At 47.9% G+C, this 72,089-nt stretch overlaps 1 protein-coding gene and 1 pseudogene across 1 annotated transcript; one reads left to right on the forward strand and one right to left on the reverse strand.

Moving 5' to 3' along the window:
- The first annotated feature begins 2,124 nt into the window (after positions 1–2,124).
- Positions 2,125–3,501, forward strand: LOC146175092 (uncharacterized; annotated as a pseudogene).
- Positions 3,502–4,964: 1,463 nt separating this feature from the next.
- On the reverse strand, positions 4,965–58,217 carry LOC146175093 (uncharacterized). The gene is made up of 2 exons (XM_084585521.1): positions 56,670–58,217; positions 4,965–5,167 (listed from the first exon to the last, which is right to left on the reverse strand). The coding sequence occupies exons 1-2, from the start codon at positions 58,162–58,164 to the stop codon at positions 4,965–4,967; spliced, it is 1,698 nt and encodes a 565-aa protein (XP_084441647.1). The 5' UTR covers positions 58,165–58,217.
- Between the last annotated feature and the right edge of the window lie 13,872 nt (positions 58,218–72,089).

The raw sequence follows: 72,089 nt of genomic DNA on the forward strand, positions 1-72,089 counted from the left end.
CGATGGAGATATTACAGATTCATTACAACGAGCTATCGACACGGTACAGTCTTATGTGCAGGAAAACGGCCTTACCTGTTCACCGGCTAAATTAGAACTATTAGTTATAAGGAACAAACAAGCTTCACAGGTAAAGCCAGATTCTCGAGAACCTATCCAGTTACACATTGACAACCATCCGATACCCCCGGTAGCCACGATCAGAGTTCTCGGAATGTTGATTCAGAATAATACGCAGAACACAGAAGCTATACGCCGGCTACGCGTCACGGCGCACCAGATAGGTGGGCTGGTGAGACGCATTGCCACACGTCGCAGGGGTATGAGAGAAGCCGACCTGTGCAGGATTATCCAAGCCTTTATGATAAGCAGAATCATGTACGCTTGCCCGTACTATCATCTGCGTCGTAGGGACGAACATGCACTTAATAGCATAATTAGAACAGCATACAAAGCGGCCCTTAGCTTACCAGTATACGCTAACTCAGATCGACTACTGCAGTTAGGAATTTTTAACACACTATCTGAACTAATTGAAGCCCATAAGACAGCACAAGTGACCCGCCTGTCACGCAGCCTTGCGGGACGCGTAATTCTCGACAAGCTCCACATCCACCCCACTGAGGAGGTGTGCGCAACATCCCATTTATCGGCTGACATAACTAGTAGACTAGTTGTTAAACCAATAGCCAAAAACATGCTACCAGGTAGACATGATGCCCGCAGGAAGACAAGGGCACAGACCCTTGAGAAACAGTACGAGGACGATCCACAAGCAGTGTACGTGGATGCAGCTCAGCACATCAAAAACGGAGCATACGTGGCATGTATGGCCACTCCAAAGTCAACCTTCATTAACGCTATAACATTTCATGCTAGCTCCATATGCGAGGCAGAGGAAGTAGCTATCGCACTGGCCATCGCGGATCCCCACACCAAAACTATTCTAAGCGACTCAAAAAGCGCCGTTCAAAATTTCGCCAAAAATTCTGTAAGCGCACTCGCGGCGCGAATTCTGCGCAACCGATCTCTCAATCACAACATCAATCTCGTATGGGTTCCGGCTCACGCGGGTAACTCCGGAAACGAAGGGGTCGACCGTCTAGCCCGAGGCTTAACCAACCGGGAGACGGGAGATCTATCGGGAACGGACGCGCCTGTGGAGGCACCGCGCACATACGCGGAGGTAACAAACTTTTATCGCGAGCTAAGATGCACGTACCCCGCCCCTCACCCCGACCTCGACCGGGCGCAAGCCACGACACTCAGACGCCTACAAACAAAGGCCATTCTTAGCCCCTACCGACTATCGTTAATTACAAACGGAGAATTCAACCCTGCATGCCGGCACTGCGGTGACGGGACGCAGGCCACTCAAGACCATATACTGTGGGAATGCGCCAGCAATCCCCCTCCAAAGACACTCTTGCCAGCTCCCTCAGCGGAGGAATGGGACAAGCTGTTGGCCAGCCCAAGGAAAACTACGCAACTGGCCCTCGTCAAGCGAGCTCAAGAGGTCGCTCCCGACTGGAGGCCACCCTAGACTCGCCCCAGCCCGAAATAATTCCTTTCATTTCGTGGCAATAAAAGTTGTTACCACCACCACAAAATAAATGTCGTTTTGGTCTGGAGGCTCGGACGCCTCCGCCAGGGGCCCGAGCCTGGTCACTCAGGTCGCCAGCAGAAACACACTGCAGTCGTCATTCCTGTGTCCTCACATAAAGGCGCATTTGCAGGAGGGGAATTGGCCACACATCAATTCAGTAGAAAGGGAGGTATGCTGTTAGATATGATATTAAAAAAGTAACACATAGTAGCGCACGTTAAAGATCCCCAGGTGGTCGAAATTACTCAGTAGCCCTCCACTACGGCTCCCCTTTCTCTCTTTCCACTTTAATTCCCACCTTCCTCCCTTCCCTTACGGCGCGGTTCAGGTATCCACAGAAAACAAGTGTGACAGTTACTGCGCCTTGCCCTTTCTGTTAACCAACTAACCGACTAGTATACACCGCAGGTGGAGGTAAGGAGTCGAGTAGAGGACTTGACTGGTCACGAATGCATGCGCCAGCCGGAAAGCGTCGGTGCACCTTTGGTGAGAACGCCCTCGAAGTGATTCTCAGAAAGATGTACAAGCATGCCCTCGATCTCTTGAACAACACATCAAACCAGCACCTCATGGGCATGGAGATGATTGATTGATTTATAGGAAGGGAAAGGCACAGTAACTGTCTCACTTGTTGGGAGGAAGGTGGGCGTGAAAGTGGACTGAGAGAAAGAGGAGCCGTAGTGGAGGTCTACGGAATAATTTCGACCACCTGGCGATCATTAACGTGCGCTGACATCGCACAGCACACGGACACCTTTTTTGTTTCGCCTCCATCTAAACGCAGCCGCCGAGATCGGGCTCGAACCCGGGTACTCCGGCATAGTAGGCGGGCGTCTTACCACTGCACCACCCCGCGGGCGGCGTGGGGATGATAAACACATTCGCGGAGCTCCAGGAGGCGCACTTGACCAATCAATACACAAGGCTTTAAAAAACGCCGTCGGGACGCCGCCTAATAACCCGACTACACGTCCACCACTCAACACTTACGGAAGAGTGCGCACGCATTCCTGAAATCTGGAGATACGCCCGTCACGTACGCCCTCTTCTGGCCAACATGACACGTGACGACCACAGTGGCAGACGCTTTGCGCGGGCGGAGGCCCTGGCCCGTCACTATGGGAACAAACACGGAATCTTCTAGGTGGACGCCTCCGGCCCTTACCATGGGGGGTTGTACACGGCCGCAGCTGTCATTCAAAAAATCACGGTGAATGGCCTAACGTTCCGAGTTCAAGACATAACACATGCGGAAGAAGTTGCCATCGCGTTAGCCGCCACAGACAAGGAATCGCGAGTCAGCATCACCGACTCGAGAGGGGCCTGTATAAATATTAAACAGGAGTACATTCCTCTCTTTGCGCACCGCATCTTTAAAAACAGTGACTACCGCGGGGCCCCTGCGTCTCGAACGTTTGTATGGGCTCCGGCTCGCATGTGCCTCGAAGGCAATGAAACGGCAGACGCCGCCGCCCGCGCGCTCACTCTCCTGGTAACGCCTTTAGACCCTTATGATACAGATCCCGAACCCAATCCGGCTCTCACTGTTCAAGAAATTACTGCATTATTTGAATTCGGCCATGCAATGTATCATAAGCCTTCTAAGGGCCTTACAAAGGAGGAGGAACACACACTCCTCCGCCTTCACACCAAAACGCTGCTGTGCCCGGTAGTTTCATCCTGCCTGTACAGGAAAATGCCTGCAATGTGCGGAGAAGTCTTCGGACATCTTCCACATGGTGTGGGCATGCCGGTCAGCCCCGAACCTCGCCCCCAAACCCGACCCCACCCGGAAGGACTGGGAGGCAGCTCTGCTCGGCTACTCCGACCTGGTAAGCCAGAAGGCCCTGGAAAACCGAGCCCAAGCCGCGGCGGTCGCCAATGGGCTCCTGTAATGAGAAGCCCACCTAGAGATTGTGTGAGGTTGCCCCGGCTACCTCAAGATTCCTCCCTGGTGGTGGTGGTAGTCGTTATTTTATTTATATACAAAAAAAGGAAAAGATGTATCCCAGCCCCGGTATCTGCTATCTCTACGGGGAATAATGAGTTTCTGGTTTGCACGCTTAATGCGTGATACGTGCCACGCCCTCTCTCTATCTGATATCTGAAGCACTTGAACTTTGGCGGCTGAAATAAAGGAATAGCTAGGAAGGGTTAGAGGAAATCAAAGAGGTGAGCGATAGGAAGAAAGGAAAGAGTAGCTCAAAATAAAAAGAAATATATGCGCAATATACAGTAGCTTGCTTGAGGCCCACCCGCAAATGTCAGGTCACTGAGCACTCAGCACATCGGGCGGGCCTCCGTACTAGCTCTGCGTCCATGTAAGTGTTTACTACGTCGGAGGTGCACACATCACAAAGCAATGACGGCCGACGGGGGGCGATCGACCGTCATCGTCCAGAACAGCACACGCGGAGCGTTCGGTCACAGCGCGCACTATCTGGCGAGGTGAAATAGGTGGGTCATCAAGTCCGCCTGTTATATTCACACAGGCTCACTTGTGTTCGCTCGCGGACGCGCGCACTACCCAGCGGCCACAGGAGCACAGCGTAGCTGTCCGGGATAGCTGTGCTGCTGTGACCGCGTATTTGGGTTTGCTCGGTACGGTGGCTCCGCAAGAGACAAAACGCCAGAAGAGATGAATAAAGCGGGCTGCTCCGACTAGCATCTACCGCCCCCAGAGGCAGCGCACGCCTGGGTAGCTTTAACCTGCGCTCACATTGCACAGCACGCGGACGCCTCTTCTTTTCGCCTCCATCGAAACGCAGCCGCCGCGGTCGGGTTCGAACCCGGGTACTCCGGCTGAGTAGGCGGGCGTCGGAAGCGTATTTGGGTTTGCTCGCTATTATTATTAATATTATTAATTGCCTCACAGGAAGGGAAAGGCGCAGTATCTGTCGCACGTGTTTCTCTGGACACCTGAACCGCTTGCGCTGCCTCTGGGGGCGGTAGATGCTAGTCGGAACAGGCCGCTTTCTTTGTCTCTTCTTTCGTTTTGTGTCATGCGGAGCCAACGTACCGAGAAAACCAAAATACGCGTCCGGGTTTACTCCTGCGCTCTGTAAGCTGCCAACAACTCACGTAATAAAGTTTTTCACACACACACACACACACAGACACTCATATACTGTCCCCAATCACTCTCTTCTTTTCATCTGCTCACTCTGCACGCGCTCCTTCTCCACGCACTGCCTTCTCTACGTGGCACGTTCTTCACGCGCCAGGAATTTGTTTTTCCCAGTCCTAATTTCGTTGTTTGCCTGCGTCTGAGCTGCGTTGGCTTCTCTCGTGTGGGCAGCGACTACTCAGTGGCTACTGACGCCGGCATGAACCGGTTCGATTCTCATGGGCATGTTTGTCAAGTGGACCCGACGGCAGATGCTGGTCTCTCAAGGAACTGCCTGTTTGGAAACGGATACTGTGCGCACTCGGGTACGGGCTGTTCGAGCCCCTTCCTCGAATGAACAACCTGTGCTGTCTTCTGCATCAGGCAGTCGACAGGAGTCCTATTGCAGTCGTACGCGAGGTGGCTGCCTTCACATCGAGGCTTCAGCATCATGGCTGCATCAGCAATATGCGCATAGCCTGCGCAACTGCGAGAAAGGCACAGCTATCCAACACGCTCCGGCCTCGATTCGCCTCCGGCCACTCCCTCTGGGCAGGACAGCATCCAGAGGATTTGATGCTTAGAGGTAATGACAACTGCCAATGGTCGTGACGAGTTGGGATACACCTAGCTCCAGCAGGATGACCTTGATATGGTTTGCGATCTTGACGAGATGAAAATCTACCCATGGGGGTAATCTCGAAACAGGCCTAATGAAGCTTCTCCAACGCAGTGCCTTCTCTCTCAGGACCATTAACATTACCGGTCTGCGCCTTTCAACACGCCTGGTTGACGCTCTTCTCAGTCCGGAAAGGTGCAATAATATGGCGCTTTCGTTTTTCTAGCGCACAAAGGGCAGCTATGCCAGCATCAATGCTGTCCATATGCTGTGTAGAGCTTGGTGGCTCCTACAACCTTCAGCGTTCGTCCACTGAATGCCGCAGTGTGGTGAGTTTTCAGCGCAGTTGAAACTATCAGCACCAGTGTCACCTTAAAGACTCTTGATTTGTATGTGTACGAAGACGACTCACACTTCAAGTTGTCCGCTGCCCTCGGGGACATCACCACCAAGAGGCTTACGGTTGGCTTCCGCGTTGCGGACACAATCTGTGTAGGTGTTCTGCGGTCGGCATAGCGCACGGATGTTTCCCTTCTTGAGCTGAACCTAAGTAACGCCAGAGAGAGACCAGTTACGAATGTGCATCGGAAAAGTCCTCTTGCATAATGCCATGTTGGAAACACTCTTGTTAACGAATTTCCCCGTGAATATTCATGAAATTTTCAAACCTTGTGACGTCCTGTCCACTAACAAGACGCTGAGAAAGGTCGTTGTTCCTTCATCGTCGCTTCCATTCAACAGAGGACAGTAGTTGCAGATGCGATGGCGCGAGAAGAAGCAACAGCCGCGCGACGCAGCTCCTTCGGACAGACGTCCGCTTGTCGGCACTAAGTTTTGAGGTGACCCAATTCTCATGATAATATAATGCTTTACGCAGACTACCTGTGCTGTACTGGCATTGCTTTGGGCTTGTTTGCTTGCGTTTATGCATTTAAGCTGTGATCTCTGTGTGCTTTCTTGCGTTCACGAATTTGAGTGTGCTTACAGGAGTTTACAAAGGCTGACCGCCGAAGAATTGACGCGTTAGAATTGTGGTGCTGGCGAAGACTTGAGAGTTCCTTGGACTGCCAGAAGATCAAATCAGTCGATATTTTCAGCCATAAATCCTGACTGAACATTGGAGGGTCGAATTCTAAAGTTAAAGCTCAGCTACTTTGGTCATCTGGTGAGAAGAGAGGAGTCGCTGGAGAAAGATTTCATGTTGGGAAAGGTTGAGGGTCACCGGAGAAGGGGTAGGCAGCGAACGCGTTGGTTAGATGGCATCCTCGAGGCACTGCAGATGAAGTTATGTGATGTTGGGAAGATAGTGAGAGACCGGAAAGCGTGGCGTGACCCGGTCCATAAAGTCACGAAGAGTCGGACATGACTGAACGACTGAACTGAACAGAACAACTGAAAAAAAAATAGAAAAGTTTAAATCAGATTAAGCGATACAGGCACAGCGGGGAATTTTCTGAAGAAAACAATTCAAGGGCACGATATGTCTGAATATATAAGCAAATATATTTGGAAAACCACGGAGAAGTTTTCCTGTAAACTTCCTTTCCTGTAGACTAATGATAATTATATGTAGCACTGCAACAAATGCCGATAAGAGGCAAACGATAATATGCACATGATAGAAAAATGGTACGCTTTCGCTGTTCTATTCCTAACAGAGACCCTATAATTTTGTAGCTTAATCTACGGTACAGCCGCGATGCAGCGACTTCGCCTTGGCGCCAATTTCCACTGTGGTCGAACAGGTCTTAGCGCCGCTGCCTGGAAACTTACTCGCAATCTATCGGTTGCAGGGCCCAAGACCGACTGAAATAAACACCTGTACAAATAGTTGAACACTATCGGACCGCGTGCGCCAACTTTCATTAGCTTTCGCTGCTAAGGCCGCTCAGTTGACCTGCCCGTCTGCCATTATCATTATCATCATATGATAAACTAATTTAAACAAACTGTAAACAAATTCTAAAAAAGATTTGTGTCTGAGTTATAATTAAAACTTTTGCCTTTTGTATTTTAGTAAAGCGTGTTTATTTTTGTTTTTCTCTCGCCAGAGGAAATATACCGCGATTCCACCTTGCGCGCTACCCGGCGCGCATACGGAAAACAGGTGCTTGTGCATTACAGCGTGGACAGATAAATATATTAAAGCGACGAAGAGAAATGACAGAACTAATAGATAGTTGAAAAAATGAGAAACTCTTTTGATCAACATGCTTCCAGTAGCGCCAGGCTGCCCGTAATGTCCTTTCCTAGCGGAGAATACGCGGAGAAGGCTGTGAACTAGAAAGAGAGCGCTGAAGCAGTGCCATCTACGCAGGTCTTTATTTCAGTCAGTCTTGGCCAGGCGCTCCCAGCACCAACTCGTATGATGTCACACCACTGGTCCTGTCTCCTCGTGAGAAAAAAATTAAAGAGCATTACAGAACCTGCATTGGAGCAATGCGAAAGCACGGATTCACCTGTTGCTTGCTTCGGATTGTTTTTAGTTGCTTAATTCACTTCTTGTTTCCCCATTTTAGTCTTTGGTACTTCCTTTCCTATGCTCTTTTTTTTGCTCTATTTCCGGCTGCGTGACGTCAAATCCTTGATGTCATATCCACTACAGCACCCCTTTCTGCTTTCACTCCCACCTTCCTCCCTTCCATCACGCGCGCTTCAGGTGTGCACAGAACAAGCGTGGCAGATGCTGCATCTTTCCTTTTCTGTGAACCAGTTATTCTACATAATTACCTATTTACCCTTATAATATTAATAATATTATTAATTGCTTCAGAGGAAGGGAAAGGCGCAGTATCTGTCACACTCACTCTGTAGACACCTGAACCGCGCCGTAAGGGCAGGGAGGAAGGTAGGAGGGAAAGTGGAGAGAAAGGGGGAGCCGTAGTGGAGGGCTACGAAGTAACTTCGACTACCTGGGGATATTTAACGTGCACTGGATGGATGGATGGGAAAGCATTTATTTCATCGGCTTTAAGTGATTCAGTTTGCTGGCCCCGCCAGATGGCCGCCAGTTGCATCCTGTCGGCGATCTCTTCGGCCCACTCAGTGACCCGAGCCTGGATGGCCGGGTCCGAGCAGCGCATCACGGCCTCCCACTCCTCCAGAGATGGAGCTGGCAGCAACTCGGCGGGTGGCAGATAGGCCGCGCACCCCCATGTAATGTGGTCTAAAGTAGCGTCGACGCCACAATTTTTGCATTCAGGGTCAACCTGCTCTTTGAATATATATGAATAAACTTTGGGGCAGGCGAAGGAGCGGGTTTGTAGCTGGCGCCAGAGTATCTCCTGGGCCTTCCACTGACATTGCACAGCACACGGACGCCACTTCGTTTCGCCTCCATCGAAATGCAGCCGCTGTGCTCAGGTTCGAACCCGGGAACTCTGGCACAGTTGTCGGGCGTCTTACCACTGCACCACCACGGCGGGGCTTAACTTATTGGCCCAATTATTTTTTCGGCATCAACATTACTGCGCCCTCTATCGATTGACACCATTGAGTAACTTCTACTACTTCTAAATTACAATTGCTGCGGCCACGTTTTGCGGACATGTTCTACGGACAGGCTCTGCGGACACGGCCTATGGACAGAATCTCCGGAGACCGCCTGCGGATATGGTCTGTGGACAGAAATCTGTGAACATAGCGAAGTAATGCTTTTGCATTAAAGAAAAATGAAAGCGGGCTCAGCTTTGCTATGCCTGAATATACTTAGCGAAAAGCGGAGACTACCTCGCGATCAGAAGTTGATTTCTGATCGCTTCTGCAGTCTTCTGCGCTGTTCGCCAGCAGCTAAACTCTCTTTGGCTTCCATGTCAAGCGCGTCTAATACCCCAGTCACACGGTCATTTTCAAAGGCGATTGAGTTGATAGCCTTAGAGATTTTCAATCTCGATCGAACTCGAAGGAGTTGTGCCGCTGCTACACGGCAAAGCTCGAAGGCTATTGAAATATTTGTGGTGTTTGGCGCCAAACATTTATGGCGCCACTATCATTGCTTTCGGTTTTGCTTAAACAACTAAAATGTCTCTATAAATGTAAAATAAAATTTAACTGTAGACTTTTTTTAGTAACTGCAGGTGTTTAGTCGTTATTCAAGGACTTTTTTTTTTAATGCGTTGGCAACTATACGATCTTTGCTTTTCATTGTGTTTGTTGTTTTCGGCGGCGCATGCTACAGTAGTAGAGAGTACATAAATGATACGCCTAAAAAAAGACCGATGCTATTTTAAAATTATTACGGGTATTATTATTTTACCGCGTAAATTAAAGATATAAAATAATAACGCTCGTTCACGATTTTGTATCGTAAACGCGCTGTGCACGTGTGTGCGTGACGCTCCTCGGGTTAATGCTAGCAACCTTGCGCGATATTCGAAGGCCTTCGAGATCTCGATAGAGTTCTGAGCTGTTCCGTTGACTCGATAGAATATCGACTTAATGGCCATTGAAACTTAATGGCCATTCGAAGGCCTTCGAGTCGATAGGAAGTCGATTCGAGGGCCTTCGAAATGCCCGTGTGACAGCGGTACAAGTTCACCGGTGTTCTTCAGGGTCTTGAATACTTCGGGGCCGGGTTTTAAAAACTTCCTGTGCAAAATCCACTACCGCAGTCGAACTGAAATAACGTTCACAAAGTAGCCAAATATGGTCTACGTTATCTGATAAGGTATTCAACATCGGTACTTATCTAGATTGTCTGGAATCGACGGAAAACTGCTCTCGGCGGCGTGCACAATTTTCACAGAAGAGTCGAAAAGCTGCTTTGACAGGGTGCGCCCCTGTCGAGCAGCGAGGAAAGCGCGCTAACGGCCGGCATGGCCTCCGAGATCACCTCCGCGCGCAAGTTTCTAGAGGCCATGAGGCCGGGATGGCGCTTGCCTCGCTGCTCGAAAGGAGGGCGCACCATGTCAAAGCAGCATTTTTTTAATAACGTTGTTTTTTACCTCAGGGCATAATGAAATATGTAAAAAATAAAGAGGGTATTAAATGAAAGAAAAAGTTTAGCTGAAGTTCAAGAGAGAGCGATGATAAGGCCCTTGAGTCCATGCAGTGTATGAAGATGGGTTGTTTGGCGAAAGGCCCACTGCCGTCAGGTGCCCAATTCTCGTGGGCTTCAGTGCCGGGCAAACCCACAAGTGGTGAATATCTGCCTCGTGATCTGGTGACTTGCAGATAGGACATCCTGGACGTTGATATAAATGTCGATATTGCGGCCATCTTCTTGTCACCGCAGGTGTGAGGGCAACTCCGACCCGGACCCTCCGTAGCGCAACCCCCTTAGTGTTATCGCACACGGTGGGACAAGAGCACGTTTGCGGAGCCGGAGGTGCTCCTTTCTTGTGAGAAGCAGAGTGGCATCATCCATAGTGAGGAAGCGTGTCAATGATGAAGGTAGAGTCGCCTGGTGGGTTGCAGAATCTGCAGAGGTTTGAGAACTGAGTAGGTCACGTGGGACCCACTCAATTCGAGTGGTTTGCGAGATACGAGCCGCCAGACGATGTATATTCTGGCAGATTTCTGGGCTGCGACTGACGCGTCGGAGCAGACGCATTGCTTGTAGGGCGTCGGTGCGGATGACAATTTTGGCTGTAGGTAGTAAGGTCGTGACGGAGAGAGAGCGAAGCGCCTTTTGGACAGCAACCTCCTCAGCACTGAAAGAAGATGGAGGTTCAGTAAATTGTTATCTGGATGGGCTATTAAGCGCCGTCTAACAAGGACAATGAATTGCAGTTATCGTTTCACATCCGTCAATGCTGCCATCTACATATGCAATTATTGAGCCTAGGGGCTGCTTGGTGTCTTGCTCTTCGATCCTTTCATGAAGGGATGATGCCGCATAAGATGTCGTTGGTCTATGAAGGTCAGTAGGTTTGTTTTCGCTAAGCTGAACAAAATTCCATGGGGGGAGACCTGGCGAGGTCTGCGGCAATATGGTGTGCAATGTAGCATAGGCCGGAGTGCTCGCGGTGAGTGCAAAAGGGTCGCCTTAAGGCTACGAGCATCACGGCGTTGCTGTACTATTAGTTCATCTAATATGTTGTGCTGAGCGTTCTCTTGTAGTGCCACGACCGGTGTGGTACGGGGGAGACAAGTAATGGTTCTCATAGCCTCTCTATTTACTGCTTCTAGACGATCCCATTGATCTCTTGTCAAGTGCTGAAACTGTGCTTGATAAATGGGGCGTGGCTGCAGAACCGCTGTCACCAAATGCCGTGCGACCTGGTATCGAGCGCCACCAGATTTAGGAGCAATACCTCTTATTACGGTCAAGGTCTGCATCGCCTGCTTTTTAGCCTGAGAAAGCCAGACGGTTCTCTTTCCCGACTGATGAATCGATAATCCCAACATTTTCAACGTCTCGCTTTCATGAAGGGGGATTCTAAATAAGAGGAGACAGATCGGCGTCGCCGCGAGTTTACGTCAGGCTGCCGCTTGAGTAAACATGTCATGGTGTGTACTCCACACCGTAATATCATCATCATAGCTCGAAACGTTGACCTCAGGGACATTATGTAAGCGCCAAGCAAGGGTAATGAAGGCAATATTAAACAGCGTTGGTGACAGTACCGAGCCTTGGGGTACACCGCGAACAGGTGCAAATGATCCGATGGATTCGTCATTAAGGCGTATTGCAAATTTCCTTTTCTCAAGGAATGATTTTAAGAAACTGCGTACCCTAAGAGGGAAATGCAGCGTGTCAACACAATTCAAAATGGCGTCGTGGCTAATCTTATCATACATCTTTTCGACATCCATTGCGAGAATGGTGTGCACATTGCTGCTGCGGGTTGACGACAGAACTTGAGAGGCCAGAACAGCCAGCCCATCTTCAGTGCCTATGGATGGACGGAAGCCAATTTGTGCGGGGTGGTAGAAACAGTGCTGCCCCAGCCACAAGGACAGTCGTGTGGCTAACATTTTTTTCTGTCCGCTTGCACAGTGTTGATGTTAGAGAAATCGGCCGAAAGTTGCCGAGATCCTCCGGTGGCTTTCCTTGTTTCGGAATTGGGATCAATCACAATGGCTGATTTCCAGGTCTCGGGTACCGAGCCGTCTAGCTATACCTTGTTAATTGTGTCCAGAAGTCGAGGTAGTACAGCGTTTGTAAGGTTCTTGTACACTACATACGGAATGGCATCCGGACCGGGTGGTGTCTTCCGTTTGGCTTCATCTATTGCTGCAAGCAACTCAGGCATGGATAAAGGACTGACAATACCATCGGTGTCGTCGGCTGTTGGCAGTCTGCCTATGTGGGCTGGAATCCCTACAACGTTAGAAATGGTAGTTGAGGGAGGCAACATATGTAATTTTGGAAAAAACTTCCATGCTGCTTCTCTGGCAAAATCGTTCGGAGACAAGTTTGCTGCGAAGCATGCGGTAGTCGCGGCGTCGGGACGACGGCGACCTTGTTTCATTGCCCGGAAAGTCCGCCAGAGAGATGCAGTTGACAAATAGGTATTAAACTGCTCACACCAAGTATACCACTGCCGTCGTGCTAGATCCCGTTCATACTTGCGAGCCTTAGCTGTAATATGGTTCACCCTTGTACGTGCCTGAGCTTATGCAGGGTCTGGTGAAGCTACAAGCTCGGCTTGTGTGCAGACAGCAGCTGGCGTGTAGTGCACGACAGATGCGCCCGAAACTCAAGAAATCCTTCACTCAAGAAATTCATCCCCCTCCAGTCGGAGATGAAGGAAACTACCTCGCAAGTACCTCACCCACCGCCATTACCAGCCAGCGACTACAAGGTTATTATTCGTCTTCGCGGGGGCCTTGACTGCTCCAAGATTCCTGCTCACGCTCTTCGCCAAGCCGTTCTGCAAGCCTCGAAAATCTCAACTGCTGAAGCAAGTACTGATATATTTCGACCTAATCCCGTCAATAACACCCTCCTTATCAGCACGCCTAACATGCATCATACTGAAGCTTATCACAATATTAAAGCCCTCCAGTTTAACAATACTACCTACGACGTTGCCACGCACGTCGCTGATCCTCTGAATTCGTGCGGAGGCATCATCCACGGAATTCCCTTGAACCATTCCGCAGAGGAAATCACTTCTAGTCTTCTTGACTTTGACCGGCACGATACTATCATTATGGGTCGGCGTATGGGCTCTACCGAGATGGGGCCTCCTTTCGCACCTCACAACTCCTTGTGGTGGGGGACTTTAATGCAGGCCACACACAATGGGGATACACCTCAGACGCACCCAAAGGAAACCTAATATCTACCGCAATGGCTGATTATAACCTCGGCCTGATCACAAACCCCACTGTACCCACTCGCATCGGCACAAGTGTCACTCGTGATACCACGCCGGACCTCACATGGGCCTCACCAAATTTAATTGTTAAATCTCATATGGTGCTACAAGGCAGCCTTGGGAGTGACCACTTCCCAGTGTCCACTACTATCGCTTACGATTCCAAGATTTTCAGCCCTCGCACACACCTTCTCACCGACTGGGATAAATTGCGCTCATACTTGGCAGCTGACTCTATCGAAGTCCCTACTGTCACCGACTGGACAGACCGCCTGGTGGAGGCCATCCGGGTGAGCAGCAAACGCATTAAAAATACTCCTACTGCACCGCAGGTTGATCCGCACCTGGCTCATCTATGGGAGGCCTGACAGGGACTTCTCAAACGCTGGCGTCACCAGCGACACAACCGTAAATTGAGACTCCGCATAGCCCCTCTCACTCGTGAGGCAGAAGAATACGCCAACGCCTTAGCCCGTGCAAACTGGGCAACCTTTTGTACCCGCCTCAAGGGTACATTAAGCACTAAACGCACGTGGGCCCTCCTACGCGCTCTTTTAGATGCAACAACCACTAAAGCACACACAGAAGTAAACACACGTCTGATGCAGCTAGAACTCCAAAAAGGCACCGACGTAATTGGTCAACTACGGGACACCTATATACACATATCCCTTCAATCAGCAGATCCACTAAATCCACCTCCGCCTAACTCCGAACTCGATGCTGACATCACCTTAAATGAAGTTCGCCGAGCACTCTTCAAGATTCGCCGCTCCACGGCGCCAGGACCGGACGGCATAACATACAAGGCATTACTCAATCTGGACGAAGTCTCTCTCCAGGAACTAACGGAACTCTTTAATAACCACTGGCATGCTGGGACGCTCCTATCAACCTTGACCCACGCCATCATGCGATTTATACCCAAACCGGGCAAATCCCTCACTCTTCAAAACCTGCGCCCTATATCCTTATCGAGTTGTGTCGGCAAGTTCTTCGAGCATGTCATTCTCAATCGTCTGCAACCGTTCCTAGAAGCAACAGGCTTTCTCTCCCATGTTCAATTTGGATTCCGCCCAAACCTATCGGCACAAGACGTACTTCTCGCCCTTAAAGAGTCTCTCTTATACACTAAGCGCCGTACAGCCTCTACGCGCGCCGTACTGGCCCTGGATATTCACAAGGCATTCGACACGATAAGCCATGACTATATCCTGACGACATTAGCCACCACGGGCTGCGGCACGCGCATATGGCAGCATGTTCGGGCCTTTCTTCAGGGACACACGGCACAACTTTACCTTGGGGATATTGCCTCCCAGCCTTTCTCCTTGCCTAACCGCGGAACACTTCAAGGGGCGGTATTATCACCGCTGCTTTTTAACGTGGCCCTAGCGCCATTAGCAAAGGCCCTTGCTGCTATCCCAGAGCTCCACACAGCCTTATATGCAGATGATATAACCCTCTGGACAACAGGCGGATCCCTTGAAACAGCCCAGGATATCTGGCAGTCTGTCATAGACATCACCACCACCTATCTAGAAAACACAGGCCTCCGATGCTCCCCAACTAAATCGGGACTAATGCAGCTTAAACCCATACCCGGTGATCCCCCCATTGAACTTCACATGTACGGAAACCCAGTGCCCATTGTGTCTCAGATGAAGATTCTCGGCCTTCTCATTAACAACGCACTTGATGCAACCGCCCTCATTAACAACGCACTTGATGCAACCGCCACCCTTCAACTCTTGCAAAGACAGACTAAGCAGGTTACTGGACTAATCAGATGTGTGGCTGCGCTCAAACATGGGCTGTCGGAACGCGAAACCCTCAATATGACCAATGCATTAATCATTAGCCGAATCACATGCCACCTCCCATATCATATACTCACTCAGCGCCAAACAGAGCAGGTGGACATCCTAATACGCATGGCCGTAACCTCCGCCCTACGTCTTCCACGGACGGTTAGCACAGAACGTCTGCTGGCCACTGGTACTCACAATACCGTGAACGAATTAATAGAAGCTCAACGCACCAACCAATTAGTCCGCCTGAGTCGCACGGAAACAGGACGATGCCTACTGCGACAACTCCGTCTCAATCCACCCATCGCCACCCCAGCAAGTGCTACACCTTTCATGACCTCTCCGGGCATGCAGGATTACATATACCAGAAGCCCCTACCACGCAACATGGGCGCTTGCCTTTATCAGGGAAGGCGGAAAGTTAGAGCCAGCTATTACACCAAAAGATACCGCAACCGCTCTGATATCCTCTATGTCGACGCGGCAGGGAATTCTAAAGTAGGATTTTTCACTACAGTCGCTGCCTACGAGGATGGCAGAGTGGGGTCCGCCGCCACTATCCGAACTAATTCGCCTGCAGAAGCGGAACGAGCCGCCATCGCACTCGCGCTTGCCCATTCAGCCATTGACGAAGCCTTTGCCGAAACTTGTACAGATTCTCAGGTGGCATACCGCCAGTACCTAAACGGCGTGGCGACACCGGCCGCGCATCATATTCTTACCACCGCCACCTCTCTCGACCGAACGGTTAATCTAACCTGGATCCCAGGGCATGCCTCGATTCCCGGTAATGAGCGCGTTCATGCGCTGGCTCGAGAACTCTCTACTCGAGCCCCGGATAATCAGGCACCCAACTCCGCGCAGGAGGCCGCATCGGTCCTTTCTACATACCACCAAATCACCACATTCTACAAACACAAGCGCACGACACTGCCACCACCCCACAGCACCTTGTCACCCTTATCCATTGCTACATGGCGACAATTGCAGACGGATTGTTTCATTTCCCCCTACCGTCTCTCATGCCTTCACCCTGGCTTGCCGCCTCACTGCGACACCTGTGGCGAGCCAAAATCCTCACTTTTCCACTACCTGTGGGAATGTCCTTCCCCCCAGGCAGTGCCCCCCTCCCCCATCCCACCTTTTCTTCCTGGGAGGCTGCTTTGCGGACAGCTCAACCCGCCGGTCAGAAATGGCTGGTAGATCGGGCTCTATGTGAAGCAAAAGCCCGTGGACTCCTGGACTAGTAGAGGACCACCCTGGAAGACTTTTTTTTAATAAATAAAGTTGTTTCCATCCATCCATCTATCAGCCCAGAAGTTGAGCAGACTGATGTCAGGAAGTGCTCGATCGACATCTGTCCATGTACTAGTAGTTGTAGCCTTGTCTAGTGCGCATTTTATGCGGTCAACAAGCAGTGGTGACGACTCCACAGGCAGATCATGCAGAATAGTGCGGAAACTGTCCCAGTTGACCACCGTGCATTTACGACGTAACCGGTGGGCTCGTGATGGACGAACACCAATGATGATTGCGTGATGGTCACTCCCCCAGAAATCGGATTCGATGCGCCACGAGGGAGTGCCAGGGCCAGACCACCACATCGGAGCAGGAGAATATGTGGCTGTGCTGCTGTTGCGAACAGTCCGCGTTGCTGCGCCGGGATTGTTCAGACAAGTAAATAACGCATCAGCGAAGGCGTCCCGCACACGCCTACCACAAGGGCTTGAAGTAGGATACTCCCGATCTTGGTGTGGAGCATTTAAATCACCTCCCACTAGAACCGGGCAACTGTTGTATTTCCTACGCATAGTCAACAGCCAGCCCAGATTAATACGTGAGGGAGAACCTGCTGGCCTGATGTAAAAAGATACTACCACAACAGTTGCCTTTGGCAATTTTACAGCAACTGCAACAACCTCCTGGTATGAGTGGCAGTGGTTTTCCAGAAAGAGGCACACGAAAAGGAAACATGTCTTAACACACACCTCCGCCTTTCCTGGAGGGGACGCAGCGTGCACACGACGGTCAATCATCGATGGGGACGCGTAACCACAAAAGCCTGGAATTGTCGGTAAGGCTTTGGTCTCTTGAAGTAATAGGGCCCACGCCTTAAGCTTGTGAAAACAAATACGGGTTTTGAGCTCCCCCACTTTAGTGGAGATGCCTCTGTAGTTCCATTGGAACAAACCAGAAAAGCTTTTAGAAGCCATCCTTCGTTAGCAGTCCAAGCGTTGCAACAGAACAGATGTCAGCTTAGGCAGCTGTGTCACCATGAAACGGGGCAAGAATGCGGTAGAATTATCTGAGATTGCAGAAGACACACTGGGAGTAGCACTGAGTAAAGCAGCTGGGCGGGACATAGTCGGTGGTGATTCAGCATTCTTATTTGCGATGCTAGTTCCCTCAGCAAGCCTTCGGCGTGCAAGCATTTCACGATGCTGTCGAAGCTTAGCAACCTCTGCCAAGAGGCGGGCAATCTGGTTATCCACTTCTGTCATGTCGACGTTGGGAGGCTCCGGCATGCTACACTGTTTTTTAGGCTACTGCGGCTGCTGGCGTCGGCGGTCCTTACGCACTTTGTCGCTACATGTGTGATGCTCAGCAATTTCATGCGGCTCTCCAAGCTCTGGCCTCTCGTCATCATCCTTTTGGAGAGCGTCAAACCGGTTGTAAGTTTGCACAGGTGCCGTATTTACATTCTGAGACCATTGCTTATAATTGGCACGCCGAATCGTTTGTGTTGCATTCTGTTTTGTTGGGCAGGTTGGAGAAGTGTTATCATGGTCGTCAGCCTTGCAGAGGCCACATCGGTAGGCTGGTGCGCCCCCGGGCGCTGCTTCTTGTGTAGATGGGAAAGGGCAGGAGCTACGCATGTGGCCAGGACCGTAGGCAACTGTAGCAGAAGACTGAACTGGGCTTGTATGGTCGAGGCAGTACAATGCAACAGCAATAGTACAAGCAGGCCGGTAGCGTTGGTGGGCCTTGCAGGGTGAAAATGCAAGAGCGCTCCTTTCCCATGTAACGTGCTTATCACTCGGTGAGTGGGACAGTATAATTCACGCTGAAGGGCTGCCTGGTCTTCATTAATGTCAACATTGTAGACAACGCAATGTTGTAAGTCTGACCCCTCAACCAAGTACACCTGTATTGGAACCGATATCTCACTAGTAACTGTAATACACCGTAGCGTTTGCAGCCGTTCTACAGCAGCCAAAGTCGGGAGCCACACAGCAACGGTGTTGGATTTCTTTCTGGCCGTAAAGCCGCGAAAGCCTTTCGTTCCGAGACATGCATCCAGGTTCGCCTGTACAACCCGGTTTGGTATATCTGTGAGGCTCTTGGTTACCAGAGATTTGATTGTTACTTTGTAGCTCGCTTAGTTTGAAGTAGCGAGATCAGCATCGTCACTCGTTAAGCGGGAACGCTTGCTTTTCGACTCTCTTCTGCGAAAAAACGTGCACGCCGCCGAGGGCAGTTTTCCGTCGAATCCGGAAAATCTAGATAGGTACCGATGTTGAATCACTTATCCGATAACGTACACCATATTTTACTACTTTTTGAACGTTATTTCAGCTCGAATGGGGTAGTAGATTTTGCAAAAAAAAACATTTTAAAACCGGCCCCCAAATATTCAAGACCCTGTATAATTCGTTTACCGGAGAGGAAGGCGCCGCATTTTTCACTCGTGGAAGGCTAAGAAGCGCCGCCCGGTGGCCTTGAAGCGCACTCATTGCCGCTTGGCTCTCATAGCTGACCGCAGATGGATGACGTCACTTGCTTGACGTCACCCCAACTGAGTGGCTTAACTATTTCTTTAGTTTATTTCTTTATATGCTCTGTGTTGCGGCGTTCGAGGAAGCGCCACACAGAAAATATAAAGAAATAAACTAAAAATTAGTTAAGCCACTCAGTTGGGGTGACGTCAAGTAAGTTACGTCATCCATCTGCCCTCAGCTATGAGAGCCAAGCGGGAATGAGTGCGCTCCAAGTCCGCCGGGCGGCGCTTCTTGCCTTCCACGAGTGACATATATATGCTCTGTGTTGCGGCGTTCGAGGAAGCGCCACACAGAAAATATAAAGAAATAAACTAAAAATTAGTTAATCCACTCAGTTGGGGTGACGTCAAGTAAGTTACGTCATCCATCTGCCGTCAGCTATGAGAGCCAAGCGGGAATGAGTGCGCTCCAAGTCCGCCGGGCGGCGCTTCTTGCCTTCCACGAGTGACATATATATGCTCTGTGTTGCGGCGTTCGAGGAAGCGCCAGCCCCGCCGGGGTGGCGCCGTGGTAAGACGCCCGACTACTGTGCCGGACTACCCTGGTTCGAACCCGACCTCGGCGGCTGCGCTTCGATGGAGGCGAAACGAAGAGGCTTCGTGTGCTGTGCGATGTCTTATGGCGATTTCCACTGGTCGCTACGGAGCACGTTTTCTTGCTCCGGGACGACGATTTCGATTTCCACTGGTCGACCAAGATCGGTTGCGCGTATTCCGCTGGTCGTTTGGGGCAGCTCGGGACGCTCCAGCTCGATCCGCCGACCGAAGTCGGATCTCGCCGGAAGTCCTAGTCGGTGACGCGGTCACTTCCGGATGCTGCTGGATTCTTTTGGCTGTCTTTGACCGTTTCAGCGACATCGGCAGAGGACGCTGGATGTCACCGTATTTTGCGCGAATATGTCGAAGTGCGTCTATCGAAAAACGTCTGCAGCGTTAAAAAACTGAGAAAGCAAGTTGTTGAGGGCCGCACTCCTACCTATTTATCAAGCGCAAACATTTTGGCGCTGGGATGCGGCTACAACTTTCGAAACGGGCTCAGCTTTACTTCCGCCGCGCGCTCTACATGTTCCGCTGGTCGACCAAGGCTGATTCACTCTGTAGCGCTTTAGGTCGGCTCGGACGCCCAGCACCGATCGACCAGTGGAAATCGCCATTAAAGATCACCAGGTGGTCGCAATTACTCCGTAGCCCTCCACTATGGCTCCTCTTTCTCTCTTTCCCCTTTCTCTCCCTTCTTCCTCCCTTCCTTGCGTCAGTGTCCACAGTGCTTACCACAGTCATCAGCGCTACGCATCGAAATAGTAAAATTGTAAGTTTATATGGGCTTTCATGCCACAGTTTTTCTGACTTTTGCTGTTTACATTAGATGAACAACTGCTGTTACCACCCACCAGCATTTCAGTGGTGGACGACGGCTGTTGTTGCGGCGCGCATCTTTCTAGGTGGTCGAAATTTCCGGAGTCCTCCACTACGGCGTCTCTCATAGCCTGAGTTGCTTTGGGACGTTAAACCCCACAAACCAACCAACCTTCTCTCCCTCTTTCCTTTCTTTATTTTCTCTCCTGTCTGCACGAGGCCGCCGGGGTGTGCCCCGCCGGGATGGTGCAGTGGTAAGACGCCCGACTACTGTGCTGGAGTACCCGGGTTCATACCCGACATAGGCGGCTGCGTTTCGATGGAGGCGAAACGAAGAGGCGTCCGTGTGCTGTGCGATGTCAGCGCACGTTAAAGATCCCCAGGTGGTCAAAATTACTCTGTAGCCCTCAACTATGGCTCCTTATTCTCTCTTTTCACTTTCTCTCTCACCTTCCTCCCTTTTCTTATGGCGCGGTTGAGGTGTCCGCAGAAAACAAGTGAGACAGTTACCGCGCCTTTGCCTTCCTATAAATCAATCAGGCAGCGGGGGTGGCTCAGCTACAGAGCCAGTAGCAGGCCCGTGCGTTTTCTTTTCTTTCTTCCTACAGCCACAACAACAACAACAATGACTATGTGTATATTTTGAAAATTTCACCCATTTACTGTATTTTTTCTCTGCACTGGGCACACGGCGTGTAATAAAGTTTTGAAGGTTTTAATTTCCTTTTATAATTTTGGGAGTATACACGAGTGTAAACGTATGGGACGGTGATTGTATTTTTGCCCCTAATTGTGTCTTTCGAAAGCGTACTTGAGTGAATGCTGACACCAGCACACTTTAGTCTTTCAAGAGCCATTTACCCTCCAGTGAAAAAGTGCTTATTAAAAATTATGCCCCATTCTGTGGTAATTTATCAGATTAAAATTGCCGTTTTCTCAAGCTTTCGCCATAGTTCCATGTTTTGTCGTGTTGGGTCCATTCGACGCGCCCTTTCATTCCGTCTAATATCTCTGTAGCTTTTACCTAATGTGCAACCTCTCCACAATGGGTTGTAAATAGCCGCACTATAATAGGACGCTGCATCTTGAAAATTAGCCCACTCAACAAAACAACGTTTGGAGATTGATTGAATGCCTTTTATTGAAGGGGAATGCTCATGGCCATGGATGGGAATAAAGGGAAGTAAACAGAATCTTCATTGTTTAGGAATCACAGTGCTCTAATCAGTCTACTAAGCGAGCCATACTTGGCAAAGATCATCTCTGTGTTAGCATCAGTGTCTAGAAGGGAACGGTAGTTCAGGCGGTAGGGTTTGATGTAGGAGTGTCCAGTAGAAAAAGCAGGGCAATCCCAGAGTAGATGAGTTATGCCGCCGCGAGTTAGAATCGCACAGTGGGGGCACGTAATCATTCCCTCTGTATACTGACGCCAGCGGGCGATAATACGTGGCGTGTAAGCCGCATGGGCATTGAGCTTGTTCAAGAAGACTTCTTGACTTCGGATGAGGTGGGGTTTTTTTCTCGTAAAAGGTGGGTCTGGTGTGGCCACCTGCACGCGATGCTGACTGAGGCTACGAAGACTGGTCCGAGTATAGTGCATAAGGGCAAGAAAGGGGTGAGTTGCCCGCCCAAGGTCGAGTAAGGATTAATCAAGGGGGGTGGGGAAGTAAATGTGGACATCCCACGTGCCAATGCAGCCGCGGCGTGTGCCGCCGCATTGCCCCCTGATTCTTCCGAGTGACCTGGGGTCCAGTGAATAGCGACAGTTCAGGTCGCGAGTTGGTGGCGTTTGAGACGTTTTGAGCGGTCTTCATATAGAGTGAAGAAGCAACGATAAGAGTGAAGCAAAACATTTCCGGTGGAATATTTTCTGCTATTGTGAGCGGATGAAAAGAAGCACGGGGACCCCCACGTATATTTATCATGCTTAGGTCTATGATTAGATATAATGAAGCAAGAATTGAGCGAGGAAGCAAAACTTGAACGGGCTTCAACTACTGCTCGACCATGTTCAATCACTAACTGCATTACACAAGATAATTGCATTGAAACAAATTTTTAAGACTGGCACACAACTGATTTTAATTTCAAGCAACGAATTTCCTTATCGTTGTGGATCCAAGTCACGCCAGTAAAGCGAAAATCGAGCTTGTGCAGCCGAATCTCAGCACCGCTCACCTAGGACAGATGGATGGAATATAGGAGCGTCCCCTTTGAAACGGGGTGGCAGAAACTACTATCATGCTCATTTTAATGATAATAATAATAATAATAATAATAATAATAATAATAATAATAATAATAATAATAATAATAATAATAATAATAATAATAATAATAATAATAATAATAAGTTCACAGGAAGGAAAAGCCGCAGTATCTGTCACACTTGTGTCTGTGGACACCTGAACCGCACTTTAAGGAAAGAGAGGAAGAGGAGCCGTAGTGGAGGGCTACGGAGTAATTTTGACCACCTGGATATTTTTAAAGTGCGCTGACATCGCACAGCACACGGACGCCTCTTCGTTTCGCCTCCATAGAAACGCAGCCGCCGAGGTCGGGTCCGAACCGGGGTATTCCGGACAGTAGTCGGGCGTCTTACCATTGCACCAACCCGGCGATGCACTCATTTTCCCTCTATATCTCAATTATTATTTTAGATTGGTTAACTATACCATCATTCCATTTATTTTTTTTCTACATTACTGACATTATGTCACTTTTCTGCTTCTAACCATTTCAATCTTCCAATCGTTTTTGCTAGCTTCCACTGCAGGTTCATTCACCCGGCCACTGGTATATCTAATCCCCGGAGCTTCAGAAGAGTGACTGCGCCTGCATCGACTTCTGGATGGATACCATTACATTTGAACATATATGGTTAATTATTTCTCTGTATTTACCACAAACTGCATATGTGTCATCTCCATTGTTAAATTTCTTTTTTGTAGCGGCGTTTTCTAAGACTCCCTGAATCAGCTTCAAAACGTAGGACACTGCCTCTTGAGTTAAAAAGAAATCTTCCTTCCTGATCTGCATTTTCCACTTTCGGTATAATTCCACACTTTGTTTCTTTTCCATTGAATTTATCCAGTTTTGATCGGCGTTTTTAACTGTTACTTAACGCTCTTTGTTTCTTAGTCCTTGTGACCAGCATACTTCCTGGTTAGTTTCCTAGTTCTTTTCCTCAATTGTGAGCCAACGCTCTTTAGGCATAGGTATTTAAATACTTTAGCTGCCCATCTGTTACTGTCCAATTTCCTCAGGCGTTCCTCATATAATATTTTACTCTAAGCTTCCCGTACTTCGAAATATGTCCAAATTATATATCTATGTACCGCCTCATTTGTGGGTTTGCCGTGTGCTTAGGATGGATTACAGGAGCGTCCCCTCTGAAACGGGGTGGCTGCAGAAGCTATCATGCTCATTTTTCTACCTATATCTTAACTATTGATTTAGACTTTTTAACTAAACCATCATTCTGTTAATTAAATTTTTGTTTCTACATTACTAACATTACATCACTTCTCTGCTTTTAAGCCACCAATCTTCCAGTCGTTTTTGCTAGTTACCACCGCCGGTTTATTCACCCGGCCACTGGTATCTCTAAACGCCAGGGCTTCAAGAACAGTGACTGCGCCTGCATCAACTTTCGGATGGATACCATTACATTCAAGTATATATATATATATATATATATATATATATATATATATATATATATATATATATATATATATATATATATCTTTATTTCCATCAGGTGCTATGCAGATGGAGGGCTACGGAAAAAAAAGCTGCCACTTGGCGGCTTGACGAGTCCGCAGCCCCATATATAAGGCAGCGTCTAGGCAACACCAGAGAATCAACACGCGATAAACAAATCAACACTTAATCAATGCGGAATAAAAGAAAAGGTCCTGAGCCAGGTAAAACAAACACCGTCAGCACAAAAAGTAAACAAGCGATAAGCATATCAAGACACTTGTTCTATGCAGAAGAAAAGAAATGCTAGATAAAAGAAACACCAGAAAAGATTATCAGCTTAGTCAATCAGCAAACATGTCTCTGAGTTTACCAGTGAAACAGCTAAATAAAGTAAAATTGAGTGATTGATAATAGTTCATAAGAGATGGCAGAGAATAACACAAGCGCTCCATACCAGAATTCAAGCGTGGTGCAGCAACCTTCCATTTTTCTCCACGTCTAGTATTATAACACTTCTCATTTGTTTCTAAATGTGTCAAGGCGTCCAGGCTGTGAATATTGTTTTTTCAGTTCATATTTATACCGAGCACTCAAACGGTAGCGGTATAGCTTGTGAGCTGTAATAACATGAGCACTGTGAAAAAATTCTGCAGTGGTCGCATTATAACCAGCATTTTACACGTGGCGCAGATACCGTTTTTGCATACGGAATATTTTTTGTGTGTTAGAGAATGTAGTTGCGCCCCAGACAAGTTGGCAGTAGTTGACGTGCGAATAAAAAAGAGAATTATAGACCAATAGTTTTGTTTTAGTAGAGAGCATGTATCGGAGACGACCGACTACACCTGTTATCCGAGCAAGTTTGGCTAATACAAAATTCACATGAGTTTCCCAGGACAGATTGGCAGTGAATATCACACCTAGACATTTGAAATGATCAACAATGTCAACAGGATGAGAGTTTAAAACAATATCGGCATGAGCAGAAACAGGTTTATTTTTCGGCCGGAAGACAACAGCTTTTGTTTTATTTTCGTTAATCTTCATGCAATTGGATGAGGACCATTGCTGCAGTTGGACTATGGTGTCATTACAATCAGAGATGAGTTTATCGACATTATTGCCAGAAAAAAATATGCTAGTATCATCTGCGTATATAATAAATTTGGCGTTATGATTAATGTTAACAATGTCATTAATATACAGGTTAAATAGCAAGGGGCCCAATATGCTCCAATAATATGGTCAATCGTTTCACTGGAGTTGCCACATAAAGCACATGCGTCATCTCCAGTGTTAAATTTCTTTTTGTAGCTGCGTGTTCCAAGGCACCCTGATTTAGCTTCAAAAAGTAGGGCACTGCCTCTTGAGTTATCGAAGAAATCTTCCTTCATGATCTGCATTTTCCACTCTCAGTATAATTCCACACTTTGCTTGTTTTCCATCGAATTTATCCAATTATTACTTTTTGTGTTTTTCACCTGTTGCTTAATGTTCTTTACTTCTCCGTCTTTGTGACTAGCATACGTACTAGTTAGTTTCCTAGTTTTTTCCTCCATTGTGAGTCAACGCGTACAGATATTTAAATACTTTAGCTGCCTATCTGTTACTGTCCAATTTTCTCAGGCGTTCCTCATTTATTGTTTTACTCTGAGCTTCCCGTAATTCGAAAGATGCCCAGCCCATATCTCCCGGGGTGGTAGTGATGGTGGTGGTGGTGAAAACGTTTATTTAATATTGGAAGGTTTGACGCGGAGCCTTAAGGGCTTCGGCCTTATAATACTGGGTGGAGACCCTAGTCAGGGACCCCATTGGCGGTTGCCGCCGCCCGCGAACGCCGCGTTAAGGCCCTTTGGGCCTGTAGGTCGCAGGAGCCGAGCAGGGTCGCCTCCCAGTCCTCCCGGGTAGGGTTAGGGATGGAGGGAAGGGATGGGTTTTGTTGGCAGGCCCATACCTTGTGGTAGGTGTCAGCCACCTCCCCACAGTACTGGCACTGTCCAGTGAATTGTGAGTCAAAATGTTTAAGTACTGCCGGGCACAGCATTGTGCTAGTGAAGAGGCGCAGGAGCAGCCTCTCGTTCGCTTTTCCTAACCCTTTGCAGGGGTTAGGGTATTTGCGATGCGAGTTTTGATAAAAAAAATTACAATATCTTTGAATGTGTAGGCCGGATTAGAATCGATGTCCTCAGCCGATTCGAGTCCCGAGGAAACTGCCCGGAGAGAAAGCGCGCGGGCGGCTGCGTCAGCTGCCTCGTTCCCTGCAAGACCCTGGTGGCTAGGAGCCCAGACGAGATATCGGCACGCGGGGTCCGTGTCCCGACAGCAATTTTGAAATATTCTATAGGCTAAGGAGTGGTCCACCCTTGGGCGACGTTCCGGCAAGCCCCTCGTGAGTCGGTGATGATATATTTAGAAGTGTGGTCTGAGGCGGCGAGTGCAATGGCTGCCTCTTCAGCGTGTGTTATAGATTTGGCCTTGAATGTAAGGCTTCCACCCGCGCCAGGCGCCGCCCATTATGCTCTTCTCGTGACATGTTGGCACAGAGAGGCCGCACTCTGAGGGCGCGTCTCCAGAGTTCTGGGATGCGGAGCCTCTCCTCTGTGAACTGTTTATGTTGAATGTTTAGCCGGCAAAGAAGGCGGCGGCCCGACACTGTCTGTGTGAGGCGGGGTATATTGGTTCATCAAATGTGCTTCCCGAAGCTCCCTGAAAGTATTCACCACCCCTAGGGCCATGAGTCGACTGTTGGAGGTGGAGATTGGGAGGTTGAGGGCACGTTTCATGATTTTTCGGAGGATCACCTCAAGGGTATCCTCCTCGTGCTTCCGCAAGTGGAGGTAAGGAGTCGAATACAGGATTCGACTGGTTACGAAGGCGTTTGCCAGCCGCAAGGCATCCTTACTTCGCAACCCCCCGCGTTTGTTAGACACCCGGCGGACCCTACGGCCCACCTGGTCCCCCACCTGGCGGAGCTTGGCTAGTGTTGAGTCAGGGCGTCTTTGGTGATGGATGAAGAGACCGAGTACTCTGATCTCTTTTGATTCATGAAATGGACCGCTCGCAAGCGACAGCGAGATTTGTGTACTGCATCTCCGAGAGGGGCGGAGATGCACAAACTGTGATTCATGGGGGGGAACATTGAAGACCACAGCGCCGGGCATAGCGGTCCACTATGCTCGCCGCTGTTTGCAGGCAGGTTTCAATGTCGCCCACACTGCCCTGCGTTGCCCATAGGGTGATGTCGTCGGCGTAGAGCGCGTACTGCACGCCTTCGACCTCAGCCAGCTGGGCCGGCAGACGCATCATGGCAATGCTAAAAAGCAGCGGGGAGAGAACTGCGCCCTGAGATGTGCCCCGCGTGCCAAGCATAAATGGTCCGTGTTCCTTGTCTTGTATTTTGATGTAGGATTGTCGGTCTGTAAGGAATTGTCTTATATAATTGAACGTATTGCTGCCACAGTGTGTTTCACGTAGATGAGTCAGTATGACTTCGTGTGTGACGTTATCTAAAGCGCCTTTCAAGTTTAGGGCGAGTACAACCCGGTCATTGTGGGGGCATTCGAATGGGGTTGAGATTCCCTTTGGGGTTAAGAGATTGCTCATGCTTTCCAATGTATGCCAATCCATCGCTTACCCATACCCCCAGATATTTATAGTGTGCTACTCTAGGTATTTCATGGCGTTGTATTTTAAGACCCTGATCACTTGAGCCGTTGGAAATCATCAGACCCGACCTAGCTGCTCAAAACCTGCTGCCTAGAGCGTCCCCTTTTTCTCCGCAATACTTAACTAGAGTTTGCAATTCTTCCAGACACTAAGCTAGCAGCACAATATCGTCTGCATACATCAAACTGTGGAGGCGCTGCTCTACCGCCTTTCCACATAATCTATATGACACATTAAAACCTAGGTTACTGTCTTGTATCCTCCGTTCCAGATTTATCATAAAAAGCATGAACAGCAGCGGTGATAGCGGGCAGCCTTGTCTTAATCCTTTCCATACTTTGACATCTTCCGTACTTCTTATCCCTTCCCACGTAATTTCGACTTTGTTATCCCATTATATTTCCGGTAGGAACTCTATTATCTCATACCCGATACCTTCTTCTTTATATATGTTCCACAGGAGTTCCCTCGTTACGTTGTCGTACGCCCCGTTTATGTCCAGGAAGGCCAAATACAAAGGTCTATTTTCCACTCTAGATATTTCGATGCATTGGGTACGCACGACCAGGCTATCATCTTAGCGCTTACCATTTCTAAAGCCGTTCTGAGGTTCTCCGAATATTTTGATACTTTCTACCCATGCTTGCACCTTTAATTTTACCGCCTGCATGGCCAACCTGTACATAACCGATGTTATGGTGATCGGCCTGTAGGATTTTATGTGCATCCTTTCTCCTTAATAAATCAAAATCATTTTACTCTGCCGCCAGCTGTGCGGAATTTGCTTATTCGTTATGACTGTTTCCAGACCTTTTAACAACGCTTCCTTACTTTTTGGGCCAAGTTCATTAATCAGCTTGATCAGAATTCCATCTATTCCCGAAAATGTGTTTTTAGGAATATTCTTTTTCTGCCTTTTTCCAGTATAGATTGGTCAGTTCTAAGCTGCTTTGTATTCTGCTACCTTGTGTTGCTTCCTGATTTGCAGAGATTATCCTATCGCCGCTCTTAAATTCCTCGGCTATAACTGATGTAATACAGTTCACAGCGTTGTCTCCTTTTAAACAATTTCCTTCGTTATTTTTAATACGATCCTACTTTCTTTATTCTTCTTCTCTAGCCAGCTTATATGGTTCCAGATGTTCTTGCTCCGCCTCTAGAGGCATCGTGTATGTCAGCCATCCAGCGATCGGTCGACTCCCTTATTTTCCTTAGGACAAGGGCCTGCACCTCAGGTTTCTTTTGTCGATATGATTCCCATTTTCGGTCGATTTCCTCCTGAGATATCTGTGCTTTCTTTGCTACTCGGTGTTCCCTTGAAGCAGCCCGTCGTTATTCAATAGCTTACCTGATTTCCTTAATCCACCAGCTCCGTGGCTTCCTCTTTCCATTCCAGCGGTTTGCTACTTTAACCTCTTAATTTTCCTCCTTATGAGTTGTTCTACCTGTTCATAATCCCAGTCTTCCATGGGGCTTCCCTCTTTTGCTTCCTCTATGTCATCTGCTATCTGCGCTACTTGATCGTCGTTAAATTTTGCGTTTACCTTTTGTCTAAGTTCCATTTCTCTTTTCACCAAGGGCCCCATCTGCAGACTAATACGAGTATGATCACTTCCCAGACTACACTCCTCTTCTTCGTCAATTTCCATTTTTGTGACCTCGCTATAAATTTCCTGCGACATTAGACAGTAGTCAATGGTCGTCTGCCTGTTGCGGAATTCCACGTGATTCGGCTTTCACATTTTGTTTCTCTATTTACTGCAACTAGATCATGTCTCACACAGAAATCTAGCATTAGCTTCCCGTTACAATACGTGTATCCATCCAGATCGTAGAGGTGGCCGTTCTTGTCCCCCAGCAGAATAATATTGACCCCGTTTACAAACTGGCTTATATCGTCACTGAGACATTCACCAAGATCCTTGTATTCTTACTTGCATTGGTTTCCTGCTCCTAAATAAACTACCCCTAGCCATGTCCAAAGCCAAAAGGACGCTCAGTTGTGGGGTGTCGGGAAGCGACCGGAAAGTCCGATGTTGCAAGGAGACATATCACATAGCAACATGGAATGTAGGATCTATGACGCAAGGTAAACTGGACGTCGTCAAGCGAGAAATGGACAGATTGAACATTGATATCTTGGGTATCAGCGAACTCAAGTGGACCGGAATGGGAGAATTTAACTCCGGCGACCATTATGTCTTTTATTGTGGGCACGAATCCAAGCGAAGGAATGCGGTCGCTCACAAAGCAGTGCTAGGGTACAACCACAAAAACGACCGAATGACTTCACTTTGGATCCAAAGTTACTCTTTCAACATAACAGTTATCCAAGTCTATGCACCGACCACTACTGCTGAAGAATCTGACGTTGAGAGATTTTATGCGGACCTACAATGCCTTTTAGACCGCACCCCATCACCAGACGTCGTTTTTCTCATAGGCAACTGGAATGCTAAGGTAGGGAGTGAAGAAATATCCGGAATTATATGCAAGTTCGGTCTTGGTGAGCCAAATGTTGCCGGGCAGAGGCTAGTACAGTTTTGTCAAGAAGACAACCTGACCATAGCGAATACTCATTTTCAACAACACAAGAGGCGCTTTTACACATGAACTTCACCGGACGGTCTGTACAGAAATCAGATCGATTATATCCTTTGCCGGCAGAGATGGAGAAGCGCTATACAAGCAGTCAAAAACAAGGCATGGGGCCGATTGTGGCTCCGATCATCAGCTTTTTGTTGCCAAAATTAAGCTTCGATTGAGGAGAACGCAGAAAGCTAGAAGGCCTTTAAGGTATGATCTGGATCAAATTCCATTAGAATATGCTGTGGAAGTGAGGAATCGATTTCAAGAATTAGATCTAGAAGACAGAGATCCCGAAGAGATGTGGACTGATGTTCGTGATATAATACAAGAAGTTGCTACTAAGGTAGTTCCAAGGCAAAAGAAATGCAAGAAAGCAAACTGGTTATCTGAAGAGGCTTTGCAAATAGCTGAGGAAAGGAGGATGGCAAAAGTTATGGGGGAAACAGAAAAATACAAGGTTCTCAATGCGGATTTTCAGAGAATAGCAAGAAGAGATAAGAATGCCTTCCTGAACATACAGTGCCAAACAGTTGAGGACAGCTGCCAATTAAGGAACACGAGAGCTCTGTATAAGACAGCCAAAGATATCAAAGAAAGCTTCCGTGCTAAGCTGGGCGTGATAAAGGACAAACGAGGCAAGGACCTCACTGAAGCCTCAGAGATAAAGAAGAGGTGGCAGGATTGCACAGAAGAACTGTACAAGAAGGACCCGAATGTGCAAACCCAACATAAGACGGTTGTGATCACTGATCTCGAGCCGGGCATCCTGAAGAGTGAAGTTGAATGGGCCTTAGCCAGCCTTGCTAAGAACAAAGCTAGCGGAATTGATGGCATTCCAGCTGAGTTGCTTAAAACCCTCAACCATGACGCTGTTAACATTCTGCATACATTAGGTCAGAAGATTTGGACAACCCTGCAGTGGCCACAGGATTGGAGGAGGTCAGTTTACATCCCCATTCCAAAAAAAGGCAGTGCCAAATATTGTTCCAACTACCGCACGATCGCGCTTATTTCGCATGCTAGCAAGGTGATGTTGAAAATCCTCCAAGGTAGGCTGCAGCTGTATGTAGATCGGGAGCTTCCGGACGTGCAAGCTGGGTTTCGCAAGGGCAGATGAACTAGAGACCAAGTTGCCAACTTTCGCTGGATCATGGAAAAACCAAAGAGAGTTCCAGAAACCCATCTACTTCTGCTTTATTGATTATTCGAAAGCATTAGACTGCGTGGATCACAGCAGATTGTGGCAAGCTCTCCAAGAGATGGGCGTTCCAATTCAGCTCATCTGTCTCCTCAGGAACCTGTAGAAGGACAAGAAGCCACAGTCAGAACTGGGCATGGTCTTCCTGATCGGTTTCCGATTGTGAAAGGAGTGAGGCAAGGCTGCATACTGTCGCCCTGCCTATTACACCTATATGCAGAGTGCATCATGAGGAAGGCCGGTCTGGACGAGTCTTCAGCTGGAGTGAAGATTGCTGGAAAACGTATCAACAACCTTAGATATGCGGATGATACCACTTTAATTGCAGAAAGTCAAGTGGAACTCAAGAGACTTCTGATGCGCGTACATGAACAGAGTGAGAAGTTCGGCTTAAACTGAATAATTAAAAGACAAAGATCATAGCGTCTTGCCCTATCAAGTCCTGGAGCATCAATGGACAAGAAGTGGAAGCTGTGACAGATTTTCTCTTCTTGGGCTCTAAGATAACCTCGGAAGGAGACTGCAGCCATGAAATTAGGAGACGCCTGCTTCTGGGAAAGAGAGCAATGGTTAGCCTTGACCGCCTAGTAAAGAGCAGAGACATTTGTCTGCCAACCAAGATCCGTATAACTCGTGCTATGGTCTTTCCAGTTGTGATGTATGGATGCGAGAGTTGGACTGTGAAAGAGGCTGACCGCTGGAGAATTGACGGGTTTGAATTGTGGTGCTGGCGAAGACTCTTGAGAGTTCCGACTGCCAGAAGATGAAATCAGTCGATATTGTTGACCATAAACCCTGACTGCTCATTGGAGGGCCAAATTCTAAAGTTAAAGCTCAGCTACTTTGGTCATCTGATGAGAAGAGATGAGTCGCTGGAGAAAGATTTGATGTTGGGAAAGGTTGAGGGTCGCCGGAGAAGGGGTAGGCAGCGAACGCGATGGTTAGATTGCATCCTCGAGGCACTGCAGATGAAGTTATGTGATGTTAGGAAGATAGTGAGAGACCGTAAAGCGTGGCGTGACATGGTGCATAGGGTCACAAAGAGGAGGACACGACTGAACGACTGAACTGAACAGAAGCCATGTCCTTATGCCGGCAATTGTTCCTGATACGCAGATATGTTTTTTACAAGATGATTTATTTCTTTGGCAATTTGTTCCCTGGTGTATTAACATACCTACCCCTCCACCCTTTTTTTCCGTTCTCGTTCTGTTGCACCCTTCCCAGACGTAGCCTTCTATAAACGGCGACTCTTCTAGATCCCTGAGATGAGTCTCGCAAAAAGCGTACACATCTATTTTGCCATCCTTCAACTGCGGTTCTATCTCTAGCCATTTTGCTCTTTTTCTACCTCTTTGCATGTTTATGTAGCTGATTCTAGGGTTAAATGTCTTTTTTTCTGATCTCTTGATTAACGGAAGCCACATCCTTCTCAAGCTTTCCGTTCGTTCCTAGCACCTCCGATACTGTACATACAACTATCTGTGCTTGCTGTGCTATCTTCCTGATATTGTCAACTCCCTTAGCTAAACTTCCCACCACTCCGGCAGCGTCACCATTTAGGACATCGTTTAGCTCCGCGGCTACTATCCCCATACTGCGTTCTGTGGAATTTTTCAACAGCCTATTTTTACTCTCTTTCAGCACTGCCCTCATTGTGCTCCCTGGGAAGGCTCCAACTAACAGTCGCCTATCACCCTTTACACATTCCAAGATATCTCGCTTGCACCTGTTCATGTTAGAATCTCCGGCGATAAGCACCTGGGCCTTCTCTCTCCCTCTCCCAACTGTTGGCTCCTGCTTTCGGTTATCTGTGACCTTCTCTCTGGGATTTTCATTCTTCCTTACTTCCTTTTTTTCCGGCTTCTTAGTAGCTGCTTCTAAATAACTCTGCCGGTTCGGGTCCGCCTGACCTACTTAGCTTACGCCTTTTATGCCAGTGCTGTTCCCAGCCAAGTAACCCGCACTGGAATGTTCGTCCTCGTTGGTTCCAAGGATAAGGTCGGCCACTTTTTTCCATTTGATGAAGCTGTCCAAGCATTTTCTGACTTTCTGCCCTTAACAAACGTACTTCATTTTCTAAATTATCCACACGAGACACTAAACTGCCCCTTTCTTGATCAAATCTTGCTAGGCGCGCACTCAGCACGCAACACCGACACAAAAAGTCGCTGCCTTCCGCTTCACCTATAGAGTCAAAACGCGTTTCCTTGAGATTAACCTGCGCCTCACACTGAGTACACTTTACCTTCTTTTGAGTGCACATCTTAAGCATGTATCGACTGAACTAATCTATTACGAATTCTCAGAACATACAAATTGCCAAAAGAATACACAAGAAACAACTAGCAAACACGCGTTATAATCAATTCTGTGAATGCTAATAGCATAGAAAAAAAGTATTTTTCTAATTAGATAAAATAATTTAAGAATGAACGCCGAGAAAACCTAGCTGCCGGCACGAAAAACTAGGCCGCTAGGACAAAGAGGTAAAATCTATTCTTTAGGCTGCACCTAAGCTAACTAGCTGAAAACGAAATAAGGTTAATAAAAGAAAGAACTCATCTATTTGACGCTTCGGAAGCTCCCGCTGTCGCCAGCCCGTCCGTTGCCGGCAGCCACGTGCAATCGGAGGAGCGATGGAACACGCGTCCGCACCACACGGCTGTCAACTGTCAACTAGAATGGATAAATGGAATTGATGGATGGAATGGATTGATGGAATACAGGCGCGTCCCCTTTGAAACGGGGTGGTAACAGTAGCTATTATGCTCATTTTTCTCCCTATATCTTAATTATTGATTTAGATTGGTTAACTAAACCATCATTCTATTTATTAAATTTTTGTTTCTACATAACATTATGTCACTTCTCTGCTTTTAAGCCACTAATCTTCCAGTCGTTCTTTGCTAGTTTCCACAGCCGGTTTATTCCCCCGGCCACTGGCATCACTAAACCCTAGAGCTTCAGGAACAGTGATTGCGCCTGCATCAACTTCCGGATGGATACCATTACATTCGAGCATAATATGGTCTATTGTTTAACTGGAGTTACCACATGCAGCACATGCTTCATCTCCATTGTTAAATTTCTTTTTGTAGCTGCGTGTTCTAAGGCACACTGATATAGCTTCAAAAAGTAGGACACTGCCTCTTGAGGTATCAAAGAAATCTTCCTTCCTGATCTGCATTTTCCACTTTCGGTATAATTCTACACTCTGATTCTTTTCCATCGAATTTATCCAATTTTTACTTTCTGTGTTTTTCACCTGTTGCTTAATGCTCTTTATTTCTCCGTCCTTGTGACTAGCATACTTACTAGTTAGTTTCCTAGTTCTTTTCCTCCATTGTGTGTCAACGCTTTTTAAGTACAGGTATTTAAATACTTTAGCTGCCCATCTATTACTGTCAATTCCATCAGGCGTTCCTCATATAATATTTTACTCAGTTTTGCCGTGGGCACCTAGTGCTAATCGTCCAACGGATCTCTGATTTATTTCTAATGTCGACTATACCTCTGATTTTAGGCACAAAACCGCATTTCCGAAAGTAAGTCCAGGCACCATAATTCCTTTCCAAATACCCCTCAATACCTCATACCTATTGTATCCCCACAATGCCTTATGCTTCATTATCCCGGTATTACTTCGCCCTTTGGCCTTAAAGGAGGCGCGAAGCGCTTCGTAATGTGATGTCGGTTATGCTTCAGGTCAATTCTTTATGTCACAGGGATATTATCTCAAAAAGAATTACAAGAATCGGTGCACAGGAACGGGAGTTATTCAATGAAGACATTTAAAAATAGAAGCAAACAAAAAACTGCCCTCAACTCAAATTTTGCGGGGCTTCCCATTCCCATCTCGCTCTCCCATTGACGTCATTGGGTGCGACCAATCAAAAGAGGCAAACCGATGACGTCGCGGAAGTTATCACAGCATGGTTGCCTGTTTGCTTTAACTTGTTCCTGCCAAGGATGGCAGCGTCGTTTCTATGGTTACAAGGAACACATGGGCGTAAGTAGCAGCGTCGCTCCCATGGTGATAAACAAGTGGATGGTCAGCGACGCTTCACCATCCGATATCAGCTCTGCTAGCACCTTAGGAGTGCATAAGAAGTCACCGTAAATGGACTTGCCAGACTAATCGCAACTCTAACGCGAGATATCGCGACGGAGTGACGATCTGCGCGTTATTCCGTGCGGGGATACGCCGAAAGGGGACGAACAGCAGCCGACCAGCGTCGTCGCGTTCACCGCGCGGTGTTGACGACGATCGCCCAGCAACGCTGCCAGACCACCACCAAGCTGACGATGCGCCCTGGTAAATATGAATCGCAGCACTTTTTTTGCATCCTTTCTTGGGACTGAAACGAATTCTTGTAGAATGCAGTGGCTCGATTAGATCGTTTCCGCCAAGTCGTTCTCGGTACGCAGGCACGCCTCGCGAACTTCGAAAACCAACATACGTGTTATTGACGAAATGTGCCTTGTCCATATCGCGATTAAAAGCGTGGTGATAGAGCCACTGTGGTAACATTACGTTCAATTTTAACCCCGGAAATCACGCGAGTGGAGAAAGCACCACACTGATGACTAATTGAAACTGTTGCTGCGTCCAGGTGTACGGACCCTCTGTGCTGCCGAGATGTTGAGCCATGTGCAGCCAGGAACCGGGACGGCATATCTGTATATGCCAAGACGAATATATATATATATATATATATATATATATATATATATTTGTACTCTGCTGGATACGGAGGTGTTGCAAATCGCATACGGCGACCTCATTGAGAGGGGCCAGCTAGGAGCCTGAAATGGATATCCACAACAAGGTATTTCCGAAGTTGAATCCCCTGAAAAAAGCACTAATAGTGGCTCGCGCGTTGTGCACGTAGCGCATTTCGTTTTCTTCTTTGGAATGAGGCCTTCTAAAAGCGTACCGCAAGCCTTTCAAAAATGAGAATGCTGCAGTGCACCAGAAACTGGCAGACTAGGTTTCCACATTAAGGGCATTTGAACCTTTCCAACATGTGTGTATGCTGTAAAAGCACAGTATTTCACTGGATTCACTAGTGCAGCTTACTCATTTATTATCATTGCATATGTGTAGAAAGCACTATCAGTAATGTAATGACTAATCTATAGCAGAACTTAGAATGTACAACCTTTTCGTTTATAATTTTTTCCCTGAGAAGAGAAAACATTAAACAAAAAAAAAAAGCTCTACATAGGGTATTTTGTTTCAAGGTGTGGAGGTGACTTGTGGTGGTACTCTTTTTGCAGTACGCTAGACATTTGAGTCAAACCAATGTGGACTGGAGCTTTGTAAATCCTGAGATTGCTCTTTCACAGATGCCTCTCTTCTTTTCCTTCTAGAAAATATTATGTGGCCTACCACCAGTTTGCAAGATGGATTTCGGGGAAAGACTGAACTGGAGAACAAAGAGTGATCTCTTCAAGTGGGTGACCATGATTACGAAGATGTTTCCATCGGAACGCTACACGGGGTTAAAATTTCCCATCTGTTAGGGGTAAAAAAAAATAAACCAGTTTTCAGTTTTTTCAAGCTTCATTTGTTTATACAGTGCACAGCTTGCAGCACGGATTACAGCATGTGGTACTGTTAAGCCGAAAAGCAATTAGTATGTCAGGCAAAGACAGAAAAGGGCAACACAGATATACAACTTTTGAAACACTTTTTTTCAGGGCTCTTCATTTTTGGTCTTACACTTTCCGGAACCATGAGGCCAAACTACAACACCATATTGCAACACCGGGAAGAACCAAGAAAAGCAAATGCTTCCCCTGTGGCCATGTTAATGGCCATTTTTTGAATTCTCCTTAGCAAAACAGTGCACAGGGTGACGGAACAGAGTCATGAAGACACTAACACAGAACTCGCTAGCAACTGAATAAATATATTGCTTGCAGGCAAGAAATACTGCATGCTGCTCCACAAAGAGACATGCACCAACTGGCCAGGCTACTTTCAGTGATGCATTTTGGAAAGGCTCTTGTGCCAATGCCACTTCGGATACACATTTAGGTGTCTGTTCCAAGGCTCAGCCACAATACCTATATTCTGATAGTGAGGCAAAAGTTCTGGCATTGCAAAACTTTGACCTGCAACTATGTTGACGCATGGAGTATTGCAGCAAGGTATGAAGGTTTGAAGGCAGTAAGGTATGAAGCAGACCATGTTGAGCTTCCAATGTCGGGAGCATACCAAAAAAGAAAAAGAGGTTCATATTCTTGATGTGCAAGATTCGACACCTACTCCTTGCTGCCAAATATACTAGCCCGGATAGCACTTTTGGAGCCACATAGATGGTAGGCAGCACTAAATGCAAGCAATGCTCACTCCAAATGCAGCAAGGTGCCAGTGACCACTTCACTTGGATGTTGGATGAATGCAGGGGCAGGTCTACAGCAGAGGCTGAAGGATAATAGGAAGCGTGGCTTCTATCACTGTCAACAATGACTAGAAGTTTTCACAAATAGGAATCTGTGTTCTTGTCACCCTGAGAGACGGATAGAAATTTAAATCAACACATGTGATCTGAGGAGATGGGCACCAGTTACAAAGCTACAGTTAAAATTTTCTGTGGAAGCACATACAAAGAAACAACAGAAAGAGCTTGTGAGCAGAGTTGTATCCTCACAGCTGCTACTTTAATAACGTCCAACCAAAGATTGGTGATGTTATCAAAAGACACATGCGGAATTTCCTGGAGTATGTAAAGCAGTGAGACTTATATAAGAAAAACAGTTTACGTGGCAGTTTTTATCGGTCATATATCTAGACAGAGATCTTCCTTTTAGCAAGCTAGTTTCAGAGAGGGCTACAATCTGGACCACAGGTTTTGTTCAAGAATATTTTCAGTTCAGGTTCGTCCCAGCGCAGCTGCACTGCATTACAACTGGCACATTTCGCTGGTTTTGAGTTCTGCAAAGTTCAACAGGGTCATATACAGCACAACAAGCATTGCTTTCTAAGTGCTAATCATTAACTACAAGAAAAGCATAGCTGTAGGAAGTTGGTGAAGGTTCCGGGTAATATCGCTGGACATATGAACACAGGGCTTCGAACAAAATATAAAAAAGGAAGGACAGATCTTCATTTCTGAGACGTCGCCTGGTCCCTCAAGAACGCGAACATTTTTGCTACAGCCGTTTGAACTTGTTTGCACTTAGGGGACAGTGGAGACTGGATCAAATGCAGTTGGTCAAAAACATGGACACACTTTGCAGATGCAGAAAAATATCCATCTTCAACACACAGGTCATGCACACGGTCGACACGGCACGGTTAGATTTTGGGACTGGCAACAAGGAACTTTCAATGGTGTAGTGGCAGCCAGTAGGAGCAGCTATCGAAACCAGCTGGATGATCACCACAGCTCGCATAAAGTCCATTTTGCAAGTTTTGAAGTCATGGATGAAACTACACAACATGCAGCAATGATTCTTGGCACAAAACTTTGTCTAAGACATTTTGTATCTAAGGCAATGGGAAAGCATTTCAGCAAGCTCGATGGCTGCATGCTCTTTGAACCAGCAGTCAAATTTTCTGTGGCATATGCTGTTAGGGCAAATGTCAGGACAACACAGTAGAACAGTGCATAAACACTTTGTAGCAGTCAGTGAGCAAGGTCATTCTTCATGTATTATGTCATAACACCTTGATAACACATCTCCTCTTACGTGGCTTGCACAAACCAGGCTTTCACTGTGATGTTGGCAGTATGAGATGAGAAGAATGCGACTTGCTATTCTGTACGAACATTCATGTGCAAGCCCTTGCATTGAGAATCAGCTACGAGTCGGTGCTGATCCCAGTACTAGTACTATGGGCTCATAAGGAACATGATGAAGCTTTGCCTTTTGAAAATGATGCCTTTCGCCGTTGGAGTGTCACCGAAATCCACGCTATTCATTCCTTCAGACTCTTATTGTCCACATTGCTATACCAGCCACTATCTTGTCACTTCTCGAGATCGTTGAGTGATGTGGCCGCGCTGAATTGTTGTTCATTCTCATGGTCTGGCAGCTCCATTAACCCACGGCCGATTCCTCAGCACTGGCCACTGGCCCCTTAGAAATGTTCATGCTGGAGCAGCCATATCCTTCCCATAGGGACAGCACTGCCTTGAAGATGTGGCCATATTCCAAGTCTGCAAACACTACAATAAAATTGCAACTATTACCCCCCCCCCTCTTGCATTTACCCACAGCCACAGCCAGTGTGGCAAAGGAACTACAACTGGCAGCCAAAGTAGCAGATGCGCTCATAATGTGAGTGCGTTGCGTGAGCACACTTAAAAGCTCGAGCGGTGCTATGAAGAGGAATAGACACGAAATTTTAAGGTCGAGCGCTGCGTACAACCTCTCGATTTATATAATATTGGTCAACTGTCGATCGCGTGGCTTGTCTGAGAGTTTGCGCAAGCTTGTCTTTTTTTTTTCAAAGCATGGCTTGCTGGAGTTCCGACCGCATTATTGAAAAAAAAAAAGAGCAAAAGGGGGGGGGGGGGTAAAAACGCGTTTCATCTGCTTTGTTGCGTCAACAGACCTTGTGGCAAGGGACAGGGGAACACGCGTGCTAGGGATGTACTCCGTCCCCCCCCCCCCTTTTTTTTCGATAATGCGGTCGGAGCTCCGGCAAGCCATGCTCTGGAAAAAAAAAATCGACAAGCTTGCGCAAACTCACAGACAAGCCACGCGATTGACAGTTGACCAATATTATATGCAGCGCTCGACCTTAAAATTTCGTTGCCATTCCTCCTCATAGCACCGCTCGAGCTCTCAAGTGTGCTTACGCGCTAACGCGGCCCGATCTGTTGACAGTCGAGAGAACAGTGAGCGGCTGCCAAGGTCGTTACTCGTAACGATGACTCTCTGAGAAAGTATACAACAGCAGTTAAAACATTCAATCCTTGATCGTGTATGAACTTCGACAGACTCGCTGACCAAAAACGTTGTCATTGGCACAACTTTCACTGCTCAGTCCGTCACGATACTTCCGTCTTCGACTGTTTTTCGCAGAGCGCCTGGCATCGTTGGCACCGCGTTGCTGCGTAGCCACCGTTGCTTGTAGCCTACGGATGCATAAGCTGCCGATGAACACTCGAAGGCGTCTGGAGTGAAGTGCGCCAGCACACACGCCGATTCGGTTCTTTCTCAATGCAGAGCTTCTAACCACATTCTTTTTCGTTCATTATGGGAAGGAACTCTGTGGTACGACACTCCTCCAACGCCTTCGCTGCTCGAGCAGCCTGGGACTGCGCAGAATTTCTTCATGACAGCACGAAATATAACCAAGCTTCACCAGCAAAAACCGATCGGTCTAGGTAGGACAGCCTACTAGGATACGGAGAACCACCTACAACAAACCACGAGGAATAAACAAACGGCAAACCACGTGCAAAGGTAAACACAGGGCAAACAGGAGCTACATGGGCAGCTATTTCTACTAGAGGGACGCAAAATTCTTGGATTCGGGAAAATAGACAGAGCCTCTAGCGTTATTTTTTGTAACATTTTATTTGAAGTGCTTTAATCTAAAATAAATATGTCAGTTTTGTAAGTATATTAGAAAATGCAAGAACATTACAGAGCGTATCATTAATCATAAGTTCATTTAGCCGTGAATTTATTGTTCGTCCAATCATCAAATCGGACCCAATGTCGTCATATCCGCTGCCAAAATATGACCGCTGTGTGCCGGCACCATCAGTGGTTCGAACTCGCTTTCACGAACAAATTAAAATATTAAATACTGGATAATACACAAAACAACCACCGTTAATAGTGTCACTATAACTCAATCTACGTAACCAAGAGGCAAAACAATGTGCTTAAAAATCGTTTCGGGGCTCCTTTAAGTGATTGCTCATGCTTTCCAATGTATGCCAATCCTTCGTTTACCGATACCCCCAGATATTTATATTCTGCTACTCTAGGTATTTCATGGCCTTGTATTTTAAGACCCTGATCAGTTTAGCCTTTGAATATCATCAGACCCGACTTAACTGCGCTAAAACTGAAGCCTAGACCGTACCTTTCGTCTCCGCAATACTTAACTAGAGTTTGCAATTCTTCCAGACACTCAGCTAGCAGCACAATATCGTCTGCATACATCAAACCGGGGAGGCGCTGCTCTACCGCCTTTCCACCTAATCTATATAACAGATTAAAACCTAGGTTACTCTCTTGTATCCTTCGTTCCAGGTTTATCATATAAAGCATGAACAGCAGCTGTGATAGAGGGCACCCTTGTCTAAATCCTTTGCATACCTTGACATCTTCCGTACTTCTTATACCATCCCACGTAATTTCCACTTTGTTATCCCGGTATATTTCCTGTAGGAACTCTATTATCTCCTAACCGATACCTTCTTCCTTAAGTATGTTCAACAGGAGTTCCGTGCTGATGTTGTCGTACGCCCCGTTTATGTCCAGGAAGGCCAAATACAAAGGTCTATTTTCCACTCTAGATATTTCGATGCATTGGGTAAGCATGAACAGGCTATCATCTTAGAGCCTACCATTTCTAAAGCCGTTCTGAAGTTCACCGAGTATGTTGTTACTTTCTACCCATGCTTGCACCTTTAATTTCACCGCCTGCATGGCCAACCTGTACATAACAGATGTTATGGTAATCGGCCTGTAGGATTTATTTGCGCCCTTTCTCCTTTCCCTTTATAAATGAAATTCATTTTACTCTGCCGTCAGCTGTCCGGAATGTGCTTATTCGTTATGACTGTTTCCAGAGCTTTTAACAACGTTTCCTTACTTTTTGGACCAAGTTCATTATAAGCTTGATCGGAATTCCTTCTATTCCTGTAGATGTGTTTTAAGGAATATTTTTTTAGCCTTTTTCCAGCTTAGATTGGTGAGTTGTAAGCTACTTTGTATTCTGCTACCTGTTGTTGCTTCCTGATTTGCGGAGACTACCCTATAGTCGCTCTTAAATGACTCGGCTATAACTGATGTAATGTAGTTCACTGCGTTTTCTCCTTTTAAACAATTTCCCTCGTTATCTTGAATCCGATCCTGCTTCTTTTATTCTTCTTCTCTAGCGAGCTTATATGGTTCCAGAATTTTCTTGCTCCGCCTCTAGAGGCATCGTGTATGTCAGCCATCCAGCGATCGGTGGACTGCCTTATTTTCCTTTGGACGAGGGCCTGCACCTCAAGTTTCTTTTGTCGATATGATTCCCATTTTTGGTCAATTTCCTGCCATTCGGTGTTCCCTTAAAGCAGCCCGTCGTTGTTCAATAGCTTCCCTGATTTCCTTATTCCGCCAGCTCCGTGGCTTCCTCTTTGCATTCCAGCGGTATGCTACTTTAACCTGCTGAATTTTCCTCCTTATGAGTAGTTCTACCTGTTCATAATCCCAATCTTCCGTGGGGCTTTTCTACATTGCTTCCTCTATGTCTGCTGCTTTCTGCGCTATTTGAGTGTCGTTTAATTTCGCGCTTACGGTTTGTCCAAGTTCCATTTCTCTTTAGTTCAAGGGCCCCATCGTTAATACGTTTATCATCACTTCCCAGACTACACTCCCCTTCTTCGTCTATTTTCATTTTTCTGACCTTGGTATAAATTTCCTGCGACATTAGACAATAGTCATTGGTCGTTTGCTTGTTGCGGAATTCCCACGTCATTTGGCCTTCACATTTTGTTTCTCTATTTGCTATAACTAGATCGTGTCGCTCACATAAATCTAGCATTAGCTTCCTGTTACAGTTCGTGTATCCATCCAGATCGTCGATGTGGCCGTTCATGTCCCCCAGTAGAATAATATTAGCCCGTTTCAAAACTGGCTTATACCCTCACTGAGACATTCAACAAGATCCTTGTTTTCTTGCCTGCATTGATGTCCTGTTCCTAAATAAACTACCCCTAGCCATGTCCTTATGCCCGCTTGTGTTCCTGGAACCCAGGTATGTTCTTTACAAGAAGATTTAATTCTTTGCCAATTTGTTCCCTGGTGTATCATCATACCTACCCCTCCACCCTTTTTTTGTTTTCGTTTTGTTGCACCCTTCCCAGACGTAGCCTTCTATAAACGGCGGATATTCTAGATCACTTAGATGAGTCTCGGAAAGAGCGTACACACCTATTTTGTCATCCTTCAACTGCTGTTCTATCTCTAGCCATTTCACTCTTTTTCTACCTCCTTGCATGTTTATGTAGCTGATCCTGGTGTTAAATTTCTTTTTTGTACTTTTCTTTTTCGACCTACTCTTTGCCATTTTTGAGGGCTCAGCCTACATTATTACCATTTCTTCTGCTTCACTTCTAACTACATCTGTGCACGGAGTCCTCGCGGATCCCCTAAAAACGCTACAGCTCTGCCTGCCAGGTGCCAGCCCATCTCTGCTTTCACCCTTCTGTTAAAATGAATGCCATCTCGCTGAAAAGCCCTACCAAAACCTGCTTTTTGCACTTCCCTGTTTACCTCAACCACTTCGTAACGCTTCTCCAGGCTTAACTTTCTTATGTTCTGATTACTAGGCCCGCTGATATTGGCGCCATCTGTCAGCTTGCAGCCGAATTGCAAAGCGCGCGCTGCCGCCGAACATAATCTGGACATGGTGGTAGATGTCGCTGTGTGAATACGAGTGAAAAATAAAAAAAAAATGCCCACGATTATGTTACTTCCTAATGCGAAATTTGAGCGCAGCTCATCAGCTGTTTCATCTTTTCGATAAATTGAGGCAAAACGAAGTGTCCGTGTGCTGTGCGATGTCAGGGCACGTTAAAGATCCCCAGGGGGTCGAAATTCCACCGTAGCCCTCCACTACGGCTCCCCTTCCTCTCTTTCCACTTTCACTCCCACCTTCCTCCCTTCCCTTACAGCGCGGTTCAGGTGTCCACAGAGCAAATGTGACAAATACTGCGCCTTTCCTTTCCCGTGAACCAATAGAGAAAAAAAAGAGGCAAGGATTTCGAGCAAGGCACATAAGCAAAATTACTTCTTTTTTTTTAATTTTTCACACGTATTCCTTAAAGAAACACTCCACTAACAGTTCTTGGCTTTCATGAAAGAAGCTTTGTGGTCCGAGAAATGAAGAGAGCAATTGAGTTATCGGGAGGTTGCGGGAGGCAGCGCGTGGGTCCATAGGAACGTTGCGCAACGAACAGATAGCAGCGACTCGCTGACGCCGCTAGCGAGTGAAACGAGCCTGGAAGCGAGTGAGAACGGGATGCACGCACCGTTATCCGCCGCTGTACGGTTGCTTTCTGCGGATGAAGGATGCGAGCACTATTGTATCCCCCTCCGGACCGGTCGTCTCGGTGCGGCCGCATACTTGCGGAGCGGGTGGGCGTTTCCGCAACCGGAGAGCACCCTCGCTTCCACTCAGGAAGAGGGGGGGGTCTCCTCTTTCTGCATGGCGGCGACGGTGTTCTACGCAGCACGTTGTGTTGACTAGCTAGCGACGTCAGTCAGTCGCTGCTAGCGCTGCCTCCGGCGACCCCCCCTTTTTTTTTCCTCGTGTGCTCCGGTAGCTGCGCGCGCTCCTGCCCCCATCATTCGCCGCTGAGTGTATCCCCCCCCCCCTTCCTGCTACGCTCCGGTGGCCAAAGCGCCGGCTCGAACGGGGGGGCTGAAAGGGGGGCGGAACTGGTTACGAGGCCGACGCCGACGCCGCCGCGAAACCCAGGAACGGCCGCCAAAGAGCTGCGCTCTAAAAAAAAGAAGTATGTAATTGTGCTTATGTGCCTTGCTCGAAATCCTTGCCTCTTTTTTTTCTCTATTGGTTCACGGGAAAGAAAAGGCGCAGTATTTGTCACATTTGCTCTGTGGACACCTGAACCGCGCCGTAAGGGAAGGGGGGAAGGTGGGAGTGAAAGTGGAAAGACAGAAAGGGGAGCCGTAGTGGAGGGCTACGGAGTAATTTCGATCCCCTGGGGATCTTTAACGTGCCCTGACATCGCACAGCACACGGACGCCTCTTCGTTTTGCCTCAATTTATGGAAAAGATGAAACAGCTGATGAGCTGCGCTCAAATTTCGCATTAGGAAGTAACATAATCGTGGGCATTTTTTTTGTAGACAAAGGGGACGCATTAGCGTATACATTAATGCAACTAAATCAGGTGAGATTAGCAAAGAATCGACCAGTCACATGCTCATAATACAATGTCATAAAATACGCACAGTGGCAAAATGGAAGCATCTGGAATTATGGGTGAATGAAATTGCGTTGATACACGGAAAATGACAAATATTTTAGACCGAAATGACGAAAAATGACGAAATGACGAAAAAGTTTCAGGCATACAACAGCACTTGGAAAAAAATGTAGCAGGGATTCATTTCTAGAATGCAGCATTCTGCCTAGACGCTGAAAAACTATTGAGGTTCGAAAATAGAGCTGTTAGGTTAGCACTAGGTGCCCACAGCAAAAAGTGAGGTAGCAGTACAAACAGTACGGAGTCCAAGTTCGGACTCCTCCCGCAACATGAATGTATCGATGGTCAGCGGCATATCCGAAAGAAATCTATTCAAGCAGAGGAGCTCAGAGTAAAAAGTTATATTGTCACGTACATTGGGTATCACGATACTGCAGACGACGACGTCCTCTGCTGTGAGAAGCTGCGTGCGCTTGTAGATGTCCAAACACGCCGACGCGTCAGCATAGTCTCTGTTGAAAGAAAGCGACGAAGAAAGGAAGAAGAAGTGTCCCTGCTGAGGTGGCTGCTCATCGCTTGAGTGAAAACCTTACCTTTCGCGTAAATACGATCCTTACATCAAGAGAATTGACTTCTCAGAGACCTAGGAGGTTCCGACCGCTCATGTATCATCTGCTAGTGTGGCATTCATCACATAATTCCTGCAGCTGAACTGCGCTCTGGGACTGGGCCTAGTGCCGTCCCTGGCACGCTGGCGCAGGTACCTTCGTTGGCGCCGCCTGTCTCGACGGCATTACCGACCGCACAATTGACATCCGAGCCTGGGTCCCAACTCCTGGTTCCTGCTCCTGGTCCATCGGCTGCAGCACATATCCTGCCGTCTCAAAATGCACATCAGCCCGCGAGTGATCTGTCCCGAGGGCGGAGGTCGGGAATGGCTAACCAGCTTCCACTTGGTGATGCAGTTTCCACCAATGTGAGTGAGCAGCCGAGCACGCCAATGGACGTGTCTTCAGCGCTACCATCTGGACGGGCGGCACAGCGCGGTGCTCAGAAACGTCCTTCAGAAGACATTGCACCGGGATCATCTACCGCAAACAACAGTTCACAAGGCAAGCGTTCCTGTACAACTGATCATCCGGTATTTTCAACACCCGGATCACCATGCTATAAAGTGACCATTAAGGCTCTGACAACCAAGTGCCTTACTGAGATACCGAATAGAGTTATTCAGGCGAATCTGGACGCATGTCTTGGAACCGAGGGTTTCCGTGGTTTTACGGCCAGGAAGAAGTCGAATACAATTGCTGTGTGGCTCCCGAGTTTGGCTGCTGTTGAGTGTCTTCAAACACTTAAGTGTATTTCAGTAACAAGCGAAGTCTCGGTTCCAGTCCAGGTTTATCTTGTTGATGGTTCCGATCTACAACGCTGCATTGTCTACAACGTAGACGTTGACGAGGACCAGGCTACACTTCAGCGTGAGCTCTACTGCCCTACTCATCATGTGATTCAAGCTCGTCGCATGGGAAAGGGGCGCTCTTGCATCGTCACCTTGCAAGGCCCCGTGACTCCCCCAACTCGCCTATACTATTATGGCTACATTCTACGCCCTCGACCATATAAACCAAGTGTCGTCTACTGTTATACCTGTTTCCGACCTGGACATATCATAGGTCCTGTTCTTTTACAACACCAGATGACGCTATGCCAGAAGAAGCAGTATCTTACCAATGCGGACTTTGCAAAGCTAATGACCATGACATCACCTCTCCAACTTGCCCAACAAAGCAGAAAGCAACTCAAAAGGTCTGTCGTGGAATACAAAGGCAATGGTCTCAACAGGTTACTTCACCACTGATTCAGACATTCAACAGATTCGAGGCTCTCCAGTTGGACGACGATGAATGGCCACAGCTATCTGAGACAGAGCCACCGGCAATCTGTACACCACATGCTTACAGCGCTAATGTGAGTGCACAACGTCGTCACAAACAGAGTACAAACGTGAAGGACATGCCGGAACCTCCGCAGGACGATGTGACAGCAGTTGACGACCAAATTGAAAGGCTTTTAGCGGAGGTCTATAAGCTCCGCAAACATCGTGAACTGCTTGCTCGTCGTAGGTGAGCAACGGAATCTCAGACCGCGAATATCAAAGCTGCCTCGCCAACGATTATGTCCCATACTCCCATGCCGTTCACTGATTCCCAAAAGTATTCTGCTGCCCTGCCTGATAACTCTTCGAAATCGTTACTGAGGTTTATGGTCACTCAGTTATCTAACCTGACATCGGTGCTTTTGCGACATCTGGACTCATAATCAAGATGGCGACTACAAGATATCGCGGTGTGCTTCAGTGGAACTGTAGAGGGCTCTCCACAAAGGTTGGAGAGCCCAAATCCCGTCTTCGCATGAACAAACTTCATGTATGGGCCATGCTACTGCAGGAGACCAACGCGTTGCCACCCATTCCTGGTTTCAGTGGATACGTGTCTCCTTCCATGGACGGTCGACGTGTGCATACGGATACTCCTCCGGGAAAGGTGGCTGTGTATGTTGACACACGGTTTCCTCAGGTACGCCTTGCTCTGGAAAATTGGTGTACTTCATATCAGGAGGTTGTTGCAGTGGCAGTCAAATTTGGTAAGGCAACTGTTGTAGTTCTGTCAGTCTATGTAAGACCTGGTGGTGGCTCTCCCTCCCGCATAAACCTGGGATGGTTACTGAATGTTAGGCAACAATACCCGGGATGTCCAGTTTTAGTTGGTGGTGACTTCAATGCGCCTCACCCGGACTGGGGATACCCCACCTTAAGTCCTCGCGGCAGGCGAGTGCGAGACGCCTTTACGGATGCGATGTTTATTCTCCTGAACCATCCAGATACACCAACAAGGACTGTGCTTCATACTAGGAGTGGAACATACTCTCCATATCTTACGTGGTGGTCAGGAAACGGCATCCCCTCGTGGCACTTAGAGCCGGACTCCTGGGGCAGTGACCATCATCCTATTGTCATCGGTCTCTATCCATCACAGGCCCGACGATTACGCCGCAAGTGTACAGTTGTTCATTGGGACAATTTCCGAGCCATTCTTCAAAATCACTCTGTGGAGTCGGCACCATCGCTTCTAGACCGCATAAAAAGAGCACTAAATGAGGCTACAACCATTACCTGGGTGGAGGTTGGTCGACCAACACCGGATGTGCCTCTGCTCAACTTGTGGGCTGCTCGTCGACAAGCGGAATTGACTGCAACCAGAGACCCAACTTCTGCGCATGCACGTACAAGACTAAATTACATTACTGCTAAGGCTAGAAGGTATGAGCGTGATCTCTCACGGCGACAATGGTACCTGTGGTGCGAGCAGTTCTCCACACATTCATCGAATGCTCATCTTTGGCGAACTTTCCATTCCATGGAGCACGGTTGTCGTCGTCCTGATGCAGCGGCCACAGCATGCTTTGCAGCAAACTTGTCTCCGAATGATTTCGCAAGACAAGCAGCACGCAAGATTTTCCCCAAGTACGACGTGTTGTCTGCACCAGTTACAAGAACTTACTTGTGGGGCATGCCAGCCCACGTCGACAAGCTGCCATCTGCTGCCGATACCGAGGGAATCGCGAGCCCATTCTCCATGCCAGAATTGCTTGCAGCTATAGATGAAGCCAACCGAAAGACAGCGCCCGGTCCGGACTCCATTACGTACGAGGTTTATAAGAACATCAGTGGTGATGCACTTCCTCAACTCCTTGACACCATTACCAAGGTATGGCTAGACGGCGATGTACCACAGAGCTAGAAATCGGCTATTGTGATCCCTATTCCAAAGCCGGGGAAAGCACCAACAGACCTAAGCAACTTTCGACCTATTTCCTTAACGGCAACAATTTGCAAGATCGCTGAGAAAATGCTCGCCACACGAATCTCGTGGTGGCTTGAACATTACGATTTCTACCACCCGGCCCAGATTGGCTTTCGACCATCTATAGGCACAGAAGACGGATTGGCTGTCTTGGCGTCCTCCGTATTATCATCAACACGCAGCCACAATGTACGCACCGTCCTCGCCATGGATGTAGAAAAGGCTTACGATAATATCAGTCATGCTGCCATTCTGGATTCAATTGACATGCTTCATTTACCTCTTAGAGTACGCAATTTTGTAAAATCTTTCCTTGAAAGTAGAAAATTTGCAATACGCCTCAATAACGAGTCCATAGGATCATTTGTCCCTCTTCGCGGCGTACCCCAGGGATCGGTGTTGTCACCAACATTATTTAATATTGCGTTTATCTCACATGCATGGCGGTTACATGAAATTTCTGGTGTTAAATTCTTAATATACGCTGATGACATTACGGTGTGGAGCACACACAACGACCTCCTGACTCAATCATCGGCCCTGCAATCAGCTTTAGATATTACGTGCACATATGCATCTTCCATTGGCCTTGAACTTTCCGCCAGTAAAACTACGTTCATATCAGTCGCCAACCGCAGGGGCCGCCATAAACCATCGGCAACTCCTATTCGTCTACATCTATCCGGAACCCCGCTTCAGGAAAGCCCAACAGTAAAAATATTGGGCTTAACGATTCATGAGTCAGGAACTGGAACTACATGGCTGTCTGGCGCTAAAAAACAGGCGTTACAGACACTGGGTTTGATTAAACGCATTGCTCCAAAAATGGGCGGCGCTCGCTCAGATGTTGCGAGACAGTTGGTGCGGGCAGTTGTGCAACCGCGCCTTGTTTATCAAGCCCAATTTCAGCACTTGACAAGGGCACAATGGGATCGACTTGAGGCTATAAATCGAGAGGCAATGAGGGTCACCACCTGCCTCCCTCGCATTACACCAATCGTGGCACTCCAAGAAAACGCACAACTAAACACAATAGATGAACTGGTGCAGCAACGACGTGATGCACGCAAGCTTAAGGCCACACTCTCTCACGCAACGTGCGCTCTGAAGGCTTATGCTTCGAAACATTCACTACTACCACCGCCACTGCCAGTTCTTCCTCCTTGGCGTTTTGTACAGCTGAGCGATAACAAGCCGACTGATTTACGCCAACCAAGAACACAGGAAACGGCGTCGTCACTTCGCGACCGAATTATGGAACAAGACGCCCGCTTGCCACATGGTTCCATTATAATTTACGTCGACGCAAGCATCAAAGCCTGTGAAGTGATAACAGCAGTTTACTGTCTTAGCAAATCTTCATTAAATAAGACGTCAACATTTCAATTACCGGAACCTCCATCTTCTTTTTGTGCGGAACTGCTTGCAGTGCAAGAGGCGCTTCGCTCTGTGACCGCCATTCCCATGCTTCCCACGGCCCGTATTATCATACGTACGGATGTCCTCGAGGTGACAAAGCTACTTAGACGAGTTAGTAGTAGCCCGGAAATCTGCCAGAACATACACAGTCTAGCGGCTCGCATACCATATCCAATTCGTATTGAATGGACCCCGCGTGACCTTTTAAGTGCTCAAAGCCAAGTGGATTCTGCAACCCGCCTTTCAAACTCAACATCGACATCGCCAAACCACATAAAATTGGACAATTCCACCCTGCTTTTAACAAGAAAGGAGCACCTCCGGCGCCGTACACGTGCTCTTATACCTCCGTGTACGGTAAGCCTCCCCCGCGGTCTAACCCGTGCAGAGGAGGTGGCGCTTCGGAGGATTAGAGTTGGGATGGCCCTAACACCAGCAGTGATCCGAAAGTGGCCATAATTTCGGTATTTATATCCACACCCTGGGTGCCCCATCTGCAAGTCTAAAAATATAGAAGCTGATATCCATCACCTACTGTGGGATTGCCCAGCGTTGAAGCCAACGCGGATCCGGCACCTGGTGGCAGCTGGCCTCTCCCCCCATAATCCGCAGTCATATGCTGTTTAGACACTGGGACCGCATCATCGTTCACTACTCGATTTCATTGCATCAGCCAACCTTTTTTCATTTATTTGACCACACCTTTCATCCATCATAACATTCCTTTTATGCCCTGAGGCAATAAACTTCGCAAAAAAAAGGGTATACCAGCTTTGTCAGCATCTCGTTAGTGGGCATTGCATCACACAGTAAGAAAACGCTGAGAACGCACGCGAGGGAATTGCATAAAAAGATTCAAATCAGGAACTCGTCTCTCGCAATAGTTATTACGTTCAGGTCGAACACAGAAAACTTCTTGCGCAGTGCGGTGCCAGGACACCTCCTGAAATTGCGTTAGCATCTGGGAAGCCGACTGTGAGCGTCTTGAGGCTGCAGTTGTCGCCGAGGGCAATCAATAAAACTACAGATGCGAGTCGTGTTGGTACCCGTACAAATCCAGAGTCGTCAAGGTGTTTTGTCTTCATCCGGCTCTCTCTTGAGTGTACTCACCGTTATCGCTGAGTGTGGTTCGCTACAGTGTGCGACCAGGGATTCAGGTCTGCAATACCGCTCACTTGATTACCGCGCACTTAAAAAAGTCACTCGCAAAGATGTTTACCTATGTCACGGATTGCCGACTCCCTCGACAGTCTTAAGGGCGCCTATTATTTCTCCACTTCAGATTTGTGTTCCGGTTACTGGCAGATTTCGATGCATGTGGCTGACATAGAAAAAACCGCCTTCGCGGCACCCGGTGGACTGTACGAATTCAGTCATGCCTTTTGGACTTTGTAATGCCCCAGCTACGATTGAGTGCATTATTGACACTGTTCTTAGAGGTCTTAAGTGGAAAACATGCTTTTGCTACCTGGGCGACATATGTATCTTCTCTGTGACTGTTTCTGATCACTTTTTCCGCCTTGATCAAGCATTAGCGTGCCTGACATCCGCCGGTCTCCAGCTGAACAAAAGAGTGTAATTTCACCTAGAAAGAAATCAAGATCCTGAGCCACCTCGTCAGCCGCGATGGCGTTCGACCCGACCCTGACAAGCTTGCTGCAGTTTTGAACTTTGCACTCCCTCAGCAGACCAAGAATCTAGGCAGTTTCTGTACCGAATACGTGTACTGGCTGTATCAACGCCGATACGTGTCAGTGATGCGTAGTATGGACAGCGCGCGTTTTCGTGCCTTCAAAACTGTGCTGGCAAAAAACGTCGTCATTCTTGTACTGACCATGCTGCTGTACGCGTCGTCCCTTCAAGCGGCCACATGATGTCAGAAGTGGCCCTTTAAAGCCGGGGGGAAATCTTTCCCGAGTACGGTGCGCCGTGTCCCTGCTGAAGACACTGGAGCCTTTACGGCTGACTGGTAATGTAGCAGAAAATTGGAAGCGCTATAAGCAGTTATATCTGCAGGCTACGGCGCCTACGGACCAGCCGAAAACAGAAGCAGCCAAGGCAGCACTCCTGTTGAGTGTTGCGGGCGACGACGCTTTGTACGTCTTCAACAACTTCCATTTCGAGTTGAAGAAAAAGACTACATCACCATGGTGAGAAAATTTGATGCCTATTGAACCGAAATTTGCAATGAAGTACATGAGCGATGCATGAAGAAAACAACCGGAGGGAGAACCATTTGAAAGATTTGTTCGCGACCTGAAAAAGCAAGGAGCACAGTTAGTTTGTACCACCACCACCAGTGTAACTTTGGCACGTTCCAAGAATCAATGATAAGGAACCAGATAGTGTTCGGTATGCTTAAACATCGACTACATGAAAGAATGCTTCAAGATAACCAACTGACTTTGCAAAAAGCTGAAGAAATATGCAGAGCAGTACAGACGGTACCCAGCGGAACGAAATATGGCGCGAAGGGTATGTCTGTGTCGACGCGATTTCGAAGCGCCCTGTCGCGTTCGGTCCCTGGCCGGACGCCGAGCGCGGCCGGGCAGCGGGCAGGAAGGAACTGAGACTTGCCCCGATCCCGGCACGACAACAACAACCCTTTATTTCACGCGAACAGCATCTTATATAGCACGCACACATGTGACCAGTGACGTCACGGACAGACAATATTTCAGACGCGGCACAGGCGCTATCAGCACATCTCCCCTTTTCTCTGAAAAGACACACTGGCATTTGCAACAAACTTAGCACTGCCACCAACAAAGGATGAACACTTTTTAATGGATGCAACCAATGCTCAAAACAAAATAACAGTCAGTCATTGAACCCATATCGGTCTGGCGGTCGGACATGACGGCCAAATCGTGTTCTATATCCAGGAGGGCTAGTTTGTGGCAAGGGGGTATGGGATGGATCGGCAGGTGCCTTCGGTTTAGATGGATTAGTTTCCTGTTCCATTTCTACCCGACTATCATATGCCTGCGGAAACTCATAGCTACCTCCTCCCTCCTCGCAGTCATTCTGCTGGGAAACAAAGCGAACCAGGAATTTCCTGTTTCTTTCTAGAACTACACCCGTAGAAGTTCTAACTACATACGACCTCGGACGTTGTGCAGGACGTAAGACTCGCGCTTTCACTTTGCAGTCTGTCACCCATACTTCCGCTCCTGGTTTGAGGACTGGCAGCGGATGAGCCCTATGACGGCTATTGAAGTACCTACGCTGCCGCTGTCGGATGGTTACATCGCGATCTCTGAACTTTTTCAGGCTCACCTTCTGGGGCAGAAGGCTCTTGGGAGGGAAAGAGACTGTTGTGCGTAGCCGCCTGCCCATCAGAAGCTCTGCAGGGCTTTTTCCCAGTGGCCCTGGGGTGTCCCTGTACACTAGCAGCGAAAGATAGGGGTCCTTAGCTTTTATAATCAGCCGTTTAATTGTTTGGACCATCCTTTCTACTTCCCCATTTGCCTGAGGGTATCTGGGGCTCGTCGTCACAGTGCGGAAGCCATAGTCGCGAGCAAAAGACTGGAATTCCTGAGATACAAATTGTGTTCCATTATCCGAGATGGCAACCTCTGGTATGCCATGACTTGCAAAGAAACTTTTGAGGTGCATAATGACAGTGACACTTTTTGTCGAAGATAGCAAGGCTACCTCTGGGTATCTAGAAAAATAATCTACTACCACCAAATACCATTTTCCCTCAATATGGCAGAGATCAGCACCTAGCTTTTGCCAAGGACGTTGTGGAGTGGCTGTCGGAATCATTGGTTCCGACTTTTGTTGCCTGTGTTCCGCGCACACTGGGCAATCAGTTACCAACGCTCTCAGCTGGCAACTCAACCCAGGCCACCATACGGACTCTTTGGCTCGAGCTCTGCATTTCTCGATTCCTTGGTGACTCTCGTGCAAGCGCCTCAAGACCTCTGCGCGTAATTTTTGTGGAATCATCAGCCGCACACCTTTGAGTAGCACGCCTTCAGCGACTGTCAGCGTTGCTCTTTCCTGCCAGTATGGACGCAACACCATCGACAGTGATGAGAACTTGGGCCAGCCTTCCAGGCTGAATTTTGTGAGAGCTTGACAGACTTCATCGGCTGCTTGCTCAGCTTTGACTCGTTCAAAAAGGCTAGCCTCGACGGCATTTGTCAAACAGCGCGAAACGAATTTCGCGACTTCGCCAACACTCAGCGCATGAGCATCAATTTGGTTTCCCTGAATCGGGGCTCTAGACAATACATCTGCAGTAACGAGGCTCTTACCCGGGACATGCACAACCGTAAAGCTGAACCGCATAAGTCTCATGCGAAAGCGCTGAATACGAGGAGGCAAAACATCTAAAGGTGATTTTCCCAACAACGTTACAAGTGGTTTGTGGTCGGTTTCAAACACAATTTCAAGACCTTTGATGTACCCTTCGAATCGTTCTGCCGCCCAAGTCATTGCCAACGCTTCCTTCTCAATCTGAGAGTATCTGGTTTCGGCAGGCGTCAACGAGCGTGACGCAAATGCAACAGGTCTTTTTGCATTGTTTGGTTGAACTTGTATCAATACGGCCCCCAAACCGAATGATGACGCGTCAGCGGAAAGAATTGTAGGGTACTTTACATCATAGTTAGCCATGACGCGCTTCGAAGAGATAACGTCTTTGACGTACGACAGCGCTTGCTCTTGGGCTGGTCCCCACGTCCATTCGGAACCCTTCAAAAGCAAGTGACGTAAAGGCGCCGTTTTCGAAGCCAAATCTGGTATGAATCTTGCCAGATGATTAGCCATACCGAGCAGCCGTCGAACGTCAGACACGTTAGCTGGCGTCGCCAGTTCTTTGATAGCACGAACTTTTTCAGGATCCGGCTTGATGCCATCTTTACTAAGCACACAGCCAAGAAATTTTATCTCAGTTACCCCAAAGGCACACTTTTCTTTGTTTAGCGTAACACCGGCACTGGCGAGACGATCTAAAGTTAGACGCAGGCGTTCGTCATGTTGAGCCTTGTCGTTACCAAAAATGAGCACATCATCCATTAGGTTTACCACGCCTGGGATTCCTTCAAGTATCTGCGACATTTTCCTCTGAAAGATCTCGGGTGCCGACGTTATTCCAAACGGCAGTCTTTGAAAACAGTATCGCCCAACTGTCGTTATGAACGTAGTTAACAACTGGCATTCGGGCGACAACTTAATCTGAAAGAAGCCAGAGTTGGCGTCCAACTTCGAAAACACAGACGCACCACCTAAAAGACCGAAGCTATCATCCACAGTCGGCATGACATAGCGTTCGCGAAGTACAGTTTTGTTTAATTGAGTCAAGTCAACGCAAATACGAACCGCTCCAGATGGTTTGAGTACTGGCACAATTCCTGCACACCATTCTGTTGGTTCTTCTACTTTGCGGATCACGCCATCTCGCTCCATACGCTCGAGCTCTTGCTTAACTCGGTCACGCAAGGGTAAGGCTATGCGACGCGCAACATGAATTGCAAAAGGTGTCGAGTTCGGCTTTAGTCTAATTTTGTATTCTCCTTTTATCGCTCCTAGACCACTTAAAAGCTGCGGGTAGGAAGCTTCGACGGCTGTTGCGCTACTGACCGAGTCCGCAAATTTAATAACTTCCAGAGCCTCAAGCGCTGGGAGACCCAAAAGTACGGAGCGTAATGGTGAGACCACGTACACAATTTGCTGTACAGTGTTTTGTTTCCACTGGATAGTGGCATGAAACTTTCCCAAAACATTCAGTGGCTCATTCGACTGGCCTGTTAGGATTAGGTCGCACTTTTCTAGCCTGGTAGGTAAACCGGGAAACGTCGAGGGCACAACAGAAACTTCGGCACCGGAATCAACTTTAGCGAACGCCGGAGGGCCGTTAATGACGACCTGTACATACCGAGAATTAGAGTACTCCCCGTTCACTACGCCAACGAAGAACGCCGCCTTGTCCATATGGAGAGAAGAAAGCTGTACCTTCTTTCCATCACGTGCAGCCTTTTTTCGACATACAGCTGCGAAGTGTCCGGAACAACCGCAGTAGTTGCATTTGGCTGCTTTTGCCGGGCACGAGGCTCTGGGGTGCGTTCCTTGACCGCAGTTGGGGCATGACCCGGGGGTGCCTGGTCGGTAGGACTGGACTCTGGGACGCGGACCTTGTATTCCAGATGAATAGTTCTTTGACGAGCTGTCCGAGTGCTGTCCTGAAGAATACTTTCTGGGCTGCCCTTGGTTGCTGACCGCGTCAAGATTGCCGGTCGCCGTTACCAAGGGTTCGTCGCCGGTTTCTCGCAGTTGCAGCTGCTGTCGTTGGACGGTCTCCTTTAAACGCGCTTTTGCCAAAGCGCTGGCGAGAGTCAAATTCGCATCCATTTGAAGCGACTCAGAGAGCTTAGCGTCCCTGAGGCCGACCACGAACCTGTCGCGAATCAAGCGTTCCTTTTCCTTGTAGTCGCACCGGTCCGCCATCGTGTGCAACGCGGTAACGAATTGGTCGACTGACTCTCCAGGTTCTTGAGTGCGACGGTGAAAGCACGCGCTCTCATAAACAAGGTTCCGTGCGGCGACGAAGTGCTCGTCGAACTTCTTTTTGACGACTTCGTATTGCTTCTGTTCTTCTTCAGGTAATGAAAAAGTAGAGAAGATTTCTCTTGCTTGTCTGCCCATCGTATAAAGTAGCGTCCGGACCTGCGCTTCTTCATTTCGCTCATTTAGGCCCGAGGCGAAGCGGTAGTCATCAAAGAGTTGGATCCAAGAAGGCCATTCGGACGTCCGGTCGAAGTCAAACCTTGGCGGAGCTGGAACCGCGAACATTCCGTGGGAGAGCTTGGCTGCGTTGTCCTCTGACATGGCGCCCGTTGAGAAGTTAAGGCAACACCTCTCAAACGCCAGAGGATACCACTTCTGACACCATGTAGCGTTCGGTCCCTGGCCGGACGCCGAGCGCGGCCGGGCAGCGGGCAGGAAGGAACTGAGACTTGCCCCGATCCCGGCACGATAACAACAACCCTTTATTTCACGCGAACAGCATCTTATATAGCACGCACACATGTGACCAGTGACGTCACGGACAGACAATGTTTCAGACGCGGCACAGGCGCTATCAGCACACAAATAGTGGAAAGAAGCTAAAGCATCTTTTCACGGTTGTAAGTGCAACAGCTGGCACAAGCCTAAAAAAGCCCAGCCTTTGGAAACACGTGTCGCTTGTGCACAAGGCGAACCATTTTGCAAGTGCTTGTGCGTCAGCAAGGGTGAGCGTAGTAAGGTAACAGCAATACGAGGACTTTGACATTCGAGAGGTCACCACCCCAAAGCAAGAGAGGGATTGGATGGTGTTCGTACCTGCGAGGTCAGATTTAAAGTGGATACCGGATCGCAGGCATGCGTTCTTCCCATGTCTGTTTACAAAACACTACGGGGAGCAGAAGAGTTGAAGCCGTCAAATTCGGTCCTGCTGGCGTTAACAGTGGCACTATAACGTGTTTTGGAACTTGTACGCTAGAAGTCCACCATGGGAACATATCTGCTACAGTCAAGCTTTTTGTGGTGAAAAACAGACGGCAGGCCATACTCGGATTAGAAGGAAGTGAAGCTCTGGGGCTATTTCAGCGCAGAGTATGTGCCGTGCACAAGACTTCATACGTCGGCCTTCTAGAAAATTGCAGGCACGTTTTTCAAGGCATCGGTTGTTTGCAGCAGGCGTGCAGCATGTTTCTTTTACCTGATGTGCTGCCTGTAAAGCAGCCAGCTCGACAAGTTTCAGTGCCACTAGAAAAACCCCCAAAGAAGAACTTGGAAAAATGGTACGTGCTGGTATAGTTGTGTGGGTGAATGAACCTACTGACTGGGTCAGCCCTTTAATTTCGGCAAAAAAGAAAGATGGCGCACTACGGATCTGCATGGATCCCAAAGCTATCAACAAGCACATAAATCGGCAGCATTTCCCACTTCCCAGGCGAGAGTATTTGGAAGCTCGTTTAACCAATGCTAAGTATTTCAGCTGTCTTGACGCAAATTCTGGCTATCATCAGATAGCACTCGATGAGCGGACTTCCAAAATCTGCACTCTTTCGTCACCGTTTGGGAGATACCGTTTTCTCCATTTGCCCTTCGGCATTTCTTCCGGAGCGGAAGTATATGAACAAAGCATGAGTCAAGTATTTGACGCCCTATCGGGCTTACTGATACATGTGATGATATTTTAGTGTATGGTTCCAGCAAGCAAGAACGCGATGAGCGGTTGAAAGCAGTGCTTAAAGCTGTCGTGAAAGAAAGCTTGACTTTTATTGCCCAGAATTGCGAATTCGGGTGAATGAAGTAGAATTTGTTAGTGATATTATAGGCCGAACGGGAATATCGCCTGACCCAAACTCTGGTCAAACGTTTGGTGAAAATGTCAGCATCAACACCAAAGAATGACATCTAGCGGGTGTTGGGTGTAGTTAACTATCTCAGCAAATTTGTGCCACGAATGTCCGAGCGAACAACGCTTTTACGTGAGCTTGTCAAATCTCGATTAAAGTTTCATTGGACAGAAAATCATGCGCTGGAGTGGGAAAAGTAACTCAAATCTTGACCCCCCACCTACTTGCAATCTTAGATCTTCAGAGATAAACTAAGATTTGTGGCGATGTATCGAAGGACGGTGTTGGTGCAGAGTTACGGCAAGACTACAACGGTGAACGGAGACCTGTAGCGTACGCATCTCGTGTCTTAACGCAAACATAGAAGAACTATGCACACAATGAAAAAGAAGCGCTTGGAATATTTTGGCTGCAAAAGGTTTCAGGAGTCTGTGTACGGAAGAAAGATGCTTATCGAAATTGGTCACAAGACACTGGTGACGATAGCGCGGAAAGAAATTGCTGACACGCCACCACGAGTGAAACGATTCTTCTTGCGTTTGCAAAAATACGACTTTGCCTTGCAGTACATTCCAGGAAAGCAGCTGCTGCTTGCTGACATGTCACGGTTAGCGGTGGAACAGGGTGAAGATCAAGTTGGCACAACACAAGGCGTTGAGGTTTATGCGGTGCAGTCCTTGGGATACATGGTCACCTCCGAAACACAACTGTCGTTGTAGCTGGAAACTTGTCTAGATGCCTACCTGCAGGTAGTGATTGCATGCTTGTTGAGCGGGAAGCCGGTGCCAGGTGAACTCAAGCCATGTTCGAAATAACTGTCTGTCATTAATGGAATTGTACTGAGGGGTGCAAAAGTTGTAATTCCAAAGCGTCTGCGACGAATCATGCTGGTCACCTCGGGTTTCAAAAGTGTAAGAGAGGGCACGGGAACTGGTATTTTGGCCGGGCATGAATGTGGACATTGCTACCCATCTAAAAAGCTGCGCAACATGCAGAGCATACGCGTAAAAACAGCCACAGGAACACTTCTAATGCGACCAGTTTTCAAAATTTGCTTGATACAGGGTTGGAGTGGACATCTTTTCGTGTGCGAGCAAGTCGTACTTGGCTGCTTATGATGCCTTTTCAAATTTTCCTGAGGTCGACAGGCTGGACGACGCAAACGCGGAGACTCCAATTGCAGCGCTTAGTGCCATGTTCGCCAGGTACGGTGCATCATTTGAACTCTGTACGGATAACGAACCCTATCTCTCACACCGCGAATTTGCCCTATTTGCAAAAAAATACAACTTCCGTCAGGACGTGCAGATTGTGAAGCGTATCCTGAAAAAGACTCTCGATGCAAGGGAGGACTTCTGTCTTGGTCTCCTAGCAAAGCACTTGACCCCACTTGAAGATGGCCAAAACACCGCCAAGTCAGGGCTGCAAAGCCTTTGGTAGTACTACCCAGAGGGGCGACGGTTCGGCTTCAAGATGCTGCGGGTTGGTCACGCAAGGCGAAGGTCATGGCTGAAAGCGATTCACGATCATAGCTGGTAAAAACACAAGATCATCGTATGCTGCGGCAAAACCGCCGGCATCTGATTAGGACAAAGAAGCGGTATAGCAGTAGTGATGCGATTATGAAGAGGAAAGTTGCACGGGATCCCAGTCCCGGACACAGCAGTCTACGAGCGGAGCTGAATCAATTGAACAATCCTCGGGATTCGCTTCACAAAACGGGGTGTGATTGACGCTACCAGCAAGTGGCCCTGATTCTCTGCCAAGCATCCCATCACCGCCCCCTGTGAGAAGGTCAACTCGTATAACCCGGCCCCCAAAGAAGTTACATTATAAGGAACACTTCAATCAAGAGTTATATTTTTATAAGAATTTAATTTTTGTTCATCACAAGGAAGGATGGATCGAACATGTGTAGTGGCTGTATCAGCGCCGATGCGTATCAGAAATGCGCAGTATGGACAGCGCTCGTGTTCGTGCCATTATTAACTGTGCTGGCAATAAACGTCATCATTCTTGCATTTACCATGCTGCTGTACGCGTCGTCCCTTCAAGCGGCTACAGTTTCCTTCGCCTATCTTCATACTTTCGCCGTTTCATTCGCAATTACACCCGACCGTACTTCTTTCAATTGGTCCAAAGAATGCGATAAAGCGTTTCAAAACCTGAAGAATGCTTTAACTTCGGACCCTGTTCTCGCTCACTTCGACGACACATATGCCTCAATTCTCCACACTGATGACAGCAGCCTTGGTACAGGCGCCGTAATTCTGCAGCGTGACAGAAGGTAATTGCGTTTGCCAGTCGCACTCTAACACCAGCGGAACACAACTACACAATCACTGAGCAAGAGTGCCTCGCCGTCGTTTGGGCAGTTCAGAAATTCCACCCTACCTCTACGGCTGCCATTTTACGATCGTTACTGATCACCTTGCTCTGTGTTGGTCGTCCACCCTCAAATATTTGACTGGACGTCTGGGCCGTTGGATTCTGCGATTAGAGGAATACACCTTCGATGCCACATACCTATCGGGTCGCAAACGTCAAGATGCCGATGTTCTTTCCCTTTGCCCGCTTCACAGAATCCCCACCTGGTGCTTCTTCGCGCCTTCCTGCGTGCACCCTCGACATCCCAATGTCGTCAGGGCTCAAACATCACCAGTGCTCCTCCTGCCGCTGCTCCAGATCGCTACGCCATTATTTCACGCCAGCGAGCAGATCCCTACTGCCTTTCTCTAATCGACCGTCTTACCGATGCGTCTCACCCTCGTACCACTAGGATGTGCAGGCACCTTCAAAAGTTCAAACTTGACAACGGCGTGCTCTTCCGTTATATTTATTGCTCTGAAGGCATCCGTTGGGTCCCCGTTATTCCTAGAGTGTTTCGCATCCATATTCTGGCTACTCCTCACGATGATACTACAACCGGTTACTTAGGCTTTTACAAAACTTACCACTTACCGGAAGAAAAACCGTTTCTTCTGGCCAGGCCTTGCCTTAAGCGTGACATAATACGTCGCCTGTTGTCTGCCATGCCAGCGCCGCAAACGGCCGATCTCCTGCTGGCCTTACAAACAATACCTTTCCTTGCCACTCCTTTCTCAGTTCTTCTCAGTGACCACGGACGGACATTTCTGTCGGCGATTGTAGCCGAAATTCTTCAGGCCTCTACCACACATCACAAATAGACCTCCTGCTATTACCCGCAGATCAATGGGTTGACTGAGCGGTTCCACCGCACCCTTTCTGGTATGTTGCCTATGTACAGGGTCATCCACGTCAGCCATGCCAGCGCTGCAAACAGCCGATCTCCTGATGGCCTATTACAGCCAATACCCTGCCCTGCCACTCCTTTCGCGGTTGTCTGCATAGACTTATACAGGCCGTTTTCATTATCCGCACGAGGTAATTGCTGGATCGTTATCGCCGTAGACCATCTAACACGCTACGCTGAGACCGCTGCCCTGCCTAATGGTTCAGCACCTGAGATTGCAACCTTCTTTTTGGAATCCACCGAACTGCGCCATGGGCCAGCTGAAGTGCTGCTCAGTGACCACGGATGGACATCTATGTTGACGATTGTAGCCGAATTTCTTGAGGCCCCTACCACACATCACAAATTGACCTTCAGCTATTACCCGCAGATTAATGTACAGACTGAGCGGTTCCACCGCGCCCTTTCTGATATGTTGTCTATGTACAGGGTCGTCCACTTCTAGCTATAACACAGTCACTTTTTTAAAAGCAACATTACGTCCAACCCAGGTACAGTCTTTGTAAAAAGTATAGAGCCCAGGGGGTCTGCTTTGAAGCCACTTCGTGCATTATAATGCTCTTTCAGTGTTCCAAATCTGTTGATGAAAAGAGGGTTTTTGTACCACCTTCTCCAATTAGAAGGAACTCCACTAATGCTAAATTACTGTCACCACACGGCTTAGAAGGAGACCCCCCGGGCTCTACACTTTTGACAAAAGCTATGCATATCGACGCAAAGCGATGCAAGCACATAGGGACCCGGAAGTGCTGCTTCACATGGACTGCCAGTTAGCATTACTGTGCGGACAGTTCGGATGTAATGGCGCTTTGAAAGCAGTCACAATGTTAGAGCTAGAAGTGGACGAGGCTTTACGTCTTACAGGACCGCCGAAACTTGGACGTAATACTTCCTTTCATTACGTTCGCCTACAACATGGCTGTACATCGGACCACAGGTTACGCCCCACATTTCGTCATTTACGGCCGTTTTCCCTCTATCCTTCTTGATACCTTCTTTCCTTTCTACACATGCCAGCTCCTCATCATGTTTTTCTGGCCAGTTCATTTCCTGAGTGTCCAGATCTCGCTGGCTTGCTCGCTTCAATAATTAAGCCAACCATGAAGACCGCAAGTGCCGCTCTGGTGCGACCCACCGCCAAGTTTTGTTCCGTCCCGGCGACGAGGTGTTACTTTGGACACGACTACGCACATCTGGCCTTTGTGACAAGTTCCAGCGTCGTTATATTGGTGCTTACTCAGTTCTTCGACAAACCTCCTCGGTCAACTATCGCGTCTCTCCTGTTTGCCCTTCTCCGGACAGTCGTTCCCATGGCACTGAAGTTGTGCACGTTTCTCGCATGAAGCCTTTTATTAGGCGCAATGCTGCGAACAAATTGCGGCCAGGCTGGCCGCTTCAACTGCGCAGGAGAAATTGCTCACACTGTATGACGCTTCATCTTTCACACGGGTGAACGTCCTGCTTCATGTAGATACTCATCGTCATCGCTGAGTGTGGTTCGCTACAGCGTGCGACAAGGGCTTCAGGTTTGCAATAAACGTGAGCCGCCAAGGCCGGCCTTACAATATTTTTTCCTCAGAAACTACACCTGTTGGGCTTATCAGTTCACTTTGATGTTGTTCTAAAGCGTTTCTTGTCTAAATGCGCACAAGTTGAATAAAACTGCCAAAACGTACAGAGCGGTATGCTGGCAATGCGGGTAGGTGCACCTCAGGGGTCAATTTTATCTTGGCTGCTTTTCAATACATGTAGAAATGACTTGAGATCGATCATATGCGATTGCTTAATTTTCGGTAACACAGATGACAAGCCAAAGCTAGTGTAAGGCCACAGTGAAGAGCGACCCGCGCGTGGAGTCAAGCTGGTGGTCGATCCCCCCGCACGTCGAGCATAAGTAGTCAAGGCTGTTGATTTTTTACTCCTTTTCTCCCCTGTACTCGGGTGCTAGCCAAGCCCCGTGGGGCGGGCAGCAGGCTTGGTTTGTTTCTTCCCTTTTTCCCCAGGCGTCGCGGGGAAGCGACAGCAGCCGCACCCTTATCGGCTGGGAACAAAAGCGGCTTGCTTCTGCGAAACACCTTACGGCCGGCTCACCCAGTGATCTCCCGCTGTGGCGCCAAACATCAGTGAAGGGAGACCCCGCTAATGAAGTCATCTGCACTGCCGCAAGCAATCACTAAATGTCCTACAGAAGGCGACAATAGGCGCGGCCCTTGGCCCCCCGCGGCGACTCATCGGGTGAGAACAACGGCGACGGTACACTTCTCCGGGACAGTGCCCCCCCCCCCCCTTTCTCGAACGGGACAGCTGAGTGCCCTAGTCCCCAGACCCCCAGCGACGTTTCTTCCAGAAAGGCGCCAGCTGCAAGGTCGCGTAGCGTGCACGCTGGGGAGGGGAAGCAAAGTCAGGCGCCGTGTGAGAGGGTTTGGGCACCAGTGAGTGGAAAGATTGTGTCGTGAATTTCGTGTTTTTATTTGATGTAATTAGCAACCTGGGTCCAAGATTATTCCCAACCCACCGGAGTTGTGGCATACTTTTCAATAACTTGATTGGCTGCTTCATTTTCGAGGCGGATCACCTATGGTGACCGCCCTCGGGTCTTTGTTGATGTTTGTCATCAAAAAGCGGTCCTCGGACCAGGTTGAGCAGTCAAGATTGAGGCTCCGAGCTTAGCACGTATCTACAGGTCCTAGGCCTTTAACCAAAACGCTCAGTAGGAAAACAAGGGCTTTTAGAGTGACTTCTCTGTGTGAGAGTCTGTATTTTCTTTTAAATTACAGTTGTCTGTGTGACTCTTGTTGCTGTAACTTTCAGTTTGCCAATGTATGCTATTTTTCATGGGAAAAATAATTCTCCTCTTGACCAACAACTGATCATCATCTACTGCTTCTTCCCTGCCGAATGGCCACGTTTGGAGAGGCTTCAGCCCCTCCGAAGATTGACAACGAACGAGCTATTCATTACTGCTGGGAAAACGCATTATTTTTGAGACAGCAGTAAATTTAATGCAGGGAAACGTTAATCGTTTCACGCAATTGTGTGCTAAGAACTAAAGCACAGTGAATAGGAAGAAAGCGGCGATCATGGGCTTCGGAAATTCTTTAAGTACAACACTTATAGATAAGCCAGTGTGTTTCATCAGATTTTATCTCTCGTATACCCCTGTCAACCTGTCTAATGCGTAATAAAGTATAAATATCTGACTTCCTGTTCTGGTGAGGGAATGCGTTTCCGGAGGTGTTCACCAGTATCCGGTTGCACCCTACACCCTTCAGCTCAAACCCTCGTCATTACTCGATAGGTCTAGGCAAGGCCGCCGCGCTCCGCGGCTCCAAGATTGTGGAGCTCCCAAATCCGGCGAAAAAGCATTTGACTCAGTAGAAAGTACGGCGGTCATAGAGGTATACGAAACCAGGGTGTAGACGAGCCGTACGTGAAACTGCTGGAAGATATTGCCGCGAAACCTTCAAAATTTGTTGTTTTTTACAGCTGCCGGCATGCAGCCTTCTCACTGTGATTCTGTCGCGCGTATCAATTCTGTATCCCGTGTTTGTTCATGCTCATTGTCGCGATATGACACGTTATCATTTTCTTTGTCGCGAAAAATGCGCCGAGATCTGCCTGGAAGATTCCGATCACTTGCGTATGTTTCCACAATGTTCCAGGGTATACTAGTAGCAGTTTGCGACGTTATCTAGATTGTTCTCAACAGCCTTTAAATTGAGCGTTGACGAGTGTGACGGGCATTATTTGTTCGACGAGCACGTTTGGTGCTATCGCCGCCGCCGAGTTGCTTAGTTCTTTTGCGGGCGCAAGTCAGCCCCAATAAAGAGTTATTTCAGTGCAATCAACGACTCTTCATTTGTGTCATCGACCTTGCCACCACCACGTGACAATATATTAGAGGGTGCACAGCAACCATAGTTCTGCATAAAGAAAGTAACAAAATTTCTATAAAAAAGGCGTTAAGCAAGGAGACACGCTCTCCCCAGTACTATTCACAGCCTGCTTAGAAGAAGTAATCAGAGACTTGCAATGAGAGCAATAGGGATAAGAGTAGATGGGGAATACCTCAGTAATCTGCTATTTGCTCATGACATTGCCTTGCTAAGTAACTCAGGGGATGAATGGCAAAAAACGATTGATGGCCTAGACAGGAAAAGTAAAACCGTAGGCTTGAAAATCAGTATTCGATAGCCTAGGGAAGGAACAGCAGTTTACGTTAGGTAGAGAAGCACTGGAAGTAGTAGCGATTATATCTATTCAGGACAGGTAGTTCCGCAGATCCGGACCATGAAAGGAAAATAAAAAGAAGAATAAAACTGGGATGGAGCGCATTTCGCAAGCACTCCCAGATTATGACTAGCAGCTTACCGGTATCGCTCAAGAGGAAAGCATACAACAGTTGCATCTTACCTGTACTTACCTTATGGGGCTGAAACCTGGAAGCTAAAAAAGAGGGTTCTACTTAAGTTGAGGAAAACGCAGAGGGCTATGGTAAGAAAATGGTAGGAATAACGTTAAGAGAAAGGTAACGTGCAGAGTGGGTCAGAGAAGTAACTCAACTCACTGCCATTCTAACCGAAATAAAGAAGAAGAAATGGGCATGGGCAGGACATGTAGCGCGAAGATAGGATACCCGATGGTCGCTTAGGGCAACAAACTGGATTCTAAGGGAAGGAAAGTGGAGCAGGGGGCGGCAGAAAATTAGGTGGGTGGATAAGGTTAAGAAGTTCGTAGGGGTCAAGTGGATGCAGCTCTCACAGGAGTGGGTTAATTGGGGGAATATGGGAGAGGCCTTCGCCCTGCAATGGGTATAGTCAGGCTGAGGATGATGATGATGATTTGACTGTGATATTTTATGGCTACACAACATGGCATGAAATTTTGATGATGTATTTTTGCAGCCTCAAAGATTTTATGACTACAATTTATTTGGAAATCTTTGGGACCACCGTTCGTGAAGAAAATTGTTATGCATTCGCTCGCATGGTGTCCTTAGATGTATGCTTTATTTTCATCTCATTGGTATGTCCGCATGAATACTTTCTTGAAAACATGCTAAACTCCAATGCATATTGTCTCCTAAGGACCATCGCAGCTGAGTCCGAGGCAGAGCTCAGGACCCAGTCACAGGGTTCGAGCTCACTGTTGGAGCTAGCGCGCTGCTTTTTTCCCTAAATCTGGCCGTCTTCGTCTTCAGTGCATGCACCATTAGCCCCTCACCCCCCCCCCCCCCCCACCCTCTCCCCATCCCAGTTCAAATGGCGGGTGGAAAAGTTTCACTCTTATCAAGCATGAAACGGCTTCATGAGGACGACGTACACCACTGGAGTACGCCTGCGACGTCGGGGCTGTGGTTCTTCATGCGGAAGAACTAAAACCCCATCTTCAGGAATCACACCTTCGGGTCACCAATGCGTCGAAGAACGCGGCAGGGGCCGAAATAACGGGTTAAAAGGTTTCCACTGAATAGGCGTCGTCGAATAGTGTACCAAACTTAGACAAGGTCACGTGGAAGATATTCAGCAGTCTGCCGCTGCATGCTGTAGCGTTCTGCATCTCGACCTTGCTGCTGCTGGATTCGCACCCCCATGAGTTGGCAGGCGACATCGTATTTGCACTTTCGACACCGTTATTTGGCCGCCACTTCGCGGCTCTAAAATAGGCTGAAGGGAGTCATGTTTGTCGTTTCCGGAATGACGGTATTGTATGCAAATGGTACATGAGGGTAATACTTCGTCCCACGTCTTGTGATCGAGGTCCACATACATCGACAACATATCGGCTATAGTTTTGTTGAGATGTTCTGTTAGCAATTTTGTATGTGGCTGCTATGCTGTCGTCCGGCGATGGTTGGTGTGACTGAGAATAAAGATATGCTGGATGAGCTCTGCAGAACATGTCGCTCCTCTGTCTGTAATCATAAACTCTGGTGTGCCATGTCGTAGGACAATTTGAACAAGGAAACATTTCGCAACTTCAAAGGGTGTAGCATGATGAAGAACAGTGGTTTCCGCGTAGTGGGTGTGTAACTAGTATACGCCATCAGTTTCCAGAGGTGGAGTTCGGAAACGGGCAGAGCAAGTCCTTCGTTGTTAGTTAAAATGGTCTGAACGGTGTTGTAAGGGGCTTTAAAGACCGGCTGGCTTCCCAGCGAAACCTTTCGGCGCTAGCAGTCACAGCAAGTTTGAACATAATGCATCACATCGCTTGACAAATGTGGCCAGTAATGTCGTTCTTTTATTCTGGATAGTTCTGGATATTATGGAACCACCATTCGGCCCAAGTGGCCGGATGTTGGTTCATCGTGCAAGCGTGAGAAATGTCCTTTAAGCTTTCTGGTACAAAAAACGGGTATTTTAGACTGTTCGCGGTAAAATTCTTTACGAGAACGCCGTCATGTAGACACGGAGAACACAAAGTGCGACGTAAAGATTGAGATATCATGCTGCTGGCACCTCAAAGAAAGTCGATTACCTGGCTAATCACGGGATCGTTGCGTTATTTGTCGGCAAAGTTGGCTGAACTGACTGCGTTCAGAAATGCGTCGTCATCACCATTGGCATTCGAAGCTGGTTGCACAGGAGCACGGGAAAGGCAATCTGCACCTCAATTCTTACAATCTGACTTGTGCAATACTGTACTGTAATAAATACTCTTGATGTCGTAGGCACAATCTTGCAAGGCGTGCAGAAGGGTGTTTGAGGGTCGCCAGCCATCAAAGCGCGTGATGGTCGGTCAGCACTTCGAAGGGTGTGAGATATACAAGGTGTTGCACAATTAGACGCGCGCTGTAGAATGCTTCTCCCAGCTAAACCGCGGAATCCTTGCAGTTCAGATTTCGCGCAGAAATCACATTTTGTCGCTAGTATTTTTTAATACTAAATTTGTTTGGGGTACTTGCCTAATTCGATCAGAAGAAGTCAGATGTTCCCATCGCCTGCGGCGGCGGCGACGCCAGACGAACCGCTGCCCCAGCGATGGGACTGGTGGCGCCACCTCATGCTGCTTACAACAACTCAAACCTTCTGCCAGAAACGCTCGCCCCTCTTTTCCTGCTACAGAGTTGTTGTTAGCAGCATGAGGTGGCGCCACCAGTCCCATCGCTGGGGCAGCGGTTCGTCTGGCGTCGCCGCCGCCGCAGGCGATGGGAACATTTGACTTCTTCTGATCGAATTAGGCAAGTACCCCAAACAAATTTAGTATTAAAAAATACTAGCGACAAAATGTGATTTCTGTGCGAAATCTGAACTGCAAGGATTCCGCGGTTTAGCTGGGAGAAGCATTCTACAGCGCGCGTCTAATTGTGCAACACCCTTTAGGTAGGGTCGAAATTTCATAAGAGACCACACTATGGTGAGGCATTCCTGTTTAGTGGCAGAGTAATTTGCATAGGTCGACTTGGACAGAGCCCGACTAGCGTAGTCGATGAGTGGTTGTTCTGTTCTATATCTGCACTAGGACAGCGCCCAAACCAACATTGCTAGCATCACTGTGCTGTTCAGTATTTGCGTTTTCATATAATTGTGCAGGAACTGGAGGTGACTGCAGGCGACGTTGAAGCAATATAAAGGCTTGAATTTGCAGTGCTCCCCACCTGAAAGGCATGTCCGCCTTAGTCAGAAGTGTAAAGGGGCGGCTATTTTCGAGTTTTTCCCGAAACGCCGTTATTACGCACATAATACAAGAAGGCGGCGAAGTTCTTTCTGTCCCTCGGTGTCAGCAAATTGGCTATTGCAACTAATTCTTTCAGGATCGGGCAGAACCTTTGCCTGGTTTACAACATGGCCTTAAAATTTCAGCTCTTCTTGCATTTCCTGGCTTTAAGGGAGAGGCCCGACAATTGGATGGCTTCTATTACCGCGTCTAGGCGATGAAGGTGCTCCTCAAAATTCAGGGAAAATAAAATGACGTCGTCCAAGTGTACAAGACAAGTTGCCCATTTCAGATCTGCAAGAGCACTGTCCATGAGTCTCTGAAAGGCTGCGGCGCAGAGCAAATTCCGAAAGGCATGACGTGGAACTCGTATAGACCGTCGGGTGTAATGAAAGCAGTCTTTTCGCGGTCCCGTTCATCGACTTCTATGTGCCGCTATCGAGATTTGAAATTTATAGAGAAGTACCTTGTGTTACCCAGGTGTTCTAAGGGGTTTTCTATTCTGGGCAAGTGTGTAAAGAACTTTTTTGTAACGTTGTTCAACCGACGATAGCCAACGCATAAACAGTATGCCATGCGTTTTTCTACACAAGCACTACAGGTGCAGCCCAGGGCTTTCGGGAAGGTAGAATGACATCATTGTAGGGCATTTATTTGTATTGTACTCTGATGGCAGTACGTTGTTTTGCGGAAACTCATACTGATGGAGTAGTCGAACCGCTTCGATTGTGAAGACGCTGTGCTTTGCAAGGTGCGTTCGGCCGAGTTTATTGTTTTTGTGGGATTCTGTTGCCGAAGCGCTGTTATTGCGAACACAACTTGTGTCATTTATGGTGTCGAGATAGACCACAGTTGTCCTTCTGTTGAGATAATGTTCATTGCTGACGTCGTGACGAGAACATCAAAGTTACCATTTAAACAAACCAACAGTCATGACAACTGCTATGCTCCTTTCTATAAGCAGTTTCTAGCTGTTGGGTCTCGACAACACCTTTATTGTCTTGCACTGGGAGGGAACTCAGGCACAAAATCCTCGAACGTGGCGGCACGCTCTCTTCTGGCATCTAGCGCTGAAATCTTTCAGCCCCCAATTTTCCAAATTTTCCCTTTTTTTTGTTCAAAATCTTTCATTGCCATTTTTGGAATGGAAACTTTTAAGCGCCTAATGCTCTGAGTAGGAAACCACTTATTCAATATTTGTTTTCGGTCGCGGAGTTAAAAGCGATAGGGAATGTTAAGATGCTGGAATTTTCTCCCCGACATTTTTAATGCATTGCCAAATGAGCTTTCGCCGTCACCACTTTGCGCAAACTGAATATGCATTGAAAGCTCTGTGTTGACCGCCGATTTTCTCTTTTTATCATAAAAGCACACATAATTCCGTTATGACGTATGCTTTCTTTTAGCGTATGCTCAAGCTTCGTGCTCGATTTGTGAATTATTTGATAACTTTGATTTTTCGCACCCTGTAGGAATCACTGTGTTAAATTGATTTTGATTTTGTGCCATTTTGTCGCTATATTTATTTGCATTGCGTATTTGAAGCGGCGGAGAATTTGAAACAATAGTGTATAAGAGAGCGCTAGAGTTGAATGTATTTGTGCAAATTGACCATATTTAGCGTTATTAATTTTTGTCGGCAAAAGACAAATTGTATTTTGGTGTCCATGGCACGAAAT

Source organism: Amblyomma maculatum, chromosome 11 (assembly GCF_055883805.1).
Source record: "Amblyomma maculatum isolate TAMU_Amacu chromosome 11, ASM5588380v1, whole genome shotgun sequence".
Classification (NCBI taxonomy): Eukaryota; Metazoa; Arthropoda; class Arachnida; order Ixodida; family Ixodidae; genus Amblyomma; species Amblyomma maculatum.

What these genes read in the sequence shown, in the direction of transcription:
- LOC146175093 (XM_084585521.1), bottom strand. Translation starts at nt 58,164, where the DNA reads ATGTGTGCGTGCTATATAAGATGCTGTTCGCGTGAAATAAAGGGTTGT. An exon ending in CTACCCGCAGCTTTTAAGTG is followed by an intron (nt 5,168 to 56,669) that starts GTCTAGGAGCGA and finishes TTGCTGATGCAG; the next exon opens with CCATGATGCTGAAGCCTCGA.